This window comes from Glycine max, chromosome 10 (genome assembly GCF_000004515.6).
Source record: "Glycine max cultivar Williams 82 chromosome 10, Glycine_max_v4.0, whole genome shotgun sequence".
NCBI lineage: Eukaryota > Viridiplantae > Streptophyta > Magnoliopsida > Fabales > Fabaceae > Glycine > Glycine max.
In genome coordinates, this window is record NC_038246.2 from 44,457,626 (window position 1) to 44,529,714 (window position 72,089).

Sequence of the window (72,089 nt, forward strand, 5' to 3'; positions counted from 1 at the left end):
ATTTTTAAAGTCATTGTAGCTGGTGCTAAGTCGTTGTTTTAAGAAAAATAATAGTGGGTACGTTCCCTTTTTGTCATGTTCTTTAGGGCTATTCATCTTTTCCGTGTACATGCCATTTGTCTAGATAACCTACTTATATCTTCATATATATTAATTTTGATGCTCTTTTGTTTGGTCCTGGCTACAACCACAGGGTTCGAATTATCTTTAATTTGCCATTTGGTGCCGCCCTTCCCCCTTACTTTACATGTATAAATTATAGGGTGTTGGGGAATAATGTACTAAGATCCTGATTAATGAATCTAAAAAAATTTGTAGAAATCACAAGAAGAATCACACAAAAAAAATTATAAATAATTTTATAAAATCTTAATGAAAATTTTTATTTTTAGTTCCTTAACTAGTAATAACAAATAGTCATTAAAACATTGACTAAGGAACTAAAAAACATACTTTATTAGGATGTGAAAAATTACATTACTTATAACTCAATTTTTTATATTCTCCTTTAATCTCTACAATAATTATTATCTTTTTAACTTTTAATCAATGCTCTAAGAATATTGTTAAGTAAGACTCATTAAATATTAACCAATCTGGTCTTTATGGATGACCAAATTTCATAATGGAATCTTTCTTTTGTTATTCAAAATTATTGGCTTATCCTTGTTCCATTTGGGCATTTTTTGCTATCTTTTAACCCAATGAGCCTCCATTGTTCCCACCCGTTATGATTATGTTAATGGGATTAGCACGCTCATAGGGCCCTCAAACACGACTTCCTACTAAATTAAATTAGATTATAATAACAGCGAAAATGATCACGATGATAATGACAAAAAGTGGCTCATTAGAGCTCTATCCTCCGCACAAAATAATTCCATTTAGTGTTTAAATAATAAATAATTTACATCACTAATTGCTCGGTCGCGCTTTTTTTCTCTCTTCAGTCATCATATGTGAGCTGAAATATAATGAAAAGGCAATCAATCATATATTTCTGGCTCTTGTTGCTATTGGATTAGAAGGGTAGCTAACTGAAAGTGATGACACCAAAAATAAGAATAATGTGAGAGATTAAGTCCCTATTTACGTGCCGTGCTTGCAAAAACTTCTTATTTGGGTTGATTAGAGAGTTCAACTTCAACATGAATTGAAGTTCTGCACGCTGAATCTTTTAAGAATATATGATATAGTGATGTTTCGCTTTCACAACACAAGCCACTATAAAAGCATGAATTAGAATGCTACGTGGACATGGTATGATGGTTTACCAGTAATAATACCACTGAATTTTGCTTAACAGACAAGGACCGAATTAATTAACTAGCTAGGTATAAATATTGAAGGATGTGCATGATGCAATTGTGTATTTTATTAGAAGGAAATTAAAGCGTGTAGAATTAACTAATTTATACCATGATTAATTATGCGTTCAAGCATTTGTTCATATAATGAAGATAAGTATTTCTCACTTGTCTTTCATATTTATGTGCTAATTAAGATATGCATTTAATTTGAGTTTAAATCTAGACATCTGGTTGTCGTCTTAATAGGGTTGGTAATTTGATAAGGAAAATTCCGATTCACGTGTGATAGCACTCCACGTTGTTGTTATTAAACACACAATTAACACGAATACAAGTTTGTTTAATACTACGATAATATTAATATTTGTATCCGTAGTACGATAATACTTATTTAAAAAAATATAAAATCCAGAATTCTAAGATTTATAAGCAGAATTACAGATGTTAAATTTAAGTCAAGATAACTTCCCTTTATTTTGATTAATACAATAATACGATAAATTACTCTTCTCGTGTATGTTCTATGTTTACTATGTATCGCCTATATACAACCTACATAACTAAATCTGATTTCTGAAAATACCACAAGATACATAAGAGATTCATTAGATATTTAGTTGGGTTCTGAACTGTAAACCAAGTCAATATATTGGTCAAAGAATATCCCTCCCTCCCTCCCTCTTTCTTAAGCCTTATTCAATTTGTTGGTAAAAATATAATATTGCATTACATAAAAAATGTTATATTTTTTTATCAGCCAAGAAATGCATATATATTAAAAACCAATAAATGTTATATAATTATTGTTTTTCTTAGACCCCTAGTCATATTAGATTATGAATAATATGAGTATCTCTAAATTGATTTTTTTTTTAACAACCAAAAAGATATATTATATATAATAGATTGGTTATGGCACAAGCAGTGGCCATAGTCACCAATAAAAAATAAAAATAAAAAAACAGAAGAGAAAAGAAATGTTTTATACCATAACAGATCTCACTTGTCTTAACCTGTTAGAGCCACACAGCAGTAATATAACAAATACATTAGGCAATAAATGCTTCCTAATACCATGCTTGATTGCCAGCATCGATGCCCAATAGAATCATCATTAATTTCTACACCAAAGCTCCTGCCTACACTACTAAAAAATCCATTTTGTACAACGCACATTCTAAGACGGTTGTATTGAACCGTCTTAGAATGTATGACAGTAGCATTCCTGTAATTAATGCTAAGAGGACGATAACGTTTTTGGTGCACCGTCTTTGTAAGTAGAGACGGAATGACAATTTGGTAAATTGCTTGTTATATTCAAAGGCAGTTTAGTCCATAGGATCGTCGTTGTTAGCGCAGTTCATATACTCACGTGTGCGGGTTGTCCTAGCCTCTTCTTCACTTACCTTGCGTCTGATTCTAAGCCCTCAATTATCGACATCGTTGTCTCCGTCAATCGCACTCCCGTGCCGGCCTACCGTTGTGCCCTGACCCTACTGTGGTCCCGTCGTTGTCACCACCCGTCTCAGCCCTAAGCTTTGTCACGCAGTCAACATTATTTCACAGTAATTTATTTGTTTTGATTTTCCTTTCTACACTTGGTTGCATTTTATTTGGGATTAATTTCAACACAATGTTGTCATAATTTGTATGCAGATGAACTTTATGAGCTTCATGGAAGAAAGTCAGTGCTAATATGTCACGGTCCATCATCACCAAGTACTTTGTTAAGGGTAAATATCTTTGCATATTAAGCCCATGATTATCCTTGTGCAAAGACTTGTGTTCTAGAACTTCAGGATCGATTCATTTCCAACAAAGTTTTCTGTTGAATACCACAAATTTGACGAGGTTGAATGTTTGTACTTGTTCCAGAAACTAGAGAACTTCTCTAAGGTGGAATCAATCTTCTTGATTTGTCAACATCTATAGCTACATTACTACAAACATAATTTTGAGGACCCACAAAGGAGATCATTTTTCCAAGAACTCTAGAGGTAACAATATTATCTTTATTGTAACTCAATATATAATACTCATGAATGTCATTACCTCGTTTTCATTTCTTTAAATTGTATGATATTGTAGCCGGTACCACAGACTACAAAACATGGATCGAAGTTGGATTAAAGCACCACGCATAAGTGACGACTATCAGAAGGGGATTGAAAGTTTCTTGCATTTTGCGCAAGAAAATGGATCAGCACTTTGTGGAAAATATTTTTGTCCTTGTGTTAAATGTGTGAATGGGAGACGTCAGTCATTAGATGACATTAGATCACATCTTATACGTGAAGGCTTCAGTCCGACTTACACAAACTGGATATGGCATGGTGAATTGCCACAAATATCAACTACCCCTGAGACTGAGGCGAATGATGCACAAACAGGAGATCGTATGGAAGACATGATACGCGATCTTGGGCAAGAGGGTTTTCGGCAAGCTCATGCAACTTATTACGACAAATTACAAACAGATTCAAAGATGCCATTGTATTTGGGATGCACAACCTTCACTCGGTTATCGGCGGTGTTAGGTTTGGTCAACTTAAAGGTCATATTTGAGTGGAGTGACAAAAGTTTCACCGACTTGCTTGTGTTGTTGAAAAATATGTTTCCTAAGGATAACATGTTACCGAAGAGTCACTACGAGACAAAGAAAATATTATGCCCCGTGGGTATGGAGTACCAGAAAATTCATGCATGTCTTAATTACTGTATTTTGTACAGGAATCAGTTTGCGAAAATGCACAATTGCCCAACATGCCCTACAAGCTAAACAATGACGAATGCAGTGATGATGCGGACACAAAGAACATTCGTCCAGCAAAGGTTTTTTGGTATCTTCCAATAATACCAAGGTTTAAGAGATTGTTTGCTAATGCGAAGGATGCAAAATACCTTCGAGTTACCAATTTCACATTGTATACATCTTGAAAAAAAATGGTTCGAGTTACCAATTTCATTATGTCTTGAAATTCATCACTTGTGCTTTATCCTTACTTCAGTTCTCTTTTGATAATACTATTCAGGATTTTGCGCTTAATGTTGTGTGGAATGGGTGGAACATATCTTTTGTGCAGTACAATTGTACTGGCCTACGTAAAGCAAGATGATACTAGGCACAACTTTAATTTGGACATTCACTCAGTATGTGTAGCAGATAAAAGAAGAAAATAACAAGACAAATGAATTGAGCTTCCCTCATAAGTTAAAATTAACTTGTGCACTTTAGCTTTTTCGACAAGGAAGATGAGAGAACCTCTATAAAAGTTAAGTGCAGAAGTTGATTTTAACTTGTAGGACAAATTCTATAGCTAGTTCTTATTTAGAAGTTTCCTCTCTGACAGCTAAGCACTATTTATTCCACTTTATCCTAACTTGCCACGATTATTAGTGTTTAATATGCTAATGATCTATATTAAGTTATCACCTCCTTATCACTTTATGATTTGATAAGCTTTTATGACCACTATGTATTTTTGTTTACAATTACGTACTAATTAAGACAACTTTTTATTTTGTATATTATTTTAGTTGTAGAAGGTTTTATTCTTTGTTTTGTGGAACTAATATCTATGACCCTTTATTTTTATTAATTTCTTGAGCAAACTAATGTCGAGACTAGGTACTTTAACTAATGTTTGGTTTTTTAAAAACAAAAATCATTTTCTAAGACAGTTCTATCGAGAATCGTCTTAGAATGTACAACATTTTAAGACGGTCCTTTCGGGGAGACTGCCTTAGAATGTCATACATTCCAAAGACAGGTGTGTCACGCAGACCGTCTTATAATGTTGTACATTCTAAGACAATCCCCAGGATAAATCCATCTTAGAGTGTATGACATAAGCCCGTCTTAAAATGTATGACATTCTAAGACGAGTTTGTGTTGGAGACTGTTTTAGAATGTACACCATTCTAAGACAGTCCTATGAACCGTCGTGATAGACCGTCAATGTTTTTACGACGTCCGCTACGACAATGTCTCAGAACCAACGATGTATGTGTCAAATAATCATCATAAAAACGTACTTTTCTAATAATGCTATTATGTTCACCGCTATGAAGGGTTAAATTGTTATTCATCACATTATGAATAATCTCTTCCATTTTTTTTTTAGAATGAATAATCTCTTCCATTAAACTAAAATATTGTTGATGACGAATGGCCCATTTAATATCATTGATTGGCCATAAAAGTTATCCATCAATTTAACCGTAACTAATTGTGTTTTTTTTATCATTATTATTATCATAAACTCGATATATAGATATAAAAGTCGCTTGATTGAAAAATATGAATGACTTAAAGATTCAATTCTCTCGATCCACACATGATAATATTCTAAGGTTATTTATTAACATACTTTTTATTAAATGATTCGTTTTGGTCTTATATATTGGAAGAAACTAGAAAGTTTCCGTTAACCAAAATATTAAGAATAGAATAGTTTAGTTGTATATAATTTCAATAAATGAACAAAAGCTGTCATTAGACATATCTTATCGTGCATTCCATGCAGATCCTTCAGTTGTAACTACCGGATTATTTAAAAATAAACATTAATAGTAGTGTGACATGTAATCAAAGTTAATGAGAAATTTGATAAACTTCTAATATAACATACCATATGGTGAATATAACTATCTGAAACCGCTAACAAAAGTCATTAACAATTAATATTAATATTAATATTATTAAAGATAAAACAATATTTATCATAAATAAAAGGTGGGTTCTGTACTACTGTCTACTAGATGATATAAAGTCAATTCGTGCAAATAGGACATTTCACAAAAAATATAGGCTGTCGTCTAAATGAGTCACCATTGTGGATAGTAACAAAAACTACAATTTGAGAGCCATTATACGTGTGAAAGTAATTCGATGACATTTAATTTCTTCACTTCTGCTAAACATTATTGGTCGTTATCTTGAAGAGTTGAATGTGATAGAAAGATAGTGACTGCCATAGTCTTTGGATAGATTTCGAAAATATTTTTTTTTTAGGATTGATTATGTTTTTAATATTTATAATATATCCATTTTATATGGTTTCAGTTCTTATAAAAGAAGTATCGACTTTTATTTCTATAAAATTTTGTTTTACAGTTTGTTTTTATTACTACAATTCACGGATAGCTGTAACAATCATATATTGGATTACAGACACGATGTTTATTAAATATGATTATAGATTAAAATGAATATGCTTATCGAGAAAAGGATTCAATTATCATCCAATCTAATTCAAGGCAAACTAAGATTCTTTAACAACCTGGACTATATTAGATGGGCTGACTTTTTAGGATTGACAAAGTTTGAATAGTTAGTTATAATCTTAACCAAATTTTAACCCAAATGAATATATTAATTGTTTAATATTTGACTAAGACTCTTGGATTAGATCAGAGATTCAGACATAGCACATGGAGAGCAGGGGTAGGGACTAGGGAGTATATCTCTCCTTTCCCCGTTGCTGCAAGATATTCTCCCATTTTTGTCTCCATTTTTTCTAGCCTAATTAGGGTGTTTGTTTTTCCTATCCCTATTCTCTAATCCCCATGAATCTTTGTAGGATCACAACGTTGAAATGAAAATTAATTGATAGTGCAATTTTTTTCACCATTAATTAATAAAAAAATGTTATAGTAGTTGATTTTTGATACTTTTATAGTTATTACTTTTAAAGTCATACTAAAAATCCAATTATTTGATAATATAAAAACTTTTATATAGTTCTGTTAAACTCTTATAATAATAATAATAATAATAATAATAACAAAAATAATATTATCAATCATAAAAATTAAATTTATATATTTAATAAATTGAAGTCTCTTTTAATAAATTTAAATTTATATAAAGAATAATAATGAAAATAAGAAATTATTAAAAATACATTTATATATTTAACAATTATTCTAATAGTGATTCTTCCTTTCTCATCTATTATTATTATTTAATTTATACATTCCACACAAAAAATGTTTAATTCTATATAATTGAAGAATATAATAAATAAACATTTTCAATGTATAAATTATATTATAATTAAAATTTATAATAAATAAATAAATAATTTTGAATATATAAATTATATTTTTATTTACAATCAATACTTTAAGTTGCGATCTAATTAATGTTATTTTTTACTATTGACGATTTTCTTATAAAAAAATACCATCGAATTCAGTTTAGAGATAAAGTAAAAAAGAGTAGATTGAAAACATTAGACAACTAAAAGATCAAATACTAAAAAAGCTTCTGTTAGTTTTGTGAAGATACTCTCCTCACTCTTTGAAACTCAATTAGAATTTTTTAATATTTTCTTCCTTTTCTCCTTTGAAAGTACAATTCACATACTATTCCAGCAACTAACAAAACAAATCTCTCAATCATCTCAAATTACTCTTCTAACAAAAAAAAATCTCTCAATCATTTCAAATTCACATACTATTAGTCTTGTGTTAGTCACCCATCTCTTTCATTCCACTTTTATCTAAGTCTCTAAATTAAATTTCAATATTTTCTTTTAAAAAAATGTCAATATTTAAAAATAATTTTATCTCAATTTAGATTTTCTATTGTAAATTCAAAATATAACTTATAGATTCAAAGACATTTATATATACATTTTAATTATATAGAAATAAAAGTATCTCAACTCATATGCTGAAATACTAAATTAAAAATAAATATAAAAGTTACATAACAATTTATTTTTTTAATTGATTAATTATCAAATGCTAAAAAGAATCCTGAACAACCTTTCACATATAACACTTAGTGCGATTCTCCACTTATTTTTGTTCAGCAAGAAGTCCTTAGGTACAGGCAGGGACTTCCTTTTTATAGATTTCCTTAGCTCATCTCCATTAGTTATGGTTTGGTCCTCCCAATTGTTTTGTAATTCTGTTTCTTAATATATTTGGAAGGGGGTTGTTTAGGAGTTGTTGAGGTTAGGGTGTCAACATAGTTTGCATGTCAATCTTCTTTTCTCCTTAGCCCTCCCTCGGTCTTTTCACAAAAAAGAAAAAACCTTTCACATATAACAAGTTAACAAAATTGTCAGAATTTTGCTAAAATTTAAGCACGCTGACAAGGGATTCAATTTCCCAAATGTGTGTACAGAAAAAACTTTGAATTCAATTCCTTAATTGTGCGAATGAAAAATACTTTGATAAGAGAAACAAAATTCACTTAAGTGATTTTCAAGTATAACCATATTTTAAAACCCACTTCCCTTGCCACTATTCGTGTCTACATTTTAAACAACGTGAAAGAGTATGTTTTTTGCAAATGATTCAATTATATTTTATGTTGTGTGGTTTGCGGTTACTGTGGATTTCTTTGTTACGTGCTAAATAAGTCTAAATATTTGTGTCCAAAGCATATTTTAACAATTTGAAGAATCTGTCACCGCTACTATAAAACTTCGCTAGAAATTTATGTTGATTTATGCACATATAAGTAACAATAAAGATATAAAACTAAAAAGCTGACACCATAATCATAATGCATAATATGAACAGCCAGTTAAACTTGCCAAAGCTTTCATTTATTGAAAAGCATAGCAACACTTATTGAGACCAAAAACTGATACATTTCTTACAATTTTTAATATCAGTTCACTTTTAAGAATGCCCCTATCTCTGTGCTTTTGCAACAAGGTTTACCGGAAACAATGTTCACCCTCAAAAAGAAAATAGGAGAGAAGAAAATAAACATAGTTTAACTTACATTAATACAAAACGATAGATTGCACCCGCAAAAATATCTGCCACAATGCGACCAGGAGCCGAATGCTCGCAAGGGGGGAACTTGGACTTGTCATCAAAGTGAATTAACCGCCAACTAAACACTAGCCAGAAGGAAGATTTTATCCAAGGCCAATTACTGGTTTATGCACCCCCTTCATCTTCAGAGAAGCGCTTCTTCTGGCCGTAATATGGGCACCAGGGGTTCTTGCAAATCTGAGTTTACGGGAAACAGATTACACTGCGCATATTGTGCCATCAATTGGTCCACAAGAACCAAAGCTACCATTGCCTCTACCATAGGTACAGCTGCAAGCCAAATCCAAACAAAAAATTCAGAAATTTTCTTTCCTACTGATGAAAATGCAAGTCAAAAAGAGTTGAAAACCTGAAATTTCCTCATGATAGAAATCATGCACAGACACATAATACACAAGTTCTCCTTTGTTTCTGACATTAGTTTTAGATGTCCTCAAGAAAAAGTTGTCATGTTACTCATGTAACAAATTATCTTGCCAATCAGGTAATTGTTGTTAACAGTTCTAAATTCTAAAGGCTCGTCTTCTGAGCAACTTAGACGAATTATTATATCAAGAGTTTTGAAAAACATAAAAAATGACCTCTGAGAATAATACAAACAGCACTAAAAAAAGCCAGAGTTATTAACCTCTTGGGACAACACAAGGATCATGGCGACCACGGGCTATAAACTCTGTTTCTTTTTTATCTCGAGTCACAGTATTTTGCTTCTTCTGCACAAGTGTAATACCATGTTCATATCAAATACATACAGTAAAGCAAAGTAATCGTCATGTGTAATTAAATATGCAAAAAACCACCTGATCAGCTTAACATGGGGTGAACATATGCATGCCTAGGAATGGATGGAGGTTATAGTTGGGTGGGACCAAGAGGACAAACACCCAAGGCTCCCCCAAAACCAAAAAATACTTTATTTTTTGAAAAATAATGAATAACCTTATATCCTCATATATACCTCTCACATACGGAAAAAGGAAATCAAAGAAGCAGCTTCAGCACGGTAGCAGTAATACTATTTCCTAAAGAGTCATACTAAGGTTTGATTAATGGATAGGACATTTCTTTACCGTATTCTATGTATAAAGAATTAAAGATTAATGCATAAGGCAAAGTCTAACCCTCATCCTCTTCAAACAGTGTGAGCAACAGCTATCTTTTTATGGATATGGGTGAATTAGGAAGAAAGGTCAATAAAATGAACCAAATAATGCATTATCAGTGTTTCCTGCTGAAAACAAGCATATTCTGTTCTCAAGGTCTCCCACTTATGTGGTTTGCAAAGTTTTATACCCAGTCTACCAAATGACGAATTACACAGGGAAATAAGGAAATATATCATTCAATATGGGTCAATTTACATACATGGAAATATGTAATCATTGTTACACTGGTTGTTTCATGCATTCATTTTTTATAACCTTAAAATTGAGGAAGTTATGGTTGATTTTTTATTTTTATTTTTTTTAGAGATTTTTTGGGTTTAACTCCTAGAGTATAAATATTTGTTGTAGGCTCGTAGCATAAATAATGTTTCTCCCATATAGGAAAAATGTTATACACTACTTCAAAGTTCAAACACATTACACTTAAAGGAGAAAAGATGTGTGTTTGTGTGTAAGGAGATTCATTAAAATAGATAGAAGATGATTAGATTTAGTTAGGAGGGATTCTTTTTAACATATAAAGAAAACAAACAGCAAAGAATGATGAAAAACAACACTGAATGAATGTATATGCATGAGTATATCAACATATATTGGCAACATTTTGGGTTCTGGCATGAACATAAAATGTCATATCGTAAATGAGTAGATAAAGGATCAAGATTCCATTTTATGTTGCAATTCCCCAGTGCTAGTCAAATTACATGGCATTATCCGTGAGTAATAAAATTGTTGAAATTAAGGGAGTAGGGTTGAGGTAGATTAGAAAATTAGGAAAAGAAAGATAAAGCGTGCAGCTCAATAGATGAACGCTTGGCGTGTAGCAATGTGGCAGCTCCAGTGGTGGGAAACATGAGGGGAACGAGTCCAAGGCAGATCCATTAGCCCACAAACTAGCCAAGGCACCCATTTGGAAGGTGTACGCTAGGCAGCATGGGAAACAATGGGAGTAACTGCCTGGTTTAGATAGAGGAGGAAAAGAGGGATAGAAGAGACCAGATAACACTCTATTAGGTATATAGATGAGATGTAATATGTCATTATTCACAATCTCTTCCCATTCGTCCACCTAAATCCCTAAAATTTCAGCAGAAGTAATGAAATACAAAACCCCTCTTGAGATTATTACTAAGCTACTCTAAAATATCCTTAAGATACTAAATATTATAAAACATTTTCTAGATATTCTAACAAGAATAAGCAGAGTGAAAGATATCAGTGAACATATCTGGGTGGCTAGTATCTGTGTGACGAGTGAATGAGATAGTGATGAAGACAGAAAGAGAAGAGATTAGACTTACTCCAATTGTTGATGTTGGCTTGAAAGCTATTCTCATATTAATGATTTCCCCATTGGAAATTCCACCCTGATTGTCAATACAGATAATATAAGTAAAACAAATATAGACATGTGACTGATATAGTGCATATCTAGAAACAACTAATTAGTAATTACAGAACAGCACAAATACCTGTATCCCACCAGAGCGATTTGTTCTTGTTCTTGTGTTTCCATGTTCATCTATATAGAACTCATCATTATGTTCACTCCCAGTCAAAAAGGTGCCTATAATAATTTCACTAAGCCATTAGAACACACTTCAGACACAAGTGATCAAGAAAATAACATTGTTCAATTGATCCCTGTTTAGTCGGCCAATATCATAAGACAAGGGCACTCGGACATATACATAAGCAAGTTTTAGTACCTGCAAACCCACTACCAAACTGAAAGCCCTTGGTTGCAGGCAATGACATAGCAGCTTTAGCTAGTTCAGCTTCAAGTTTGTCAAATACTGGTGAACCGAGACCCTGAGAAATAACAATGTCAACTTCATTCTATGTGGAAAAGTTCATGAAAAATCTGAATAATACAAATAAAAATTATGTGGTGTTAGAATGAGAACTGAGAGGTGCCCTACAAGATATCAGAAATGCAAGTAGACATATTAAGGGAGATTCAAAATTGCAAAACAACAAGCATGGTTTCAAAGCAGAGTGGTCAAAAGACCTCAAAAAGCAATCTAATACTGGGCCCGCTTGTTTAACTTTAAAAAAAATCTTTTTTTAATAAAATAAACAGTTTTTTGCTTTTTTGACGTGCTTGTTTCAATTGTTTTTCTAAGAAAAAACAGTTTTCTGCTTTTTTTGAAGAAGCAAATTTTATTTGCTTTTTAAAAAAATCACTTTTTTTAAGTTTAAACCAACTGGCCCATTTAATTGGCAGGGCCACAACTTAATTGTTCTAAAAGTAAATGTACGCTATACATGGAAGGGAAGCTATAAAACTCAAATGACTAAAGAGTACAGCTTGTCAGAGTCTAGTTATAGCCAAATTTCCACAGCTTTCTAGAGTTTCAACAAAAATTCATGTCATGTGTATTTATTAGATTAATTTAGGATCATTACGCACTATTGCAGATACGTGCATAGAAGTTATTGTTAGAAGGGGAAAAAATGAAGCTAAAATATGTTTTTCTTGCCTGAAAAATTAACTAATTTTGTTTTTGGCCACAAAAACACATCATTGACATGTGGCAAAACCTGATTATGCCCCGTCATCACTTAACAAAGCAAATCTAATGACAAGGACTAAAATTAAAAACATGTATTTTAATAAAATTAGGTATCAAACAGGAAAAAAATAAAAATTGACTAATTTTTTTAGGGACAAAAAGCATATTTAAGCCAAAAAAAATAAACAATAATATTTAGGGGGACCAAACCAATATATTAAAATGCATGTAAAAATATATTTTTCAGAAATTGGAGGGGGGATACACTTACCTCAACCCTGATTACAGGAGATTTAATTTATTTTTTAAAATTTTGGTTTTTGAATTGTTTCCACTATAGTTGTATTTCTATTTAAAGCCAACTAGCCATGTGATAGCTGAGTTTCCTAATAAAACCCCTTGCAGTTGCTATTACTTTTATAATTTAATTTGCAACCTAAACTCTACTTGCTATCTTGCCCAATTATTTGTGCTTAATAGAGACAGATGGAGGACTTACACGTGGACAGTTCCTCACAATGCATGTTACAACACCACCAACAGAATCACCTCTCACTCGCACAGCATCAATTGCAGATATCATCTTCTCTGCATATTCCGGGTCTGGACATCGAACAATGTTACTCTCAATCTGGACAAATTCCAAAAAAAAATGGTAAACCAGGAATTTGGCTTCAGAATTGCAAGAAAAATAATAATGATAAAAACATCAATAGAAAGTATTCTCAATATAAGTTATAACAATAATTAGTCAATTTGAAATATTGCATTGTAAATGTCTGAACAGAACAGCATGATGGCACCGGTTCAATAAAAGAAATGATAGGGTATTCACACATTATTAATAATTTAAATCAACATTAGTTTCCTTTCAAACGTGTAACAAATTGGATAGGGCACTGTATGAATTCTAGACCAAGTTAGCAGCAAATAGACAATTATTCTAGTTAAATGCATTAGCCATGTTTCATGATAATAAAAATTTATCCATTTTATATGAATGCAGCCCCCCTTTACTGTCAATAACTCATTATCAGTTAAAAATAAATAGATTTTGACATGTTTATTCATGAACTAACGTATTCTGTAATCTGTACAAATTGTAAGATCAAATTTAAGAGAACAATAAAGATGCATATGCACATTGGCCTGAAATTCAGCAGTGTGCCTGAATGCCCAGGGGAGAGCGTTGGGCATGGGACAGTAAAAGTATTCATCACTCATTTCCTTAGTAATGGTAAAAGTCATTTCCTTAGTAATATTCATTGGTAATGTTGAAAATGTTGAAGTTTCAATTATGGATTGCTATGAGATTTCTTTGGCAAAAATCATTAGTGTTAGAGTAGCATTTAGACAAACGTATTTGGAGAAATCAGTTTTAGTTTTAGAAATGAGGGTTACATACTAAGGTAAGTGAACTAAAACTTTTTTTTTCTCAATTCAGTAAACTTACTGGGGGTGGGGGAAGAAATGTTATGAACAAGTAGTCAAGACCAAATGCAATTTAGTCATATTATTTATGAATAGCAATTTCTTTTTCCAACAAAGAGAGTTGCAAGCGTAATTTGCTAAATGCATTCCATTGCCAATAAGTGGGCTGGATCAATTTTTTTGTTAGTTTGTGATATCCAAAATCCATAAAAGGAAACATTGAAAAATAAAACAGATAGTCATCTGCATGTTTAGAATACATGAAATTCACTTCAAACAGCTTTAGAATGGAACCACTGTGCTGCTTGTGCATACATAAATATGAATATTAACTTTAATACCTGATCAAGAGTCAGAGTGTCATGATCAATAAGGTCCTCTGGAAGAACAATATTATAAACTTGAGAGACATAGGCAAGAATCTGAAAAATAAGAGACCTTTAGCTAGGATCTTTCTTAAGGAATTGGCAAATAAAAAACATGTTACATGTACATATATTAGTATTATTATATCTGTATCAATCATGCATTATTGAATGAAGATTTGAATTTTGTTAAAAAAGAAGAGAGAAAAAGAATCAAATCAGATAGAGAGATCTGGTCAAATTAGCCTCTGACAAGTGTATAAGCTGACCTTATATATGACCAGTAGGGATAGGATGTCAACCCAGTGATCAATGCAATTCATGCTAGTCTTTTGAAGTTTACTTCTTAGGTAATGTTTCTTTTAAATCATCATACTCTACTAGTACATTCGCACTCAATGCACATTTACCTAATATAAGTATGCATAGGATGCCAACCCAGTGACAACTGCAACTCACACTAGTCATTGGAAGCTTATTTCATAAGGTAATGTTTCTTGATCATTGTTTCATTAAGTTTAGGAGATTTTTTTTTTTTTGCTCAGCAAAAATATATATTATATATATAAGAGAGTACCGGAGGTACTGTAGGTACAGGTAAAAGTTTAAAACACAGCTGGTGCAGAAAATTATGTCCCAGTTATACCCCATAATTAAGTTTAGGAGATAATAGTCATATTGTGTTTTAGAAGGAATTTTGGGTGAGGAATGTTTCTTTCTTTTAGAGGCTTTGGACACCTTTATCATCTGTATTCCATACATAAATCAACCATTAAGAACTTTTATTTTAATCAGGGTCCAAATTTACTTGGAACTTTCATTTTAGCAGAAACCTCAGTGATAATTAAACTCGTGAAATCAAATCCCTTACACTTTTACTTGAATCTACTCATCTCTCTACTAATCCAGATGGAAGGGATAGGACTTTGGGTTCTTGAGTTTTTCTAGTGTTATTTTAAATCTTTTTAGTTTCTAGCTCAAAATCATGAAAGTTTCCTTCTTGACAAATTCATTTGCATGACAAGATGTCCCTTTAAAGTCAAGTCTTTCACTTCAACAGCACTATTTAATAGGATTAGCACACATGGCATATGCAGCTAATAGGCCTCACAAAAACATGTTATATGCAGATCTAATTTAGAAATAGAATGCTATTGATTTTTGAATTGGACGGGGAAATTCATATGAAAGGTTCTCAGTGTTATCAATGGCAGATGGGGGAAGGCCAAAATTCTGCCTTATAAACACGCCATTGCGCCTTGTGGCAGACCTCCCTTCACAAATTTCCTACAGTGGTTGGCAAAAATTCCACCCCGCCATTCCGCCAAGGTCGCTATTTAATAATACTAAAGGTTCTTGGTGATCATTGGGTGTATCCTCTAACTTACAATATAGATATATAGATTAAGAAAAGCTAACACATTCCCAAAATAATACATCCTTCTTGGCCAGTTATAACAACAATAAAAAAACACAAAGAAAATACTACAAAAAAGAATAATAACCTAAACTCATGAGACAAGTAACACACCTCAGTTCCAGAAAAGTCTTTAAGGATTTTCTTAGCAACAGCACCAGAAGCAACCCTTCCAATTGTTTCTCTTGCAGAAGATCTACCACCACCCTTAAACATAAGAAAAATCAGATGTATGAGCATAATACATATACATATTACAATGAATAAAAATGTTAGACTCATTACACTAAAAAAATCAGTACCTGAACGGATCTGACACCATACTTCATGTCATAGGTAGCATCTGCATGGGAAGGCCTATAAGCTACTGCCATCTCAGTATAGTCCTGAAAAAGTTTCCCAGAGTACAATATTTTATCAGCATCCCTAAATTAAGATAATTGTTGCTTGTCATAAACAAGCTCCTAGCATTAGATACTCACATGTCCTCTTTGATCAGTATTGGGTACAAATACATGAATTGGAGTTCCAGTAGTAAGTCCTGCAATTAACAGATTATACTTCAAACCTTTCCCAAGAAAGGTATAATTTAACCGCTAATAATAGTCGGAAGAAATATTGACCTTCAGAAACTCCTGAAAATATTTTACATGTATCAGTCTCCTTTCTAGGAGTTGTAATTCGGCTCTGACCTGGCCTCCTATACATAAGAACTTACGCGGTTATTCTTTGAGGACAAGTTGCATCAGAAGCAATTACAAACATTGCCAACCATTCATAAATGTCATATTCCCTTACTAGCAGTTTAGCACACATTTCAATAATTCAATCAAAACTATCCTATAAAGTATTTCTCTTCAACCTCCCAAGTGTTTTTATCCCACAATGCAAGCAGTTCAATGAAGATAAAGAGATGATTTCATAGGCAAGCACCTTCTGTCAAGATCCAATTGCATATCAGCTTCGGAGAGAGGAAGGTGAGGAGGACATCCATCAATAATACAACCAACACCTCCTCCATGCGATTCTCCATATGTTGAAACACGAAAGTGATTTCCATAGATACTCCCAGCAGCCCGTATCTCTGTAATATGTCAACAGTCTCAGAAAGTTAAAAACCGAGCTATCTCAATTCCATTAATTTAGAATTCTTAACATGTAATGTAACTGGCATGAGAACCAATCATTTCCTTTAATTCATTGGCATTGTGTTCATCATTCATCATAGACTCCAATCCTACTTATTGAATTTGTAAGTTATATAGAAAGTTAAAAAAGCTATTGACCGTAGTTTCTGAGAATTTTCAATTCTTACCAGCTAAAAGAAGATGCCGCAAACATGGTTTTCAGACTAAGCCTACATACATCAACCAGTGAGCCTAAAAGTTAAAGTGAGGCGGTTTCGGGAATATAAGCAATAGCAGCCGTGAGTCCGTGCCCAAAGGAATGCAATGCAAACGATGGGGATTTGAGAAACACGACATCCAATTTCACTCAGCATGATATATGCACTTTGTTTCAGAAACTCTTACACGAATTACATAATAACAATGTCACACAAATGACAATGCATTCCTTTACAACAAGTTACAACCGATACCAAAAACCTAGACACCAGAACTAAGAAGAACAGCAATTCAGCGAACGATTTGAGATATTTAGTTGACAAATTCGATTCAGCGAAGCAAAAAAAAAAAAGATAAGATAAGATAAGCATGAAAAAACAAGAAGAAGAAGATTCTAGTAGCTGGAATTCCTCAAATTAATTCTAAGTAATGGCATAAAAACAAACAATAATACACATATAAGCAATTGAAGAATAAAAACGTGAAAATAAGGATTAATTGAAAATGAAACCATTAACAGAGAGAGAAAGAGGACTTACGAAGTCTCTTGGGAAGACGAGGACGGAGTGAGAGACGGAGGTAGCCGGGGGAGAAGGATCGGAGATCGGGATTGAGAGAAGCGAAGGCGGAGAGAGCGTCGGTTGATGAGAATGGTTTGGTGGAGAGAGAAGAAGCCATTGAGAGAATTAGATTGATTGAGGAACAAAAACACTCACAGTATCTATCAAGTTCAAAGTTTAGTTGTTGAGTTGAGTTGAGAGAGAAAAAGAAAAAAAAAAAAAAAAAAAAGGGAGGTTGGTGATGGTTGGTGGCAATGAGTGTAAATTATGAAGGGAGAGAAAGACAAGTGGCTACCACCTACCACCCTTCTCTCTATTCGTCGATATCATCTTCATGTTTGGTGTGCGCCACGGACCAGTCTACGCCCAGGTCTAGTGTTTGGTACAAATGTTATTCCTATTCCTGCTTACTTAATCATGACGACAAAAACTTCTTGGGCACCATGTGCAAGTTTTGGTGGAAAAAAAAAAATGCATCGTCTCCATCCGATTTTAAAATTAAAAAAAAAATTAAAATTAAAAAAATTAAACGGTTAAGATCGATTAAGATAAGATGAAATTGTTTACACAGATCTTTTCTCTCTGTCTTCCGAGCTTCTCCCTCTTTTGGTCATCGGCGACAAGGGCCATCGCAGCGTCTCCGGTGGTGAACGTCGCCGCGTCTCCATCGGCACCGACATCATCCACAACCCCATCGTGCTCTTCCTCGACGAACCAACCTCCAACCTCGACTCCACCAGCGCCTTCATGGTCGTCAAAGTCTTACAGCGAATCGCTCAGAGCGGAAACATCTTCATCATGTCCATTCACTAACCTAGCTACAGAATCTCTCTTAGACCACTTGATCTTCCTCTCCCACGGCAACACCGTCTTCAGCGAGGAGGCGGTTGCACGGGGAATCGACGACGAGGCCGAGGAAGGCGACATTTGCGGGAAGGTCGGTGTCTGAGATGAAGGTTTCCACGACCCCCACATCGGAGATGGCAGCGATAATGCGCTGGCGAAGGGATCCAAGGAGGAAGTGCTGCGGTGGTGATGGTGTGGGTGGTGTCAGAGAAAGAAGGGTGATCGGAGACCAGTGCGAGAAGCTCGGAGGAGAGAGAAAAAAGAAAAAAAATCTCATATTTTTTATTTTATCTGATGTAAAAAATTTCATCATATCTTAATCAATTTTGACCGTTTGATTTTCTAATTTTAAAATTGAACGGATGCGATGTATTTTTTTTCTAAAACTTATCCACGGTGTATAAGGAGTTTCATTTACGCACCCTAAAATTCACCCTTAATCATTTCTAATTATTTTTTTAATGATTTATTTATTTTTTATCTTATTTTTTTATTTAGTTTGATTTTTTTTTTAAATTTCAATTTGAATGTTATTTTATTTTTATCTTTTATCTTTTTAAAAAGTTTATTTGCCTTTTTATCTTATTTTTTTTATTTAGTTTGATTTTTATCTAAATTTTTTTAATTTGATTCTTTAATCTATTTAAGAGTGATATCATAAATCATTTAAAAATATTTTTTTTGTTCACTTTTGTCTCATTCCTTTCAATTTCATTTTTAACAAAAAAAGTTCATTCTTAAATAATTTACGATATAATTTTTTTTACAGATAAAGGTGTAAATTGAACCAAACAAATTAAATAAATGATTAAATTGAACTTTTTAAAAAATAAAACATCAATTTGAAAAAAAAAATAAAGGATCAATACTTTACCTATCTTCTTTGTCATTTGATTAAATTGGTCATTTGATCTTATTTTTTCAATATATTACCTATCTTCTTTGTCTACAAAATCTTGTTAATCAATACTTTTAGGATTAAGGATGAATGTGGAGCAAGACAAGTGAGATACCTCTTGAACTTGATTTATATCATAACTAGCGGAAACACGCATGCGTGTTCACATTTCTATTGTATTATTGCATAAAAAGATAATATGCGACAATAATTTCTAATTATAATTTTTGAATTATGTTTAATGAATGATACACTCCAATTGAAAAAATAAAAAAACAAATTGAATAGCACAACTAAAAATAAAAATAATTAGTTGGTCATAAGAAAATCACAATAATTTTGGCTTTGAAAAAAATATTCTCCTTTCCCCTTTTTTCCATAAATTGCCTTCTTATTGATAATGACAATTTCCAAATGCATATCCCATGAAAGACCTATTAAATGAATTAAAACAATAATTAGTAACAAATAAAGGAAATAAAATATAAAAAAAAATGTGTAAGAATGAGTCGAAATTAAAAAAAAAAAACTATGGATAAATACTCAAAGTGATGAGAGGGACAATGGGAGAAAAAATGTGTTATGTACTAAAATTCTTATAATTGAGGAAAACACCTTTGATCAAAATTGTAGAAATAATGGAGAATGCAACAACACTAAAATACTAGGAAGAAAAAAGAATGCAAATATGGCTCGGGAAAAAATAAAATTAGAAGCAACAATAATTGAATGGGAGCTTTGAGAAGCAGTGCAATTATATTTATAGTGTACAGTAAAAGTGAGATAAAGGGACAAAATTGGCTAGATGAAAGTGGAGATTTGTTAGTTGTTATTCATGAGTAGTTTTATATAGAATATTTGCAAGGAAATAGGGCGTTACCTCCAATATATGGTTCTTTTAGTAGGAATTATACATATTTTTATGTTTAGTGTGATTTTATAGAGTAGATACTCCTATTTTTATGAATTAATGTTGAATCCAACTCAATTTCAAGTCAAAGAAGAGAAGGTTCAAGTAGCTGATGACTTACTCAGCGAGACAGGTCCGCTTAATGAGTGACATCCGTTTAATGAGGCATATAGCTCGCTTAGTAGGTTGGGAAACCCTAGAAGAGGATCTGTTAGAGATGTGCTCGCCCAGCGCGTAGCTAGCCCGCCCAACGAGATCGTTGTCTCTTCTTGTGCTTAACTGGCCCATTCTCGCTAAGCCAAAATTCACTTACTCTCGCTTAGTAAGCCAGTCTCGCTAAGCAAGCCTTCAGAAGCTGAAAAGTCTAAAAGCCTTTAAAACACTGAAGTTGACGGAAATAAAAGAGAGTCTTTTTGATAGAGTGCGAGGGCGCACAAAAGGAAGCTGAGAAGACAGAAGGAAGGCAGCTGAGAGAGCTTAAGTTAGAAAGAGTGAAGTTTAGGGTTTAGAGATTGTAGGAAACATCCTCGACCATCCTTTGCCATTTTCTTTCACTCAAAACTATTCATTCCTTGTATTAAGAGCTTGTATTACTCGTAATGAAAGACTAAGCCTCTTGGTCGAGGAGTTCTGCTGAGACCTTGGTGTAACATTCTTTCACTATCTATTTAATGTTATTTTTATGTGTTCATTGCTTTTATTTGTGTTTATTTTTACATACTTGTGGTTTGATTACCCATTTGTATGTATAGTTAGGATTTTTAGCATTGGAAAATGCTTTGAAGCCTCAGAACTTGGTAGAGCAAGCTAGAAATTTGTATGTCTAGGAATGAAGTGCGGTGATCTAGTTCATATTATGTTGTAGTAGACTTAATGCAACTTTTTTAGACTAAGTTTGTTGAGTGATCAAGGATGAAGTTTAAAGAGAGTTAGATTCATTCACTAGAGTAATTTTGGTTTGAGTAGTTTCTCAGTATAAGAATACTATGATAACGTTAAAAAGAAAAATACACATTAACATCAAGAGAAATTCAATAGAGCAACCCAACGCTTTTTACTTAATAGTTTTCACTTACAAAATTTTAGATATTTAGTTTATATTCCAATAGACTTTAGTACATAATTCAACTTGATATTTACCTTACTTTTAATGCATACAAATGTTTGCATGCTAGATGTACAATGTCTGAGTGAAACAAATTCTCTGAGAATACGATACTCGGTCTTACCATTTTATACTACTAGAGCGAATCAGTACACTTGCCAAAGAACACTAACAAGATTACATAAAAGATTTTTCATTTTTTTATTTTCTATTTTTATATGGTTATTATTATTTTTATTTTAAACATAAAGAGACATTTAGGATAAAATAAACAAATAAAAGTGAAGCTCAATGAGTGCTTACACATCTATATCCATTGTTATAGATTATTAAGTATGAATCTAACTTATTTATTTATTACAAAATATTTATTAAGTATTGGTATGATGTATTTAAATGTTTGAGCTGACTTAAAAACCTACTTATATGATATATTTTGTAGAAATCTCGTCAATAAATTATTAAACATATAGATCTAAATAGGTAAATGAGTCTATCAAACTTATTATTAATATATATATATATATATATATATATATATATATATATATATATTATAAACAAACCCGTCTATCATAGACTTTTTAAAATGTTTAAAGTTTAACTTTTTTTTAATAAAAAGACTTTTTATAAAAGCTCAAGTCTGTGTTTTATATCTTATTTAAAAAAATTAAGTCATGTATCACCTACATAAACGATTTATTGATAAAATAGTTGTTACTGATATTTAAACGAACTTAAAAAACAAAAATAAACTACATTAAAAAAAATGATAGGAAATTAATTCCTTTTGATTATAGTAATATTTTATAAGAAAGATAAATGTTTACAAATTATTCCACTAAAAAAAATATTGTTTCAAGTTTCAACTTCCCCTCCTCAGTGACTCCCTAACTTGTTAGTATAATTCCTTTTGACTATACTTGTCGCATAAGATTATCTTTCATAAATAAGAAACAAGAATTTATGTATTTTGATTGGAGTGGTAATAGAGAAGAGATGAAACAAATTATGTTGGACCCAAAAAAAATAATTTCCCCCACCCCCGAGTATCTGTTGACCATACCTTTTAAAATTAAATACATTTATTGGAACATAAATAAATAAACAATATTTTATAATTGAAAAGTAACATGTTAAAAAAACTGACAAATAGTATGGTCAAATTTAATTTAGATTTTAAAAAATTATAATATGCAAAAATAATAAATAATTTTACGTTAAGAACAAAATAATGGATTTTTTTTCATTCAATATATTTATTTCTTCTCTCTCTTTTCCACTTTTTCAAACAAGCAAAGAGAAAAAAATCCACTCTTTCCCTTCTATTAATCCAAATTATACATAGTTTTATCCCATTTTTCTTTTATTTATATCCTTCCTCTTCCTCTCTTTTTTATTTATTTTCTCACTATTTCACTCTAAATTATTTTACTTGGTAGCATGCATCCATTAGAATAAGACGGATAGCTATATTAATATCCAGTGTGCACATTGAATAATGGAGCAAACATGGTACACGCATCCCAATGTAAATAAACCACAAAAAAGATTACAAAAAGTAATATAAATTAAATGGAACGTGATAAAGGGAAAGAATGAGTGAATATAGGTATAAATAAACACCAATAAATCACAAATAATTATGTAAGTGAACTTAAAATTTAAGTTTATGAATTTTATGTTTACTTCAATCATTTTTATATGATGTGAGATTGATGTATTCTAACACAACCGTACAAGAGGAAAAAAAATATAAAGATGAGTATCAGATTTGTGAATGAAAATGAATGAGCCGAGAGAAGAAGAAATAATATGTATAACAAAAAAGAGAAAGATGGATAAAAAGGAGGATTTTTTTGGGACGTTAAAAATGTTAATTCCTATCTTGACTATCACCACCCTCGTTGCCTTGATGATCATGAATGTTGCACTTAATTAATTTCTTTAAGCTCACTGCAACATCATTAATAAATGAGATAGGGAGTGAATAAAAGGTAGTGTGAACAGAGCCTAAAGGTTGGAGCCTTGGAGCCGGAGGTGTTCCAGTGTATCCCTCTCTTTCTTATTTAGTTCTTTTGGGTTTTGGCCATTAACAAATGAACCTATGCTTCTTGTGACAGCTGGTGTGTTATTTTAAAAGAAAATATATATATTTTTGTCAATAAATTATATTGAACAAGTTATGAAAATAAGCTCAAAACATCTTATAAATTACTCCACTATCAGATATTTTGTTAAGTTCTCACAAACACTACCATAAGCACTTATAATAAAAGTAAGTCTGAAGAACTCATTGGTTTTTACCATGAAGAAGCATCGAAATGGCCCATGTGTAGGCCATCATTCTTAATCATTAGATATAGTGATAAAAAAAAAAATAGGATTAAAGATTGGATACTTATTAATATTTTGGTTAGGAATTTGCAATCCAGTTCCTTTATATATATATATGCAAAATTTGATTGAAACAAATTTGGCTAAATGAAACCCTGACAAAGAGATGCGCCACAAGGTAGACGGCAAAGACCAACTCCTCTCTTTTACATCTCAATAATAATCAACGAAAAGCGAAAGAAAGACAAAACGTTTGCATATATGGATTCAGAAAGTAGTAGAAAGGAGGAAAAGGCATAGACTTGGATGATCATTGAGCTTTGAGGACTATTTTACAATTTTAAAATTTTCTCGTGAACCCATTGTGTCCTCTTTTATCTTCTTTAGCCAATAAATTTTGGTCATGCACTGGTGGATCATATATAATGCTAGTCTACTGTAGAATCTACCAAAAAACTCATAATTAAAAAGTTGTTCATAAACTCTTTTAATTCTTTCAAGGGCCACCATTTCTCATCCTTTAACCTTTAACCTTTAATCTCAATTATTATTAAATTAATTCAATGATCCCAAAACAACTGGAAAAGAGGTTATCGAAAGACTTATTGGAAAAAATCTAGAAGCATCATGGTACATATTTGTTAATGATTTTTTTTATAGATATTTGCTAATGATTTTTTTGTTAAAATTATTTTATACTATCCATACATACATTAAACTCTTGGTCTAAACTCTCAAAATGCAAAATGCAACCTCTAAAGTCTAAAGAGGAGTTAATAAGATATTCAAGTCCACGGCATATGCATGATAAGAGTAGTGGTTTTTTTTTTTTTGGGTACATATAATAAGACTAGTGGAGTATCTTAGAAACATTACAAATGAATATCACGTAGTACATTTCATCAGAATTATTTTTTTATTCTCCTTTTGGCTCTTCCATATGTGCATAAGATGGTGTGATGTGAGGAGTTATCCCTGTTAATGAAATAAAGTGAAAGTGAACGTCGATTGGAGTAGGTGGAGGGAGGCCACATACTGATGAGTGATGGAAGGAAGTTCTCCCAGACTACACGAAATGCTTTGTTATTATTATTTTATTTTTTAAAAATCTGTTTTAACAAAAACTTATTAGTAGTAAAATTTGTATTATAAACAGGAATACAAATAAAATAAAAATAAAATTTATTATAAAATAGGAGAAATTGAATCAATCAAAGATAAACATATAAGTATAACAAAAAATAAAGATAAATATACGATTATTTTATATTAAATAGAATATGCGTAGTAATTTTTACTTGAAAATTATTTATTCATAAATAATTTAAGTTACTCAATCTGTGATTAACTGAATGCAGGATAGATTTATCCAACTTCCAATCACTGGAGTCTGGAATGTAAACATATTGCAGAAAATAAATCAATTTATCTTTAAATTCGGTATGTGTTTGTATTAGCATTCTTGATATAAGTTTAATAAAATTTTCAAGTCAACATGTACCAACAGCAATTAAAGGTGTCATGTAAGTTTTATATTTCTCTTATTACTCCCTTTCATCATCGCAATTTTTTTTATAGTTTTCATGAAACTTATCTAGTAAAGTATAGATAAAAAATTATTTTGTAAAGTATATATATATATATATATATATATATATATATATATATATATATATATATATATATATATTATTTTCTTTCGTGAAAACTCTATTTTTATTTTTCAATGCTATCCATTTTGGGGTATAAGTAAATGGTTTCGATGGTATCATTCTTCACGACTAATTTTAAATATAAAAAACTGTTTTTATCAAGAAGTAAAATATTTATTATAAAAATATAGAAGTATTAAAAAAAATTAAATAAAAGCTTTAGTTGTTTTTATATTTTTCTTTGATAAATAAGATCTTGTAAAAAATAATAAAGATAAAAATAAATATAAAGACATAACTTATACATTAAGTGGCGAAATATGAATTTGGAATATAAGATTTGATATTCCGGAAGGTGCTTCACTTTTTCCCTCATTTATTTACTATTTCTCTAACCTCTCACCTTTTTACCAAAATCCCTTTCTCTTTTTCAACTTATTGCACCCCTACCAAAAAAACTTAATGTACACAACACATTATCTTCTTCAAATGATCATGTATATTAATCATAGGAATTTTTATTTTTAGGGGAATCAATGTCAAGCCCTTAACCCAAACCCCTCATTTATATGTAGATGATGAGGAATTGAGTAAACTTTTTGAAGTTGAAGGAAAAAATTAGTTATCACGCAAATGAACATAAAAAGTGAGATGATACTTTTGTTATTTTTGGTGATTTTATTTGACTCAATTATGAATAAAGTAGATTAAACTTAAATTCACACATAAAATAATCTTTTCAATGAAAAATTAATTCTATAAAATAGTTTTTATGCGTAATTCTATAAAATACTTAATTCAGTTAATTAATTTATCAATTTCAAATTTTAAACTTGAATATACAAATGTGTTAACGATTCAAAGAAAAAACTTTGTCATTCACTAAATTTTACCCAGATAAAAAATGATCATTGCAAATATATATTTTTTTGAAAGATAGCGGAGATACAACAGTGCATCAAAAAAAAAGTCTGAATTGGAATTGGAATTGGAATCTAATAAGTGCATGGAGGAAAGATGTGGCAAGCATAACAATGAACATATTATATATTTTTTTTTGGATTCATCTCTATATATATGAAAAAGGATTATATTCTCGGTGGATATAAAACGTTTTATATAATTATTTAATTATAATTCATTATATATAATAAATATTTTTTTAAATATCTAAACTATCTATATATTAAAAAAACACTAACAACACATTTTTGTGAAAATACTTTTTATTTATTTATTAAAATTTATATTTTATTTAATGATTTTTTAAAGTCATAAAATTCAATATATTTAAACTTATGAGTTAAAATAAGTTTATATTTTAAGGGGGGTGTATTGGATTGGGATTTTGAGAGAATATTTTGACAAAAATAATCTTGAAGATTTTAAAAGATTATGTGGGATTGTATTGATTTTGTGGGATTTTAAAATTTTTTTTTAAAAGACTTTTTACAATCAGAGTTCTTAACCCAAGATTTTAATGGATTTCTAACACAGATTTTTAAAGTACTTTATGGATTTTTAAGATTTTGAAAGATTAATACATTTTAAACAAAAAAATAACGAAAGTTACAAAAGTGAATGAAAAAGATGATAAATAAATTATAATGTTTGAATAAAGAAAATAAAAACGATAGAAATTTTAAACCTTTTAATAACAAAGTCATTATTGCCTAAAAAAATAATAACAAAGTGATTCAAGAATAGAGACCCAAAAGATATAGTTCAACAAACTCAGGATGTTTAAAATAATATGTTAATAATAGATGATCAAAATATTAATTATTCCCTAACTTAAAGTTTATCCAAGATGAGCGTTCTTCCGGTGACATCTTCAAGAAAAAATCCTTTTTTGCTTTAGTATTTAACAATTCAGCTGTCTTGAAACGCGTTATGTCATCCAAATTTGGAATTTCTTTTATAACATCCCAAATAATACCCTCGAGCTCTCTATCTCTATCTCTATCTTTTTCTCTTTTCTCCATCATGTTGGATATTTTTTCAAAATTCACAGCAATAGTCTCAATGCCAACAGAAAGATTTTCCAGAACGTTGCCTTGATTGTTGATCCCAACAGCGCTTGAACTCCCTCCATACTCGGATCTCCTTCGCTTGTGACAGTTTTGTTTTTCTATGGGAACCTCTGAATCTAAAGGGGGGTGGGATGGTGGACTTGGTTGGTTTGGTGATGGAGGCTGATATGCTGGTTCATAGTTATTTGGTGTTATGAATGTATCACTATTAGGATCATATGAAAATTCTTCTATCCCAACAGTTTTATTTTCTGGCTCAAAAGTTGTTGCATCAGTATCATCTGGATCGACTGATATAGAATTATTCCCGCTAGAAACTCCACCCCCAACAACGATCTTCAAATACTCATAATCAACCATACTTTTTCCTCGAAGTTTGCTGTGACTTGGGTGAGACTAAAAAAAAAAATCATTGTTAATATACTACAAATATTATAATTTACTAAATTTATAACTATTAATATATTTAAAAGATTATGAACTTAGCTCAGCTTTAAGTAATCTTTCCATACATCCTCATGAGCAGTGAAAGTTTTTCCAATTGGGTCCCATCCAAAGCCAGAGTTGTTGCGCATAAGGGTTGACATCATGTTATACTGGTTTCGAAACCACTTCATCCGACTCAAATAATGACTATAAGTTTTAGGGAATTTAGTTTTTGCATTGAGTTGAGGAAGTATTATTCGTTCTACATTTTGTTTGCTAAGTGACCCATTGGCATCACGCAATCCCCTATTCATAGCATCCACCAAGAGGTGCAACAACTCATTGGTATCTTCCATAGTCCAAGATACATAATTATCTTTGTCTCTACTCTTTCCTTTGTTATTTTCTTGTGAATCCCCCATTTGATCGCTAATATATATATAAGAAACTAGTTATTTGACAAAAATAGTTATTGTTTCCTAATTGTCAAAAGTATAGTGACTATATCCCGAATAATATACAATTCAATAGAAAAACCAATAAAAAACTACCTAATAATAAAATAAGGGTCATGCTAACATGCGCACTTAGGGCACATGTTAAGGATACTTCCAATAGTAACTATGTCTTAAAAACAACAATTTTTGACTTTTAAAAAAGTAAATTGCACAACTTTCAATACAAAATTTCTATACATAATACACTAACAAGTGTCTTAAGGGCACATGTTAGCATTTTCCATAAAAATAATACTCATATATCATAAAATTATTTAAAAAAAAACTATTAACAAAATAACAATAATAATAACACAATAACAATTAAAAAATTATTAACACAATAATAATAATAATAACACGCTGTCAAAAAAATAATAATAACACATTAATAATTAACATTTTAATAATAACACAAGAAAATAATAATAATAATAATGGACGTTGTACTAAAACAAGTTGAAGAAACAGAAAAAAAAGAGTTTTTTATTTTGATTTGCATATACAGTACTAAAAAAAAAGCAATATGAAATCTTGATGCATATCAATTGCCATTCTTTTGATGCATATTCATTGCCTGGACGTTGAAAATAATATGAATACGAAATCTTGAAGCATATACAACACCCTTTTCTTTTGATTTGCGTAATATACATATAGTATGAACAATATTGACTATCAATTGCCATTAAAAAAATAGGTAAAATTGATTGAAAAGTTGTAAGAGAATGAACCACAATCTTGATGCATATCAATTGCCATTCTTTTGATGCATATTCATTGCCTGGACGTTGAAAACAATATGAATACGAAATCTTGAAGCATATACAGCACCCTTTTCTTTTGATTTGCGTAATATACATATAGTATGAACAATATTGACTATCGATTGCCATTAAAAAAATAGGTAAAATTGATTGAAAAGTTGTAAGAGAATGAACCTGGTAGTGGTTTGTGTCTTGTTCGACAGGAGAAGAAAAAGTCTTTGGAAGATTATGAAAAGTCTCAAGGGTTTGGGTGAGATTGTTGGAGGAGTATTTTATGTGTATTTCTAACTAAAAAGTCTCTCAAAATCCATTCCACAAAAGAATCCATCAAAATCTATTTACTTTTGAATACCAAAAGACATTCTAAAAGTGGTAAGAAATCTCAATTGAATACCAACAGATTTTGTTGCCCTGAAAAAAAAATCTTTATTGTCTTAATTGAATACCACAAGATTTGTTTATATTTTATAAAAGTCTTATTGAATACCACAAGACTTTTTAATCATAAAAAATTCTTTTAAAATCATTTAAAATCTTAATCCAATACATCCCCAAACGAGAAGAGAGAATGTGTAAAAAGAAAGCATTAGCCATTAGCCATTAACAAAGTAGCTCAGTCCCTCTCCACCACCAACACCACTTTGCTTCTTCTCCCGCGCGATCTGAGTCATGCCTATTGCTATTGCTACCCTCAATCTGCATCTAAAAGCAATCACATAAAAATATACGTAAGCGTACATGCGCCTCTGTTTAATTTCTTTGCTCATCTCCTTTTCCATGCATGATTTGTTCTATGGTGTATTATAACTACACGTCTTACCATGCCCCACAAGACACACTGATGAGTGATGAGGAAAACCACTCTTCTTCGCTCACATGTCTCCTTTCTTTTTTCAGATCTAATCTTTACCCATTACCTAAGCGTCTGATTAGAGGTGAAACTTCACTTTTTTTTTAATTCTGCATTTCAAATGTTTTTTTTTTTTTATAGTTTGCATCTGATTCATTACAGCCAACAATTATTAATTGTATGCGTAATTATGTGCAGAAGCAGAACACTTTTCCTTGCGAGAATGAATTCGTCTCTGCGTTTGTTTTCTTCCGAGCTCACCTGTCCTGCGAGTGAATCCACGCAAAACGCGAATGTGAACTTCCTTCTGTCAAGACCATCATTAAGGGTTTCTTGTTTCGTTAAGAAAGGTGGTGATGCTCGAGTAAGAGTAAGTAATCGCGATGGAAGGAAAACGAAGGCGGTGGTTTGTTGCCAATTGATGCATAGCCACAAGGAGGAGTCGGATGAGAGAAAGAGAAGGCTACAGGTGGTGCCTGTGCCTGTGCAGAAGGCAGATTTTGTGAGGACATTGTTGATTGACAACTATGACAGTTACACTTATAATATATTCCAGGAACTATCTATTATTAATGGCGGTAAGTTCTCTCTCCCTTGAATGTGGTCCAGGATGTGTGTACAATTGGAAAATGTTTAGCTATAAGTTTTTTTTTTGCTTTTTTCTTAAAAAACCTAAACATCCTAAAAATGAACTTTAATGATTCATTACAGATATACAATTCAATTTGTCCTGCATAAAATCATTTCTAAAATCTTGTACAGAATGCTTTATGCTTGGAAGGTTTAAGAAGTTTTTGTAAGGAGTTTGAGTCCATTTTTAACAGCTGGTTTGGTTTATCATTTTGCCAGTGCCTCCTGTGGTGATCCAAAATGATGATTGGACATGGGAAGAACTTTGCCATTACTTATACAAAGAAAATGCTTTTGATAATATTGTAATATCACCTGGACCCGGTTCTCCAGCATGCCCGGAAGATATAGGTAAGGATCGCAGAATGCCCTTGTGGATTGATAGTTTCATTGCATTTACTTAATGCTCCAAAAGATGCAACAGAAAAATAAGTTGCTGCTATTATAGATTTAAATATTTGTGTTAAAATGTCCCATGTTAGTTAGGAATCTGGCTAAAATACTCCTATTAAGGACTGGACAATCCTTCTCCCATGAGCTGGTTTTTGGGATTGAGTTAAGCTTACTCCATTCTAACATGATATCATAACCTATCCAATCTTGATGTGGGGATACCCATAGATGTCCAATCATGCAGATTTTGTGCTCCAAATGTCCATTCTTGGGCGTGAGGTGAGTGTGTTAAGATGTCCTATGTCAGCTAGGAATATAATTAAAATACTAAGGTTTGGACAATCCTCCTTCCTTGAGTTAGCTTTTGTGGTTGAGTTTGATGTGAGTGGATATATAGTCCTTGTTTTTGTTACATTCAAAGTCCTCTTTCATTGTATGATATATTCATGGTAAAACTACACTTGCAGCCGTTGTGGGTTATGTGGCCCTATGGATGTTTCAATTACAATTGTAAAATATTTTGGAACGCTGATATCCCTGGTGGCAACGTGGCTCGAGAAGTTGGTTAAAGAGTAACTCTGCTAACAGAGCATTCATGTAAGAGTCACATGACAACCTCTGTTATTTCTTACGATCAAATTGACCCTTCAACACCATTCATAGTTACCCAGATGCAAAATATAAGAGATTTTAAGGGAAGATATTTGGATTTGAAAAAGTTAAAATATTGAAATGTGGGATTGGGTGAATGATCAATCAACATCATTAGGTGCTATCTAAACCAAAATTTTCATTAGATCAAACTAGAGAGAGTAAGGTCGTTTTTAATTGTTTCTCCCAAATTCTTGTTTGTTTAATCTTCCTCCTTTTAATTGCACCATCTACCATTTGATTCCATTTTCTCACCAGCACCTTGATTGGTCTTCTCTGCTTGACCAAACCATCTTATGCTAGTTTTTGTCATCTCTTCAAAAGGTGCTACTCCAACTATACACCTACATTTGTTCTAAATTTTGTATTTCCTCATATGTCTACACATACTCCTTAACATTCTCATCCCTATCACAATTGAAGGGGGTATGACTGTATTAGTTTGTAAGTCTACCTATGCCTGTATTTGTTTTAAAAGGACACCTAATTTAGTTTGCAGAATTTAATATTATTATTTAATTTGATATGCTATCCTGATCTTTATTTCATGAAGTGTGGAAGATTTTTTGTTTTAACTTTTTTGGAAACGATTCTGTATGGTCCAGGCATTTGTCTTCAGCTGTTGCTTAAGTGCTGGGATATTCCTATTCTGGGTGTTTGCCTAGGACACCAGGTATTTTCTTTTCTTTTCTGCAAGATTGTTGCCTCCCCCCTGTTTAATTTAACTGCTTTCTTTCTGCACAAACATTCAATGGACCATGCTTCCTTCATTTCTAGAACATTATGTAAACCTTTTAAAGTTTCAACTTGTACTGTAAATATCGTGCCCGACTTTCAATATAGAGTGCACTTTATTTCTTGAATTCCAGTCTTGCAGTAACATACAACAGCTTTATCCCTTTATGTTTTGTTTAGCCTTCCCTTCTAGAACATTATGTAATCATACTAGGATAAAGTCTCATAATCTTATGTTGTCATGTCTTGGCTGCTATCAAGTATTATATTAAACTTAATCCTGTTGTAATTCATCCTTTTTGTTCATAATATCAGATGTTATACTTCTGCCTTTCACAACTGTTCTTTACATTATGTTCTTGTTTAATTTGTTAATCTTTGATTTGATAGGCATTAGGTTATGTGCATGGAGCTCAAGTTGTCCATGCATCTGAACCAATCCATGGTCGTTTGAGGTAAGGTTAGACATTTCAACACCATATCAGTTGTTTTTCCAGTACTTATTATGAAATTGCAACATTTAAGAAAATAAATATACCTAAAACAAAAATATCATCTGAAGGTTTCGTATCCATTCCTTCCCTCTTTTTTTAACTATCTCTTTGTACTTTACAGTGAAGTTGAGCACAACGGCTGCCAGCTTTTTCGTGATATACCTTCTGGTAAAAATTATGGATTCAAGGTTTGTTCTCCACTACATACTTGAAAAAACACAAATTCGATTCCTTTAAAGTCATTTTTAGTAATATTGGTTGAAATTCTTATGAATGCTTGATTGATGTGTTTGACTTAATTGCACATAAATAGTAACCTTCGCCATTTCCCCAAAATCACCAATGTTCAATTCAATTTAATCAAAAGAGGGAGCCATTCCTAGCAATTCTAAAACATTTTCCATACTAAAAGCCCTCTATTATAGATTTGTAGTTCATTTCGATAATTTGTATTTTAGAACACTTGGTTTAATAAGTAAATAACTAGTTGATATAATCTGAAAAGATTGATGCAGTGATGCAATCCTTCATCTAAAATTACAAAATGCAAAATGTGCTTTTGCAAATATTTTTTTTATCCTTTTTTCCCTCTTATATTTCTTCTTTTCTTGTCAAAATTTAATTAAAAAGCATCTGATGCACCATCCTAGTCATAAATTGTTGTTTGTCACATGTTTCAGGTGGTTCGATATCATTCACTGGTTATAGATTCTGAATCACTTCCTGCAGAGCTCATTCCAATAGCATGGACCTCTTCCACTAGCACACTTCCATTTATTGGGTCCAAAGATTTTGGCAAGTCCAATACTCATGAAGCTCAGCCAGATCAAAGCATTTCCATTGATCCTCTTTTAGCTAAAGTAGGAAATGGAAGTTCAAACCATTTTGATTATGGAAAAACTAGAAGTGCAAGAGTTCTTATGGGAATCAGGCATTCTACAAGACCACACTATGGTGTGCAGGTGTCAAGTGCATAAGTGATCTGCTTATAATATTTCCTTTGTGTTTATATTTATTTATTAGTTTGTTAAATATGTTCAACTCAACAATTTTGGCCTTCAGTTTCATCCTGAAAGTGTTGCAACCTGCTATGGGAGTCAAATATTCAAGAATTTTAGGGAGATTACAGATGATTATTGGCTGAGATTTAGGTCATCATTCAAGGAAACACATGCATATTCTGATGGTAAACTGTAGAACTTTGTTATTAAAATTTACTCTCTGTTGTACATGCATGTAACATCAGGTTTAATTACTTCACACTTTACTATTAGTTTTTCCACTTTTCCAACAGTAGTGGGCTGTATCAATATCTGTTGTAGTTTATTGAAGTGCCCTTTTATTGTTGGGTTTGAATGAAATTTTCAAATTGAAAATATTTTTCTAGACAAAGTAAATCATTATTTAGCAAGGAGTGAACAAGATTAATTAAGGTGGAGAAATAAATTAAAATAATCGGTGAATTTTGAAATAAGTGTAATTTTAGAAAGTTTACATCATTTTTACTAATTTATCACAATTAATTTTAACGAACTTTCTTAATTTGTGTGAATTAGTTAAAAGGGACTTATAATAAGGAATGGTAGGGGGTATTTGTCTGGATACTAATTTGGGAGTTATGCTTGCTTAATTATTAGGGATGCCACTTTTCATTTTCTGATTTTTTTTTATTCTCTTGAGAAAGAAATAGTCTGATACTAGTATTTTGTTGTATCTTGTATCCCAATCTTTGTTGTTCCTGAACTAGAGTAAGATCCTTTTAACATTGTTTACAGATTCCATAATTCTATTTTCAATTTCTATTGGCCTTAAAATATATATGTTAGTTCTCTATAATTTACCCGGGCAGAAACTTTCTTTAGCATGCATGCAGGTTTCAAGTGCTAATAGACTCTACAGAGAGGTTTGCAGAAGTATTAGCACAGAGAATAATGCAGTGGATCAGTTAAAAGAAATAGTTCATGCAGATAGACATTTGGAATATAATAAAGCTGAGATGAAGCATTTAGAAATGTTCAACATGGTAAATACTCATCATGCAACCACTGGTTATAAGTGTTTGAAGTTGAAATGGAGGAAATTTGGTCACTTGGCTGGTCAAGTTGGTGGAGCAAAAGGTATATTTTGTGGGTTGTTTGGACTTGAAGCTGAAAACACCTTTTGGTTGGATAGTTCCTCCACAGAGAAGGTATTTCTATGCTTTCAAGTTTAGTAATCTTTGATTTTTTTTATTTTTTATTTTTGGTATTAAGGGGGCCAAAGCCCATGACTACAAAGCAACTCTACGGGTCATAGGAAGACCCATAGCATCCCTACAAATTAAAGGAACACACCCTGAAGGTTAATCTCTGATTATTCAAACATATGCTGAAGACACCTTTTGTTATCTCAAACCCATTTGTGAACCGTGTTTATAATACACAATACATAGATCTTTTCTCATTTGGATCTTTTAACTATAATAATTAAGCAACATAGCTTCTCTTCATATTGAAGTAAAATGCTTCACCATATACTACTTATAATCCTATATTTATTCTTCTTTCCATCTTGATTAGGGAAGAGCACGCTTTTCATTTATGGGAGGAAAAGGCGGATCACTTTGGAAGCAGTTAGTGTTCAGATTGTCCCATCAAAGGTTTGAAATCAATCCTCTTAACTGTTAATTTTTTATTTCTTTCTTTTCTTCAATTCTTTCTTTTATGTATCAGATTCTTTTCTTTTTTAATTATGTTATTTTATGTGAGGTGTTGGTGAATGGGTTTCTTGAAAATAATTGGTCTGCTTGGGTTCTGTTGTATGCTTCACGAGTTGAGCTGTACTAGTTATTTTAATTGATGCATGGACATGATAGAAAGTATTTCTCTAACACCGTCCACTTAACTTTTTCCAGTGATGGGAGTTCAAAAGGAGGTGGTTATTTGTCAACTGAAGATTCTCAAGGTTCTGCTGAAACAATATTTTTGGAAGAAGGTTTTCTTGATTTTTTGAACAGGGTACTACAGACTGAAACCATGTTGGCCTTATGATGATTTATTCTCGCATATCACACTCCTCAACTAGGGTATACCTTATTGTTAGACTTAGACATATAAGAACATATTCTGCCCCCGTTTTTCTCATGATTTTTTTTTAATCCAAAATGGTTTATCCTAAACAGGACATATGTTAGTAGAACAAATTTTCCAATACATTCAAAAAAGATCCTTATTGCCCATTCTCTAGTGATTTACACCAATACAATGCCATGTATCACTTTGAATGTTGTATGCTTTGATTAGAGATGAAGTTAAGAAATGAAAGATGGTGGGGTAGGATTCAGGATAAAGTAAACATGGGTAAGAATTCAATTTTTTTGTGTATTGAACCTCCATCATTTATATATTTTTCTTGGTGCATGTTTGAATTATTTCCCAACATACTTGGATCTTCCCAATCATGATAAACCTTGTATTAATTTTTCTAACAAGCATACTTAAATATATTTAATTTTTTCCCTGTTACTCCTTTCTCCCACTTAAAATTGTTGCCTTCACAATGTTGCAGGAGCTTCAATCATATCGTTATGATAAAAATGAATATGAAGGCTTGCCATTTGATTTTCACGGTGGATATATTGGTTACATTGGGTAGGTGGGAAAGTCAAGCAATTAATATGTCTACATTGAATCAACCTAAATGCTTAAGCATATGTCAAATATTTGCATGGTTTTCTAATTGTATCTTTATTTATGATGCTTTTACTTCTGCTTTGTGGGTATTGTAGCTACTTTTTCTCGTCCTCCCTTCTTTCTCTGATTTTATGTAGTTTGAGTCTTACTGATATTAACTTAGATGATCATCACTAATTGTCATAGTAGACAACCCTACGTCTATTCTATGTTTGAAATATTGTGGATCTTCATTTTGATATTTTGAATGTCATCCATCCCCTTGCTAAGTATGTTTACTTGCATTATGTTGTTATATAAAATTTCTGGTATTGATTCTATATATGAAAAGTATCCAATAGTATATTGATTCTATATCTTAAGAATAATTTAAAGTATCTTAGATTATCTCTCAGAATTAGTTTTAATATTTCTTTATTATCTTTTAATTTGTTTCCTTGGTTAATTAGGACTATAATTTAGTATTAATATAAATAAGGGCAAGTGCTTTATGATTTGTATCTCATGTAACACATCATATTGTAATATTAGTACCCACTAGGGTTGGTTTAGTGGTGGGGAGTTGGGGTAGATGCATCAAGTCCCAGGCTAAATCCTCATTGCCGCTATTGTACACTAAAAAAAATCTTAATACTAGTGTTAGAATATTTAGTCTTTATTCTCTAAATTTCTTCAATATCTAAAACCCTATAATTTCAACAAAGTATTAGAGTGGCATCGTCTTTCGTAACTTTCCTTGTCACTATTCTGCTGCCTCATATCAACATTCAACACAAATTACTGGCGCGCCATGTTTTTATGTCCTAGATGCATTCTGGCCACGCTGTTTTTTTGCAAGTTGATTTTGAGGGATTGAGTTGGACTAGAAGCCCAAATTCTAAGTCATTATCTTGTGATCTGTTTTTTTATTTATTTATTTAGGATTATGATTTAGTATTAATACAAATTAAGGTTAGTGTTTTATGTTTTCTATCAATAATCTATTCTCTAGATTTTCTCCTTCAACCATTTAAAAACCTATAATTTCAATGTGGCCTCTTCAATGAACCAATACTAGACAAATAATTGGTTTCTTGTGTTGCAGGTATAACCTCAAAGTTGAGTGTGGTGTGAAATCGAACCGTCACAAATCTAAAACTCCTGATGCATGCTTTTTCTTTGCTGATAATCTTGTAGCTATTGACCACAAAAATGATGATGTTTATATATTGGCTATACATGAAGAAAGTTCAAGTATTACACAGTGGTTGAATGACACAGAGGAGAAACTTCTGAGCTTAAATGGCTCTGTGAGAATGGCTTTGGAAAGACAAAAGTCTCTTCCTTTAACTTTTTCCTCATGTAAGGTTGGTTTTGCAGCTGAAAAATCTAAAGAGCAGTACATTGAGGATGTTAAGAAGTGTCTAAACTACATTAAAGATGGAGAAAGCTATGAGTTATGCCTCACAACTCAGATAAGGAAATCGATTGAGGAATTGAATTCCCTTGAACTTTATCTGCATTTGAGAGAAAGGAATCCGGCACCTTATGCTGCTTGGCTTAATTTTTCAAAGGTGGATCTGAGTATTTGCTGTTCTTCTCCTGAGAGGTTCCTGCAGTTGGATAGGAAGAATATACTAGAAGCTAAGCCCATCAAGGGAACGATAGCTCGTGGTGCTACTGAAGAGGAAGATGAGCAACTAAAATTTAAATTACAGTTCAGGTGACCTATATTTATTATTTTATTTATACACCACTGTTTTAACAAATGTTTCTACCACATTAGTTTAAATTTTGGAATTATTTCTCTAAGGATTTTTTTCCTCTTCCATCATGTGATAAATTGAATTTCAAGTATATTTAATGCTTTAATAATTTGAAAACTATCAAGACACATTAAAATGTGTGATACTCCTATTTGGTTGCAAATATAGTTGTGAAAAGTTTATTATGAATCTGTTATGTTAAACTTTAGATGCTCCGGAGAATTTAAGATCCAATTTACAATGGGCTTTTCTAACTTAAAATTGATATAAGTATTCAATATCCAGAATTGTAACATGTTAAAACAAAGCACTCTAACTTGCTTTTAGTTGGGTGAATCTGTTGTGAACTAACTTGCTTTCTCTTTCAGCGAAAAGGATCAGGCTGAAAACCTGATGATTGTTGACCTTCTAAGGAATGACCTTGGCCGTGTTTGTGATCCTGGATCTGTTCATGTGCCACGTCTCATGGATGTGGAATCATATGCAACTGTTCACACAATGGTGAGTACTATTCGTGGGAAGAAGCGGTCAGATGTCAGTGCTGTAGACTGTGTCAAAGCTGCATTTCCTGGTGGTTCAATGACAGGTGCACCTAAGTTGAGATCAATGGAACTTCTTGATTCTATTGAAAGTTGTTCTCGAGGTATCTACTCAGGCTGTATTGGATTTTTCTCATATAATCAAGCATTTGATCTAAATATTGTGATAAGAACAGTCATTGTACACGAGGGTGAAGCTTCAATAGGAGCTGGAGGGGCAATTGTTGCTCTGTCAAACCCTGAAGACGAGTATGAAGAGATGGTTTTGAAGACAAAAGCCCCAACAAGGGCTGTGATGCATTTTGCTTAGAGCTCATAAGCCAAACAATAGCTTTTTTCTTTCGTAGAATAGTAAGGAGTGTTGTAGTGTAGCAAGGCTTAATTGTTTTAGGGTTAGAAGTCAGTTGGTTTTTTTTTTCACACAGGAGGGTTCCTTTCAATTTTTAGAAGCATAGATGGTTTGTATTAGTAATATTTATGCATAGATGGTTTTAATTTAATTACTTTTTGTATTTTTAATCAATATTTTATTTTTCAAATTTTCATAATTAATTAAAACCGGATAACAGGTATGAGTATGGATATTTAGGTATGTAAAAAAAGAACATTAGTATTAACGTTACTATGCAGGTATGAGTCTAAATAAGAGAATTTTTTAAAGTTCTATAAAAAAAGATAACTTTTTAAAGGACGGATATATATACCCTATCCAATTACCTACTCATTGACTCAGTTTATTCAAATTAAAAAAAATTAAAATATTTTTTTTAAAATATTTATTTATTAAATGGATATGATTTGTTTAACGAAATAAATAAAAAATTATTTTTAAACAGATCTCACCAAAAGTTTTCTAGATCTCAAGGCTATCCTCCAACTTTGTTTTTTTGGCACCACACATTCCTCTCTTTCCGCTCCTTTTTTTAACAAAATCGTAGGAAAAGACAATATTGTCCTTTTCTCGTACAACCCCTATTTACTAACATTAATTTATTTTTTCTTTCATTGAGAGTTGATACTAATCCTTATGAAGGGAGTAGAAAAATAATTTGACACTGGATTCCAACAAGATTCTCTTCAATAAAACACACGGGTGATCTCTACTAACAAAAATGAAGGGAGCAGAAGAGAAAAAGAGAATGAAAAAGAGTAGAGTGCATTGTGGGAGATCAAATTGATGTACATACTGACAATTTAAATTTTACATTTTAACCAAGCTACCCTGAAAGGATACTAACATAGCTTTATTCATCGTAAAAAAGAAAAGGAATTAGTTTGCAAATACCTATTTAACTGCCGTGATTAGCTCCTCAGTTTGCTACGTTATGTAACCATTATACAATGGTCAATATTGGTCATTGACCGCGTCCTCGTGGCTTTTGATGTGAAAAAAGTTTGGCTAAAACAAAATTTGCATTGGTCAGTACAAAGAATGTACACAGCATTATGTTGGCTAGAAAACGTGGATTGAACTTGAATATATGGTACCCGCATAATCAATCTTATAATTCCAAAAGATACTTTCATTTAATACACGTGATTGATTACAAACATTTTTAAAGCATCGATCGGGGCATGTTATATATATTTTGATTGGAAGTTGAAAATCTTCGTGGCCCTATTTTTTTTCCAGCAAATAATATGTGTATTATATATAATTGGTACCAGAGAATAGATATATCAGGTTGGCAGGTTCCAAATGCAAAGAAATAAGGGAAAGAATGCTTTTATCCCTATAAAATGCCATTTCATTCCGCTGTGAAAATGGAGTGATGATTATTTGGAAAACCAATCTAATCTGCATGTAATCGATAATAACTAAATTTATAGTGTCCTTGGTTTTGTGAGAGAGAACCGATTATTTGTTCATCTTGAAGGTATCACAACTCTTTGTAGCTTCAAGTTTTCTACCGTAAAAAATGTGGTGTTGCCACGGAATCAAACATTCTCTTACAACATGATGCTCATGCAATTGTGGTTGAGTCTAGCATGAGAGAATAGTTCTTCATTGTGTTTGTAAAGATATTTGAATGATGTTTTAATTTAATTACTTTTTGTATTTTTAATCAATATTTTATTTTTCAAATTTTCATAATTAATTAAAATCGGATAACAGGTATGAGTATGGATATTTAGGTATATAAAAAAAGAACATTAGTATTAACGTTACTATGCAGGTATGAGTCTAAATAAGAGAATTTTTTAAAGTTCTATAAAAAAAGATAACTTTTTAAAGGACGGATATATATACCCTATCCAATTACCTACTCATTGACTCAGTTTATTCAAATTAAAAAAAATTAAAATATATTTTTTTAAATATTTATTTATTAAATGGATATATTTGTTTAACGAAATAAATAAAAAATTATTTTTAAACAGAAACAATTTAAATAAATATATTAAAAAACAGAGAATTATTTATTTTATTAAAATAAATATTTTTTAATAAATAACTTTAAACAAACTGACTTATTATCTACCCTACTGTTGACCATTCTTTTTTTTCTAATATTGTATTTTTAAAATAATAATAAGAAGATTTTGTTATTTTTAAACTAATAAAAGATGCTAACAGCAAGAAGAAGTTTACAAATGGTGACTTATCTCGCGGGGCGTATCGGATAAGTTATAGCTTAATTAGTCTTTTTTTTTTTTCTCAGCAAAAATAATAAAGTATATTAATTGAGTACCAGAAGTACTAGAAATACATATTACAGTCCAAATTTGATCCCATGACAATTGTTAACAATATTTTCTTATTATTATACACGGTTAAATTGTTAACAATAGATCATTATTATTGTTAGTTTAACAATAGATAATAATTATTATTTCTCAATTTCAATTATTATAATTATCATTTATCATTCAGTTGTTAAACTCATTCATCCTCTCTCTATTATTATATAATATCAAAACTTATTTTAGATTCATTAAAATATCACTTACCATATTATTTACATAACTCTAGAAATATATGGGTTTAAGAGAATATATTGAACAAAATTTAAGTTGACATGGACTAAAAATAATATCAAGATAGAATTTATATAAGTGAAAGTAGTCCATGAATTTACTTTTTGAGATTTAATTAGATCCAAATTCATAAGAGGAGTGTAACTTAAAGTTTTCAATATTAATGTCTGTACTAAAAATCACACACTATATTCTTACAGTAATCTTGTATAAATAACAAGAAATCGATTAAAATTTGAATTTGAATTCAGCAACGAAATATGCATGTCCGTTACAAAAATCATTATATATACCATACAAAGTCCGTATCTCAACTTTTGTTTCCATTAAACATTATGGTCAACAAATTTTGAATAGATTATTATAAACCATCACATCAAGGAACTGTTATAGATTCTATCTATTTGACAAACCTATTATACACAGGTTATTTATATCGTACACATGATTCTTCATTGTCATACCATGTCATTCGCGTTATGTAGTTTAGTATTTATTAATTAATAATTAACTTAGTTTTGAATGAATTTCATTTTATAAAATTAATTTAGTGATATACAATTTAAAATTGAAATTACTTATGGGTAAAAAATTCTATCATAACAACAAATTTATAATATAATTTTAAAATCTCAATTTAATGCAACAAATTTTTTTTTTTTTAATTTTAGGTTCATTCAAAGGTAAAATTAGGTTTGGTCACCAAACATGCTTTCTTTCCTTAAAAATCGCATTGGATCCAAACACTGCGATCTACATATATTGTGTTGTTTGATAATAAAGTAGAAAATAAATAAAAATAACAAAACCTATGAAAAGTATGAATGCAAATATTGGAATGAAGTGCATATGCATCTAAAAGACGATCTATTATTATTAAAAGATAAGCATATGATGCAGATGACAACTAAGAATGAAGTGACACTTGCCTATAAGGGCTCCCTTGTGCATCAGATCGATGTCTCTTCCTAAAACAAGACAAATAACAAATAGCAGAGACACCAAAAGATCACAATGTATATAAAACAAAAAAATAGGAAAATATAAAATAAGATAAATGATTTGATAAAGAGAAATAAAAAAGTAAGTTACAAAAAAAAAATATTATATGAACCTCCTCACAAAACAAGTATATTTCTTTGACATGGTACATTAATTTCTCTAGCCTATTTCTTCTTTTTTTAAACATCCATATAATGATATTTTTTTTTTATAAATTAACAATTCGATCAATTAATCTTAAAAGATTGGTTTAACAACTTGTTATTACCAACACGTTACAGGAGTATATAATGGTTTATCGTGTAATTAATGCATGTATATATGATTCCTTCTCAAAGGAGGAAATGTTAAGTATATACCCATTTTAAGGTGCAAGGAAGTGGAAGAAATATAATAAAGAATATATATGACAAGCAAGAAAGAATAATATAAGAAAAAACTGAAGTGAAAAAAGGAGATGAAAGAGAAATTAAGTACATAAAAAAAAAATTACCCTTTTAAAGTTATAAAATTTTAAGCTTCTTCAACTTAGAGAGTACTCAATAAATGATGAACTAATAGTTTCATTCTTTTTGAAATTTTAAGATAGTGTAAATGAAATTTAAATTACAAATTAAAGTGTATTATATATGAAGCGTGTGTTTATTTGTTTGCACATCAAAATAACACAGAAGCGTTTAATGTAGATCAATAAGCTTGACGTAGATCAATGATGTCAGACGCTAAATGACTTGGCATGAACTAAGTCTCTCTCTTTTTATATCTTTTGTGTATCATGTGTTTTTTCTCTCCAAAATAACATGTAATTTAAAAAAATTTCTCTCCTGAAAAGTAATACTATTATTCTTTTTCCCAAGATTATTAATTTGCTTGATGAAGTGTCATATTTTTATTGGAAATATATGAAAAGGGACAAACAAAAGAAGAAGAAAAAAGAGTTTGTCTAACATAAAGTTTAATCAAATATAAAATTTTGTTAGAAATTAATGTACCTAAGCTTTTAGCTAGGCAATCCAACGCGTACAAATACTCCAACAATAACACGTATGTATGTATATATAAAACAGAATAATATAGTTATATTTGTTTAAATAGACCAACCGTTAAAAAATTTAAATCACTACAAAAATGATTTTTAAATAGGTTAAAATATATTATTTTAAATCAGACGGGTTTTCAAAAAGATCTTTCACTTAGTATTTCTTTTTTCTTTTATCTATTTTCATCCGTATTTCATGTATCCTATTTGGTTTGAGAAAATACTTTTTTTTCTACAAATAATAATAAAACTGATAAAAGTATCATCATATCTTTTTTCAAATAGTTATACAAATTAAAAACACTAAAAACGCTTCTTAGAAGATAAAAAAAATACAGTATTTCTCAAACCCTAAGATGACACAACCTTCCCCGGCCCGTATGTACATCTAAAGATAATTAGTTTTCTTAATTAATTGGGTTTACTAAATATTTTTAAAAATAATAACAGGGACCGTATGAATAACATTAAAAGAGAATAACGTTATCGTAACCTTAGAGTTTGTAAATCTCTTGGCGGTTTTGTTCATTTGATCGTCTGTTTGCGTGAAAAAAGAAAAGGAAAGAATCTCGAAGAGTCTTATACCATTTAGCTAGCAACATACTCCCTTCGTTATTATATATATTAAACTCAAATACCTAATTCTCAAAATTAAAAAACTGATTAATTTAATTTATAGTTATAAATTTTTCTTAAATTTATAATTTTTAAAATTATCCTTACCATTAATACTTATTTTTCTTCCAGTGATTTATCAATATATTCTCTTTTTTCTTTTAATAAGAATGATTTCTGGTATAAAATTATTAATATAAGAAATATTATAAATTAAGTCTTATAAAAATAATTAAACATTATTTTAAATTTAAATTTTATAAATAAAAATAAAAGAAATAATAATAATGCTCTTAAACAACAAGACATGAGACATGCAGGAGGTCAAACATTGCTGTTACAAATAATAGTGAAGAATCTTACAAATTTTTTCATATCTGGAGAGTTTTTAGCATCATTCATGGAGCAAATTTATTTTCAAGTTCAAGAATTTACAGAACTCTTTTTTCGGCACAATCATCATATATACCCATTTAAAACATAAAAGGACGACAATGCAACCACGATGCTTCTGCAAGCTAAACTGCTTTGTCTTTAGTGGTGAGAAGAAAGACTTGATGAAGAAAAAAACTTACATGAAATTACATTTGAAACTAAAATATAGTTGAACATGTTTGATTGTGCATCATTAATCTTGCCATTATATAAGAACATCAACGTGAAAACTGTCTTAATTGCATCTAGATTAAAGATGGGAAGACATTAAAATGGAAAGAGTGTGCGTGTGTGTTGTGGTTGATCGATCGTAATCATGTGATTCATTTGAGTAGTGTTGATCTGAAGACGAGGGGCATGAAACATGATGATATAAAAATATGTACAAAAAATTATACAAATTTCACCTTAAAATTAATCTGAGAAGAATCATGGAGAAAGGAAGATGTAAAGTAAAATTATTCATATAAATTCATCCTTGGACATAGTAAAAAAGCAAAAATGATATTCCCATGGCGAAAGTGAGACAGGAATAGTATAGAATCTACTTTCTCAGACTTGAAGAGTACAATTAATCTGCCAGCAGAGGCATCAAACACTGAGGAAGCGGGCCTAGCCAGCACCTTACATCATATGATTACTCTAATAATTTTATTCTCTTTCTTTCTCCAATATAACTGCAGGTTACTTTGCAGTTCCTACCTTAATTGCCTAAGATTTTCTAATCTTTTATTATCATCAAATTAAGGTTCAAATTAAAGTGTTTATCCTAAAAAGTGTTCAATCTATGCTAGTTAGTTTAAATAATTAAAAACAATGTGAACTAATTAGTGTCCTAAGATACTTATATATATGAATGTTAAACACATCAAATGATAATGGGAAAAAAGTACATGCCAATTAAAAGTTAAGAATATAAAATTAAATGATACTTTATTTGGCAATTAAAGGATTGATTGCAATGGTTATAGTAGGAATAAAAAAAGATTGCAAACTAAGTACAGTGAAATGTTTGAGAAGAAGAGAAAAAAAAACACAAAATCCCAGAATTGATTTCCCCAGGAGGGTGTTAGGGTGTGGGTGGTCCCACAATAGCCTGACCAATAATGTCCTTTTGTAAGCTTTTGACCTGCTTTGACCGTATACCATATTCCCTGCAAGCCAATTGAAAGGGGAGAGAGAGAGAGAGAGTGGTCCATTCCTTTTTGTTGTATGAGATTCCCCAGTCCAGTGGCTATAATGATAATCCTCCAGCTAGCTGCTACAATCATGCTTTTACTTTTCCCAGGATCCTTGCCCTTTTTTTACTTTCTTCAAGCCCTGGCCAGACATGCGTGTGTGTATTCACAGACCACCTACCTAAGCTCAAAGAGTGAAAAATTCCCTTTCATCATCATCACCATCTTCATCTCACTAACTATGCCTACACCACTGGATATGGTCCATTACACATTACGCAGATCGATAAGGCTAAGCAACTAGAATAATAATAATAATAATTACTAATTATAATACCATTCGTTTACCTCTCTTCTGCTAACTATTTTATCAGTACACACCCTTGTAGAATTTGTGGCTAGCTAGCAGGAACAGGTTGATGATTCTTCATTTCCATATCTTAAATTAATCCCCATATATAATTAACTATGTTTCTTTTTTCTTCAAGATGAGCAACCGGGTTAAGAAATTGAGAAGAAAGAGGTTGTTCATCAGTACATTTGGTTTAAATAGCTAACATCCTCTTCTTTAAACCAGATTCTACAACTAGCATATATATATATATATACGTAGTCTTCTCTTAACTCTAAAGGGTTCATTATATTGAATTGGTGACCAACGTTTGAGCGGGTAAAAAGTATCTAAGAACAGATAAGTAAATATATTACTGTTGCAAAACAATATTGATCATGCAAATGACCAATTAACCGTACAATGTTTTCGTTCTCACTATGTATGAAAGATGATCAGCTACAACTCGGTCCTAAGGGTTGTTTATCAATTGGCAACCAATGTTTGAGCGGTGCAAAAATTAAGTATCTTAGGACATAATAAATAAATAGATTACTGTTGCAAAACAATATTGATCATGCAAATGAAATGACCAGTTAACCGTAAAATGTTTTCGTTCTGACAATATGCTAGTGGTAAGCATATTAAATTCGTTACTATATATGTTATGACATACTGTTGCTTCAGTTTAGCCTATAGTTAATCATAGGTCATTTGATGAGTGAAATTTCCATGAGAAATAAGTGTAAAATGACAGTTTATTATGTCAATAAAAGCACTGATTTCTTAGGACTAATTGCGTATCCATTAAATATACTCACAAGTCATAAATGGGCATTAATTTAGGAAAGAATTAAGGAGAAAGAATAAATTACGAACTTGTTCATCACAGGAGAGTGAGCATGTTAGGATAGAATATTGCTTACTTTGAAGTCATTATTGTTGATGTTAATATTAAGGAATCATATTTCAAATGGAAATTTCATGAGAATAACCCTAAAACATGTAACATTTTTATAGGTGCATGATATATGCAATTAATTGATTATGTTCATAAGAAAATAATAAAACGAAATTATTTTCTTCCAAGCTAACAAAGATTCTCCTAAAAATTAAAAATAAACCAGCAGCGATTATGTAGCAAATTACCTCCGGATATATATAGTATAAATATACTATTTATTAATGACTAACGATCGAGTCTAAAAGTAAAATACTAAATAGATAATACCACCAATAAATGCCTGTATATAACTGTATACTATATGACACAGTATTGCTTCTTTTTAGGCTATTGTTGGTATAATCAGAGGTCATATGAAATGTCCATGAGACAGACAAGTATGGTGGTAACAAGAAGGGGTGAGCTAGTAAATTTTTATAACTTCCATGTTAAATGTCAGGAATAGTTCTAATTTACGGTAACTTGGGGTTTCTTGCTGTTTTCCCATGCCCTCGTTTCAAGTGTAGTGAAATGATTTGAAACTACTAAACAAAACAGAAAAAAAAAACCACACCCACATGTGAGCCCCCAGCAGGTAAATGAAGGAATATGTTCCCCCAGTTAACACTCTGCAGATCACATATATATGCATCACTCGAAAGAACCCTAGAAAAAAAATGTCTTCCTTCAAGACTTTTGCAATAATGAAAAAAGGAAGATAAAAATAAAAACAGATGTACCTTTGTTCAGTCACGAGGAAGCAAAACCTATGCCTTTGAAAATGACAATGCCGTGCTTTGTTGAATAGTTGGCCTATATAAATATATATATATATATCCTCCAATAGTTGGTACAATTCATGATTAATACTATAACAAACCGAAGAAATTAAAAAAAATATCAAAGACTAATAATATTCATATATACATACTCTTTAATTTACCCACATAAAATTAAAATTTGATCATCATAATCTCCATGTATGTATATGAAATATGCTTGGCTCCTCATACGCCATCCACAAAGGTCATTGATGCTTCGATGAGCTCTACAAATGGCATACAGGGAGCCAGGCACATACACATATGTATGCATGATGTAACACAATTAAACATGCAATTAACTAATAAGATGCATGAGTGTAATTAAACATACACATATACAAAATCAAGCTTTTTTGCCCCATCTCTCTCTCTCTCTAAATTCTAATTAGCTATAACTAATCCTAAGGTTATAGAAGTGTTATGTATGATGCATTACTATATGATATGTACTTTTAAAACTATGTATATATACAAGTGATGAGTGCAAGGAATAGACCTAGCTAGCTATATGGTTAACATGATAAGGATGATAGATGATCAAACCTAGATGTATATATAGATAGTCCTTGATGGGGAGGAAGATGAAGGTGGAATTGGTGGAGATAGGTAGGGGGAAAAGGAGAGAAAGGGACATAAAGAGAGGAGGAGAGAATTGTTTAGAGGTAGAAGGGGATGGAGAGTAAGAGTGGAAGGAGATGGAGGTAGTATATATTGAGTTGAGGGTGGGGGGAAGCACAAGCAGAGGGTTCAGGGAGATCTATAGAGGATGGCATGAAACTAAGTCATAATCAAATGGGTTTGAAAGCCCCACAAAAACCCTACTGAATTTGCATAAAACAAGCAAACCAGTGGGCTAAGGGTAGGGGGATTAAGGTCTGGCTAATAATAGTGGGGTTTGTGTGAGGAAAAGGAGGAAGGATGTGGGGTTGTGGTTGCACCCTGAAGCCAAGGGTTCCCCCCCACTAAATATAGACACCAACACAAGGAGAGCTAGCTAAGGTAAGGGTAAGGGTAAGAGAGAGAATTGAATTGGGTTACTAACCACGCAATTTCCTAAGCTAGCCTTATGTTGTTTGAAATCTCCTTTTCTGGGTCATAAAGCTAAGTGTGCTTTTGCTCTTCTCTGAAGCTCATTTTGTCTGGGAGTGCTTGGAGGACATGGATTCCTCATCACTCAAACTTTCTTTAAATAAAAATAAAGCTAAAGAAAGATAAAGGAGGGGAAGTATTACCAAAATGTGCCTTCTTTTTCTTTTTCCCCCATCACCACCTCTTTCTTTATCTACCTTTTTTTTTTTCCTTTGCTTTATATGCAATCATATTTTATTACCAATTGATTATAGTTATACTACTACTTCCTTCCAGGGACAGCTTTGCACTAACCCTTTTTTGTTAATTTACATTTTAGAATGGAAAATCCTACCCCGACCTTATTGTCACCTAATTCCACCCCTCAGATCATCAGATTTTTAGCTACTCATATTAGCGCCTTTAATTGCGTGTTTTTTTTTTTTCCTTTTTTGCTCTAACATGCTGCGTTTGTTTATACATGTGTTTTATTAGGGGGAGTTGTTGGGAGTATAGCTTGGGAAACTTCAAACTTTTGAATTATTTTTTTATTTCCTTTTCCTTCTTTGAATTTAACGTGAATCTCAACTTTTAAATTAGCTTGTTTTGTATTTTATATCAGATAAAAATACATCCCAATCACGTGAATCTCAACTTAATTAGTAATTTTAAATTTGAGCTAAACATGCAATTATGTTAGATATTTGAAAGAAAAAACTTGTTACATAAAATAGTTTTACTTAACTTAAAAATGATTGTGATATATATATATATATATATATATATATATATATATATATATATATATATATATATATATATATATATATATCAGCTAAATGTGAGAAAGACAACAAATATGGAAACTTCCCTTTGAAAAAAACAAATATAGAAGCTTCAAGTAATTAGCTACGTAAAAAGCCGCAAAAAAAATTGTGTGTGTGTACATTTTCTTAAAAAAATTGACAGAAATATTGATGACTATAATAAAAAATACTGTAATTGTATTTTTAACCAGATAATTACTCCTCCGAGGCATGCAAAATAAATATTATCTATAAATGCCGATTTTAAGACATTTATTTTGCTGCCCAAGAAAAAGGCAATTATTTTGCTTTAGTTATTTAGAAATTATAGAATATTCATATTTGAGGAAAATTGAAATGAAAATTTAGTTTATGACTTATGAGAATGAAAGAAATCGGGAGACACAAACGACTTTATGATGTGATTTATAAATCGATTATATATTTTGTCCATTGTAATTTTGCTACTGCTTTATAAAAGCAATAATGTGTATGTATAACGTTGATGGACACATTCTACAATTTTTGACAAATTATCACTTTGACTGACTTTTGTTCTGGAAAAGTAAAACATTCAACCCATGAGCGCAATCATATCACCCTGCTTAGAATACGGGGAAACTTATATAAAAAAAATAACAATTAAAGATCAATGAAAAATCATGGCATGATGTTAGACCCTACCCTAATTTTTAGTAGTGGCACTCCACTGTTAATAACAACAAAAATTACGGTAAAAAGCATATAAAGTCACGCAATATCAACGAAATGATAAGACGTTACACGTACATATAGAAATAAAATAGTGAAAATATTTGTTCTTATATTTTGGCATTTACAAAAAATTATTAATATTTTGTGAAATATTATATCCAATTCACCCACTATACATTCATTAATCTACTCTCTAAATATAATTGTCTACACAATATTTTCTTATCAATGCTATATATGTTTTACCCGATTAATTTTCAAAGAAAGAAAATAAATAGTAATAAAAATTAGACTAAATTATAATTTTGATTCCTTTTTATTTTTGATCCACACTTTTAGTCTTCTTATTTTTCCACAATTTCTTTTAGTCTTCACATTTCAACAAATATATAATTTTGATTTAATTCTTAATTTTACATACCTTTTATTTATTTTATTTTGATTTAATTGAATTATAGATCCAACATATTTATTTAAGATATTATAAAAAATAATTTAATTAATTAAAATGTAAAAAATGAAAGAAACAATTATGTACAAAATTAAGAAATCACATTTATATTCTAATATCCATTCCTAATTTAAAAGTTTTAAATGCAAGATTGTGAAAGCGATTTGATTCTTTTTTAACCATTGAGATTTTTACTAGGTTTAGATAGATGAAAAAGAAAATAATTTTTTTGTTGACAATGATATTAATATGATATAGTTTATGTTAGATGCAACACAATTTATTCTATGTACAATGACTAATCAAAATTTAAATCTTGAATCACTTAATTAAAAGATATAAATTATTATCATTTATGTTAATCGTTATTAGTAATATAAATGTCATTAAAATTCTCCTAAATAGAGTTTAAATAATAAGGTCCTAAATTCTAACATTCTTGCTGTCATTGTAAAATAAAAAAAATGTTAGAATTAGAAGGTTATTTTATTTTTCGCATCATGCATTAATTTTAAAAAAATAAAATGAAGCCTTTCACTGCCTTGCCATCTGAAACAGAAAATTATAAACAAAAACAGATCTAGACGTGTATGTCTTTAACACCAACACTATGTGTATGTAGGACAATGCATTGTTATAACCTAATCCTTTTGCGCCTCCAATGCCCAGCTCTTTCCTGCAATAGATCGTCAATGTAAATTGTTTTTGACTTAAATATATTTTTTTGTTAAATATTAAGGTTATAATATTTTTACTCTCCAATTTAACATTTACCTATTTTTAGTACTTCCAACTTAAAAAATAAGTATTTTTTAGTCTCTCTTTTGATATGTTAATAGTGAGTGTCAAATAGATAGTACTAAATTCATAATTTATGGCGAATTTTGATTAGAATTTGATTTTGTAATTTAAAAATCAAATTATGACAATTAAAAGTTGTCACATTAAAAATTCAACATTTACCATTTGACACGTATATGGAGAGAGATTAATAAAAATATTTTACAAATTTAGAAGACAAAAAAATTACTTTATATATAAGAGACTATAATATGAAGTTTAGGGAACTAAAAATATATTTAAATTAATTTTTTTACACTTTCAACCTATTAGAGTCATACACAATATAAATTTTAATTAAAATAATTACAAAAATCAATAATATTAACAAACATGACAATTATATTCATTCATTTTGATTGTAATAAACTATTTTTAGGTTTCTTGCAATATATTTATTTTTATATTGATTACATGTCTCTTTCACAAAACCTAATTATGTTATTTAAAATAGATAAAATTATCATGAATAATAAATTTTTTAATTTTATATCAATTGATCCATGTAGTTGATATTCTCTGCCATAGAATTTTAATGTACGCTATACAACTCATTGGCCATATATAAAATCTATTCCTTTTCCTTTCCATTCCATTTTTCTCTATGTTTCTTTCTCTCTTTTTTTTGTTTGGAAGATTGGGATCGATTATCATATTGAGTGAAATTTCTAAAGAGGGTTGCATGAATTAGTTTAAATAATGATGATGATGAAAAAAGAGTTACGGAAATAGCAAGCTAAGCTAAGCTACGTAGCAGAGGGTGTCCTGTGGGCAAAATTACCCAGTGTGATCGATCAACGAATGGTCGATATCTTTAAGAGAATCTTTGCCTGTCAAAATATGGCCACCAATCGAATGTTAGGGTTGACAACGAAAACAACAGGTGTCAGGTTCATCTTCCATTTTCAACCTTTTTGTTTACTTCTTACACTTTACACCGCTAGCTGTAAATATAATTAGTTTCGTTGCACAGAATTTAATTACAACAGAAGAATGCGATGATAAGAGATCTTCAATTTTGTTTCTGCTTAAGATTTGGCTTTGAATATAAACAAGACGGGTTTTATTTATTTAATTTATTTTTTGAAAAATATATGGAATGTGACATTTTATGACATTAGATTGGGAATCCCCAAACTAGTTATATCTGCTTTCATTTTCTTCCCTCTCTGTCTTTGTATATATTCGCTGTCTTCAACTGCATTGCTATATAACTTGAAATCACTTTCAAATTCACACCTTTCATACAGGTACAAATTGTTGCAATTATATGTGAACTTGTACAAACAAATCTGATGCGATTTTTTCTTAGTGAGGGGGCAGGAATATAATATGAAGTACTAAATCATTTTTAATTAGTTGGGCGGTAGTATGACACCTTTATTTTCAAAACAAGAATAATTAAGTATTAATGTTGAAGTTTCTGGTCAAAAAGGTAATAGCTTTAAAAGGTGACTTAAATAATTAAATGTTGAGTCATTTTATTTTAATAATGTATTAAAATAAACATTTCAAAGATCACATGAGCAGTACAGTGAGAGTGTGAGACCCACACGCACGGACTATAACATCAGGCGTATAAGCAAACCCTCAGATACGTACGTAGCCTATAGAAAATCAAGTGAAAAAGAGGAGATTTACATAAAAGCAAAATAATGTGAAAGGTAGAAAAAGTTAATTCTTTTCTTTCTTGGAAAATTATTTTAGTAAAAACTGGGGGAGAAATGAAAGTCATCTCAAGCGAGACAAACTTTTTGAAGGAAAAGAAAGGTGATTTATTTTTTAAAAACCTATTTTCCATCTTTACCGCCATGTTTTATAACCTCTCTCTCTCTCTCTCTTTTTTGTTTATAAAGAAATATGCTTATTCTCACCAAAGTTTTGCAATGTATCTGTCAAGCCTAAAGATAACTTTTTTCACTTTCGATCTCTTGCTTTCTCCTTTCTTTGAATTGAAACATGTCGACACTCATAAGTTAGATTTTATTTCTAAAAAATTACTTTATATATATATATATATATATATATATATATATATATATATATATTCACTATCTTTAAAACGATTCTTTCTTTAAAAATAAAAAAAACGATTTGATGGACGCGAATTAAAAATGAGTTACCGATGATCAATTCTTTTAATGCTTTGTAATTGGTTATATATAAACTATCGGGAGACAGATAACAAACTAACTAACTTTCTCTCCCAAATGTTTATACATAATTACTAACTACACGAGTAATTTAACCAACTCAATTATAAAAATAATATAAAACTGAATTTTGTTTATCAAGTTACATCATCATTTGCATTATTATTTGGTAAAGATTCTAAAATCACTAGTAAGATTACACAAGTTATTGGTTCGAGTGGTGCTGAGTTCAGTTTCCTTAATTAATATCTTGTGTTTGAGTTTTGTGGATGAAAAAATATGATTGAAAACAAAAAAAAATCTATTAAAGATGATTAATCAGATTTTTCAATAAAGATTAGTTATAAAAAAAAATATTTCATACCAATAACACAATAACAAAAAAAATTATATATCAACTAATGTTAATTATATTATCACAAAAGTAGTGTATGTAAGTGAGACAACTTTCATTTTATGAACTGATTTTTAGCATTTAGTTATATTTAAATAGTAAATTATAAGATTATATACCTTTTCTTCAAATGAAAAGTATGGATGAATCATCAAATTTTATCCTAATTATTATTAGAGTTATCGGACTACCTATTATTAAGTCATTATTGAACCACCACTGGTCCGATGTTGTGGAGAGATATAGCTGAGATCTCATATTGAGTAAAGCTCATTCACAAAGTTTTTCATTATGGTCTCTGAGGGAGAATTCAATTAGTTGAAAAACTGATCAGAAAAAATAGTGTTAAATGTTGCTTACACCCGAGAACGTCTTTTACGCAATGTTAAATATCTAATCTTTTTAATTGTCACTAATTCAAGTTTCTAAATTTTATCTGACAGTTAAGATTCTCTTCTCTCATTTTAACATTAAAAAAAAAAAAACCACAAACTTTGTTGTTTAGGGTTAAATATGAAATTAATTCTCGATTTTAAATTTAATTATACTTAAAGTTCTTCACTTTTTAAAAAAATATATTATAATCAAATTCAAATTGTTTTATATAATGATGCGTTGCTAATTAAACTATTCTCATTTGATAATTTTTTACTTAATATGCCCTGCATAAAACATGCATCGCGCTTATAATGCTTCTTTGCTATATTTTCAATCGTTAAGCTTTATATGAGGTGGTTCCGTGGTTGGTTGTCTTATATCCTTCGAAGATGCACGTAATCTAGTCAGATTATGTTAAATTCATAGTTTTATTTCTTTCAAAAAGGGCCTGACTAATTTTGATGGGTCATGTTGATAAAAAACATTCTGCCAACTTAATTTATCCTACAGGAAAACAATTATGGAGAAGGAACATGTTCTAGTTTTTTTTCAAAAATGTTTTTTTACAATATTTTAAAAATTTTAGAAAATACCTACTAATCTAAAACACAATTTCGGCTAAACATACATACATACACTTAATACTTGTAAAATGTAGCAGTAAAATACATATACTTGTAAAACTTAGTGATACTCTTGTATGATTAAGGGTTCATTTCTTACAGCAGCATCTCTGGTACCAAAAAATTATATTGTTTTTTTTTATAAAAATAATATATTTTTTTTAGTTTTTAAAGTTTTTGTTTTAGCTTTTAAAATAAAAGAATTTAAAACCAGAAACTATTTTGAACTAGGGATGTTCGGCTGTTATGGGATTAAATTGGATTGGTTTTGAAAAAAAAATCATTCAATTCAATTATTTCAATTTTATTAATTTATCGTCAAATCGATTTAGTTTAAAGTTTTAATTTGATTCAATCCAATTTAAAGCGATCTGGATTGAATAAGTTTTTGACTTTAATCTTACTTTTATTTTTTTTAAAATATATTAAATAAAAGATAAGATATATAATAAATATGATAAAAAATAATTTAAAATATTAAATATTTTATTTATATGTCATTATATAACTAATAATAGAATAGGTACGCATGTTAGCTCAAATAATCAATAAAAATATCTTTAATTAAATAATTTTTTCATAAATAAATATAAATTATATGATAATTTTATAAATATAAAAGAAATAAAAATAAGTGATATTATAAATTTATGAATAAAAATATAAAATATGTATAAGTTCAATTTGAATCTATTTTTAAAATAAATGTGAAATCCAATTGATCCAATAAAAATTTTGAATTTCAATTTTTTGACCCGTTTGTTTTTCGATTTTTTGGATCAATTTTTTCAGTCTACATTGAATTGTACATTGAATTGATTTATGAACATTCTTACTTTAAACAACTTCTTATAAAATTAGCTGTTTTTTTATATAGTTATAAATTGAATTTCAATTTTAATTAGACTGATGATAACATAAGTATTAAGGTAATATTTAAATAATTTTATTAATACAATACCTATATAAATATACTATATAGTTTATTGAATAAATTCTGTATTTTTTGCGAATTGTGTCTAATACCTCTAAGTTAATGGTACAGTTGTTAACGGCATTACAACAAGAGGTGTAAAAATAATGTCAAATAATGGAGGGATAGTACGCACAATATTATATTATCTTATTTTGATTACTAAATAAGCCTAAGTGATCGAAATGAAAGATTAAACTTTGCAAGAATATATGTATTTTTTTTAATGTTTTTATTATTTATGTATTGGAATTTAGGTGTATATCGGTATTTCTCAATCAAGAAAAATTTTGTAATGATTTTTAGGCTCTGCAATTGAGTGGTAGCAGGGTCGTGCCCTTGACCATATATAGTTATTCGCGTGAAATGATTATGGAAAGAAATGATGAGAACACACTTTATACCGAATGTAATGATTTAATCTCATAACAAATTTATGTGTCTAAAGTGATGAAATGGTGAAGGAATCGTACTTACACAGCCCTGCACCTCTTATGCTCTTGGAAGACTATTTCAAAAGCTACCCTTGAATTTGATTGCGTGGTGGGCTAGGGTTTCCGCGACCATTTGTCATTTGATTTCCTTTTGGAATGATAAGTGATTGTCCTTGCTCCTTTGAATCACCTTATTGGTCCTATTCTCATGGAAGAGGGGGATTCAAGGGTCAATGATGTTTACCATTATTACATTAGGAATTTTAACAAATCTGAAAAACGCCTCTGTCACAAGCTAGAGCAGTTTGTTTTCTCCTGTTCCCATTCCATATATATGGTAGTTGATCTTATAGGACTTATAGAGTGTTTAAGATAATTCAAATTAAGACTATTTAGTTTAAACTTTATTGTCAAAAGTTTGGTTACGTAAGCATGAAAAAATATTTATTAAGAAAAGTAAATTTCTTAAATAAATTTCAATAATTCAAGAAATTACTTTTTAGTTTTTGACTGAGGATACCCAGGTCAAATTCATCCAAATATAACGGTTTATTTTTTAAAAAAAATTAAATTAAACTAAATTAATTACGCACCAACTCTTTGGACAAGAAGGTTTTGTTGCTAATAGCAAGCCTGTTCAGATTAAGTTTAGATGTATTTTTTAAGACCCAGCAAGGCTCTGGAAAAATAAATGCCCTATCGAAGAGGCTTTTCTCTTTTTAGACAAAATTTTCTATAATTATATTTTCGGTGAGTATTTTTCTATAATTATTTTTCTCGAGTCAAATCTACAACATGCGCTCCTCTCCTTTCGACATGTATATATATATATAGCTATTTTGGATTAACATTCATAATTAACTTTATGTGTGTGGAAATAACATGTTCGATCAGTTCAACTTCTTGCATTCATTCCATGTCTAAAGCACTTTGGTTGGGGTTTCGTACCAGTTTCTAACTCTTTGAGATTGCTGTTGGCAATATCTCTTAAGTTTAGGAAATAATAAGTCATATTTAGGAAAAAGTTTCAACAATTATGCATAAGTTGAGACACTGTTCTCCATCAATTAGAAGTCAAAGATGATTTGTGTTGGTCTAAAAAGGCATCACCAATCACCCCATCAATACAAAGCCAAATTACAAGTGATTACTTGGCAAATTAAAAGCAAAACTTTTATAGGACGTGAAATAAAGCATCATCATATGCGCTCAATGATATTGATTGATTTAATTAATTTTAGGTGACAAATATTGATCACCGCCTCTTGAGCATAAGATATCTCTCATAATGTCACTTCAGCTTAAGATATGCACATGAATGATAAAATAACTTAAAAGAAGGGCAAATTGTTCCTTTTGATTGTTTTTCTCCTTTATGGGGTATAGTGCTTTGTGCTTAGTCAGTTTTTTGTCCCCGCCATGTTGGATGTCTATTCATCAGAGTTTTGTAACTGAACCCCTATAAATATAGTAAACAACTAACGACCCCACCCCTACTACTCTATAGTATTCCTTTCCCACATATTAATAGTACTTTATATTATTATAAAACAATTTTCTCTTTTATTTTTTAATTATTAATTACTTTTTTAAAAATAAATTAGTAAAATTATAATACATTTTATTACTGGTTTAAATATTCACATGTCATTTAAAATAAAAATAATAGAATTATAAATATTTTATCTCACTCTCCAATTTTAATTGAATTTAAATACTTTTGAATTTTATTGCATTGCATAATTATCATTCACTTTAACTATTATTTATTATTTTTTACTTTCTTAAAATTTTAGAAATACAATTTTGCCAACAAGTTAATGTTAATCAATACAATATTACTTTTAAAGTATTGTAAAGTATGACCAACTTAACTAATGAATGCATGTGAATAAAGGATCAGTAAGTTATTTTTATCAGCTTTGTCACCTTTTTTTTATATATATATATAATGATTGTATTAAGGTTTGAATATCTATAACCTAATGCGTAAAATTTTAACTCTTTATCATTAGGTTGATCCCAGTAAATAATTAGGTATAACAATAAGCTGTCTAAGGCCTCAAATTTTTAATGCTACCCAAAAGGAACAAAAATGTGCAACCAATGGAATTTTTTTTATAAAAAAACTAAAGAGATTTTAATTCTCATTAAACAACAAAAAGTCACATTACTTAAATTTAATTAATTTGATTTATATCTACTTATTTTTTTACATAGACATTTAATATGATTTTATCATTATACCACATTATCTCGTTAATTAATATGATGTATGTTTAAAAGTGTTTTTCCTTAACAAAACATATAATTAAATGTTTTGCCTTCACAATTATATTTGGACTTCACATTTTTTAAAATTAAAATATTAAAATCTAACAGTCGGCATTGAACTAATATTACATTATTTTAAAATGTCGTTTATAAAAACTTTTTAAAACTTTATAGATAACAATAAGAGTTAAATGTGGTGGTAAGCAAGTACATTCTTATCAAGAGGTCTGAACCTGGAATATGACAATTGTCGGAAGCAGTTCGCAGTAAATAATTCTCTTTTGAAAAAAAAGAAGTGAGACAACTGTCAATAATGAGAAAAGTCGTGTTTTTTTTTATTCATATACACATTATATCGATTGTTGATTACTTCATTATTTATTGAAATCCCTTAAATTTTCCTTTAAATAAATAATCATTTTAGATGAGTCAAATCTAGTGACCTCTTAGTCTTGACTGTGGTTAATGAGTTAGTCTTACATACTTTAAATAATGGAAATTTCTACTGAATCAAAGACAAAAAGAATATTAGCCCTAGCTAGAAATAAAAGTCTAATTAAGGATTAAAAAAAGGTTGGACTGCGTGAAAAAAGAATGGTAGAGAATGTGTATGCGTGTGAAAGATAATTGGAGGAAGGAGTATAAATTTTGTTTGTTATAGCTTCTATGTGTTAAGGAGAAATATGTCAAATAAAAATGTAGATACGATGGTTTTGGGTGACAATAGTTAATAGATATGAAGAAACTGTAAACCCTGCTCTGTATTGGGCAAGCTGCGCAGATAGAAATGAATGGTTCTATGCAACTCAAGATGTAACAAAACGTCTTTGCGGATTATTATTTGTAATTAAAGACACTTTATATAGTGGGGAATCCAAGACTCTGAATTAATGAAAACAAATTATAAAAAATAAAATTAGTAAATTTAACAACTATATAAATATATATGGAATAAAATATAAAAATATAAAATTTTATTTATAATTTTTAATTTAAAAGAAAATTTATTAATAAATTTTAAAAAATGAAAAAGTACACGTGCACACCTTCGTCATTGTAGGTCCGCCACTGCTTTACACTACGTAACACCGTATTTTTTTTATATATATACTATCTAATTTTAATTTTTTTTATGTATGGTCAGATCGTTGATTTTTGTAATAATTAGATTCAAAATTATATTTAAGTTTCTGGGTGAGTGATCTGGCAAAAAAAAAGTTTGGTACCAAGATAATAAATTGATAATACTCACACTACTCTTTATAAAAAATAAATGAATGTAGATCTTTCACAGTTTGCATGTCTGCGTTAAATTATGTTTTAAGAACCAATAAATAAGTCCTTGATCAATATTGAAATTGGTCTCGTTTGAGTTTGAGTATTATGAGAGGAGACTCCATTAAAATAGTTAATTTTTTTAATAGAAATTAGTTATAAAAAAAAATCAATAGATATTCAATAACATGATAATAAAATTTATAATATTTTAGAACCAATTAAACAATTGGTCTACTTAGTGATGAAAGGTTTAAAAAAAACACACAAAAGTAAGCTACAATCTTTGAAAAAGAATAGCTAAACATGTTCAATGAATATGTTAGGCTATAGTACTGGTATATATTACAACAGTCACGGACAAAATCTGACTTCAAAAGTGCTAGCTAGTAGCGAGCACGTTTTGTATCCTACACATTATTCTTTATATATTTGGCTTTTAAATTAATTTAATTGCAATATTATGGGTGATCGTAAAAAGCCACTGAAGCACATAAACCAAAACTGATTACCAAGACATTTTCAAAAAGAACAGTCGCATAAGCCTTAGAAGCATTGAACGGGTGGACACAGCAGAGCCTTGAACGATAGTATATAGTTAATTAATACATTCAATGCTATGTAGTAATTATATTATACTATAGGATGCTACTATATAGTATTTAAATTTTTGTAAGCTGATCCACAGCTGTCTCTTGTGTGTCAAGTAATTCTTTTAATAGTTATGGAATCACTAACTTATACACTATAAGGGGATAGAAAGAATAAATAGCTAGCATTCTACATGTTCCTTGTACATGTAAGAACATCAGAAAAGTTAAATTTCATGGACAATATATTATTGGTAGCAGAGGCCAGAGGGGAGAACATGGCACTGGGGACAATAAGGAGGAGGAGGAACAAGACAAACTTAATTAGGCATATAAAATTTATAAATATGTGTGTGTCTGTGAGATACTTATTAGTATAGTAGTACTAATAATTAAATTAATTAATGCGTGTGCTGATGTGCATGTTTCAGTGAAAAAAGTACAAATATTAAATGTTAAACACTTGCAACTAATTAACACCCATGTGAAATGCACCAATTAAAGGCTAACAAAAAATCTGTGTCGCACTGTGTGAGTGTGTGTGAAGAACGAGAGATGAGTCAAAAAAGGAGGACTAGTTGGGTGTGAGAATTAATGGAGTGGTTCTAGAAAAAGCTGGTGCATAAGCAGCAAAGCTAGGCCTGGATTTGGGATATGTAGAAATTGGCAAAGGATTAAGAAGGAAAAGAGAAAAGCAGGGATTAAAAATGGTAAGAGATGAGCTTTATCGTGTAGAGTGTTGGAAGGAACAAGTGTGGGAATCCTGGTGTCAGATTTTATTGGACCCTCTTTCCCCCCCTTGGTTTTGTGCACTCATCAGTACTGCCTCTTGCTGCAGTTGCAGTCTTGTGTGTTGTGTTGTTATGCTTCTGCTGCCTCACTATAATACCCTCTCTCTTTCTGTTTGTATGCAAGTGTCTCTCACGGTTAGATTCTACTCCATCACTTCATTCCTTCAAATTGTGCAACCCCTTTTCATCATCATTTTATTACTATATTATACGCTAGCAGTACTTAATTAATTATTAAGATCATGACATAACATGTCTTATTTTCACTTAATTAATTCAATTTTGCCTTTATTTTTTGTAATCTAGCTAGATATATTCAGTTTGGATTGGACACCTTATAACTTCACACACATAACAGTATATAATGTTATTTTATTGTGAAGACAAGTTTGAATTGAAGTTGATTATTTGTCGGGAGTGTGTAACTATATAGTGCCATTTTAGCATATATGTGACCCCCTTTTTATTTTATGTTAAAGAAAACTTTCTCTGCTGCTTCTATAAGCTAATGCCTCGAATAGCACGCAAACTCTTTCAAGAACACAGCTATTGGTTTTGGTATGTGGATGGTGAGAGTACTGCAGACAAGCATGTGCTGTGCAGCTAGCAGTCTCTCACGCAGGCATGTAGAGAGAGAGAGAGAGAGAGTGCAATAATGTGTTTGCTAGTTAAGAAGGGTTTGTGTTTGTTTTATTGGTGATTAGTTCTTGGATTTAACACAAGCAAACACGCATGTTATAGTTATATACTCCTATATTGTTTGTTTCCTTCCCATAACGGCATATATCATCCTTTTTCCATTCTTTTGCTCCCCTTTTGAGGAGAAAGGAAATGTTGGTTTGGTAACATTTATTATTATTCCGCCGTTTATTTTTTTTTCTTTTTTCAGCTGCAACAAAACAAAACATTCAAACACTGATAAGTTAAATATCTTTCTGATGTGGTTCATACTAGCTAGTAGGTTTTTGTCATGGGTCATACACGTGAGAATGTTTCACAACATTTTATTTTATTTGTTTATTTATTGTCTGTCTGTATGATACAGCTAGCTTACTAGTTGTACAAGATATAAATTTTGGAAGTTCTAATGTGGTGGTACCCCGGGGTTTTCAGACTTTGGCTGGCAAATGATTTAAGATCTATATTGTATACCCTTCAAGAATTTAAAGAGAAATTCTTATATTATATATATACTCTTATGATTCCATGACATATTTTAAGGTTATTTTGATTAATTTACATTGAACTTCACTCAACATTACTTCACCAGACATAAGAAAATTCAAACTTACAACAAGTTTAATCTTGTTTTACACAAACTAATCCTGACAAAGTATTATTAATGTATTATTGTAGGTTATTACTGGAATACCTTTGTTCCTGATTTTCATATTGATTGTAACTTATTCTATTATGAGAAAGTTAGAGAGTATAGGAGTATGTAAAAGGGTACATGAGTTTGAAGCTCGACAAAGACTTTGATAGGCTATGGTGTGTGATCTTTTGTTTGTGTTGATTCAAATTAGGTTTTCTGAAAAATGAGTAATTAGTGATTATGCAAGCTCTGCATCCTTTTCCTTAGTGAGTTAGTGGTAAATTGTAAACCACGGGAAGTTTGTCATCCACAAAAGAGACTAAAAAAGGGCAAGGTGATGAGCTGTATCACCCTTCTGTTATATTTTATTTTATAATTACCTAAAAAATAGGCATTCAAAAAAAGCTATTGGTTATTGTACTCAAATTTTATTTTATTTAAAAAAAAATCTTATCATCACTTAATTGTGAATAATAAACATTTAGGCATGTCATGTTACATTGTTACTGATGATAATGAGAACACAATTAATTGAGATTGCCTTCCCATTATTGTACATAACAGTTCAATAACAAATAGTTTAATCGACTCAACAACTTTTAAAATAAATTTTGATATTATTTTATAATTTGCGTTTAAGTAATTTAATTAAAAAAACTAGCTAGTTCAATAAAGTGAAGATTAATTTTATACACTGATTTAATCATAACATGAGAGATCTTCAACATGACATATATGCAAGTATGTCACATTAATAAGTGCGGATATGAATCAATTTTATAAATTTTAGAATAATTTGAGAACTAAAATAGTAAAAAAAATAGAAAAGTAAAACTAATTTGAATTATATTTTTTTATCTATTAATTTTATTGACGGACAATCTTCAGTGTAGTCTTTCTTGATAATGTTTATTTAACCATAATACTTAAAGTAAGACTTTGCTTAAAACATATGAACCATACATTTTTTTGACCAATGACATGTTAATTAGTCAATTTTAATTATATTTATAGACGCTAAAAAATATTATCATAATTAATTCCATGATAATTAGATAGTATTTATCGACCCTTTAATTTGCGGAGGCAAAATGCATAAACCGTTGATATTTTACACTCCACACGTTATCTTGGATGATATATATATCCCAGCCAAGGTGGGGTTATGGTGCTTCTAAATGGAGGATATATCTACTTACTAAGGTTTTGAAGGATGGGTGGCTACCTCTTAAATTAAAATACATGGTGTTTAATTTGTCCGATCTTTCTATGCACACAGCTGCTACAGTTCTTAGCATGAAACACCAATGGATATATAAGGTCACATTAATTAATTAATGACTCTATATTTATTAGTGTAGCTCAAATTAAAGTCCATATATATACATGAATTTGAGGCAAATAAAAAGAAACCGGTAATTACCAGAAGCATATGAGTATATAAATGCCCTCTCTCTCTGTAGTGGACTCAGAATATGCGGAAACTGAGTTCTGAGAAGTAGTAATTAATATCCACAGAAGGAATTATGAATCATATTCTGCAAAAAGTTGTTGCTACAGACCGGAACGGAAATTCAATTCGTCTATAGTCCATATATGTTATTGTTAATTAGGTGCACGCGCACAGAAAACCTTGCAGCTCATGCCATGCCATGAATTGGCCAAACATTTAACCCATGGTGATTTCGATTCAGGATCACCCCAAGTTAAACTTCATATAATTAACTACTTTCACTTTTCAAGTTTAATTTGGTAGTACGTCATAAAAGTAGAGATAATAATAATAATAACTTAACATCTTATGAGCTTTCTTATACTCTTTTATTTTCTTTTATTTGGTCAATATAATGATCCAATACTTATTTCGTTTTACTTTTACTTGTATGAAAGTAAAAAACACACACACACACATTTTAATTTTTATTTATTTATTTATAGGAATCAAAATCAAAGGTATAACATTGGTCAATCAATTATGATAAAACACCCTTTGAAAAATAAGTAAAAGAGACAAGTAATCACAAAATCAATAAAAAATAAATTTTAAAAAGCAACTAAGTTATTATGGAATCATAAATTGTATAAGTAATTAAAGTGAAATATAAATATTGTGAATTATTCACTCACTGTATAAACTTCATTGTGAAAAACATTATTATATTAAAAAAAAAGAATTATACGTTTTAGGCTCATCCTCATTAGTATGAATTTTGTATAACAAAAATTGAATTAATCATCGTGCATTCATTAATGATATGTATCAACAACATTCTTTTTTTATATTATTTATCACACTATTAAGGACTCTATTAAATATTAATTAATAGAAATAAGCCATAATATTTATATTGACAATTTTATTTTCATTAAAATAGTAAGTTTTCACGTTTCTTTATATAAGCACAAAGCACCCCATTGAGATAGAAATTACCATAATGAGCTCTTTCAATTTGTCTGTTACAAAAAAAATTGTATACATACAGTCATCATTACTATAACACAAAAAACGGATAATGTGGTTCTAACTTTTTAAGATCACACTAATGTCAAACAACAAGAAAGGGGAAATTCTGCATGTGGTGGGAGCAACATAGAAAGCTTTCCATTCGATTCAAAATCCCAAACATCGAGAGGCCCAAGCACAGGAAAAAGAAACGTAATCATCATAATATTCTTAATTATGGACCTTGTGCTAGCGAGCTTGATATAACAGAATCATTACTTAACCATAATCATGACATAACTGCAGAAGGCTCCACCTAAATCTACAAGAAGGTAGTTATTAATAGAAAGATTTTTGTGATATAATTAATCATAATATGGAAGTGACAACTATTTTAGATCCCAGAAAATCCATTTGTAACAATTATTGAAAACGTGAGAATATAATAATCCGTACCATAAAAACCAATTTAACATGAGTACGATCGATCAGTGTAACATGTTCATTGAACATATATATATATATACACACGTCTAGTGAAATGTACGTGGAACGATGTGCCTTGAATTGAATTTAAGTCTAGTGAGTTGCAATGTTGAGAGAAAAGAGATATAATTTGTTGGTTTGCAGTGTGATGTGCCCAAAGGGGAAGTGGTGGACATAGTTTGAAGCCAAATCCATCCCCAAGGAAAGGGCAAATTAAAGTACCATATGCATATGCATATGCCTATGCCTGCACTTTCAAAACGCGACTCAGTACTCCCATCTCATCATCTCTCACGTTTCATCTTTCTTCGTTATTGCTAATCCCATACGGTTACCATTATATTATATCATTACTCTTTCTTTGTGTCGGTGTAACATTCCTTTCACATTCTCATTTCTCTCTCTCTATATATGTCACACATTCTTTCTTCAATCATTGTTATGTTGAGGATAGATAGATGAAAAGATAGAAGCGAAGAAAACTTAAGGTGGGGATTCAGAGAACGTGACATGCATGTGTGGAGTAATGAGAATGCGGGAATATAATTACATTTATCTATCTAGCTAGCTAGAGAGATGTACTTAATTATATTGATCGATCATGCATATATATTAATTATTTCTCACTCTACATAAATAAATTTGACTAAATTTTTTTAGAAGGGTCACAAAACACTAGTAGTTAAATAATAATTTACCGAAAATTAAAACTATACGCACACATATTATTATAATATATTGTGCAAGTATTTAAAATGATAAATAATAATAAAATATATTTTATTAAGAGGGCTAATCTTTGTTTTTTAAGACTTAAAATCACTAATAATTATTAAAGTCTAAAAGAAATCTAATTCAATTGAGAAAAGTATATGATCAATTGTTCTAAACTTCTTTATGATAATTATTTTTAGTTTCTACCGATAAAAAAAAGTCACTAATAATTAAAATTAATTTTTTTAGATATTTTGTTTTCAATCTTATTCATCTTTATCAACAAAGTATATAGTTGGATTTTCTAATCATATGTACCAACTAAGATTTAATTATTGACCATGTATATAAAAAAAGATTTTATTAAAAGAAAGATAAAATTTACTTTAATAATTTTTATACAAGAGACTAGTTAGTCTGTTTTGATTAGTAGATACTCTCAGTACACCCTAAATATTTTATTTTTTTTCATTTAAGTGAAAAGATAAAGTAAGTTATTGGTGTTATTTGCATATGTCCGTAATAATTTAACAACATACTCTAATTATCTGACCGAATATTACACGGAAAAAAAGAATTGGAGAAAACTCAACTTATTATACAAACTTTTTAAAAAATTTCTCTAAGCATTTGAACCAGCCATACAGGCTACAGCTGCTTCATTGAAAGACAACAGTTTCCTACCTTCTTTTATCCTCCTGTAACAATTAAAATCATTAACTGTTAGCATAAAAAAGGGTTAAATACGAAACAATCATCAAAGATATGATATAATCAGGTGCATTATAAATGCTAATCATGTACGTTTCACGTTTTTCTTTATATTTTCTAGCACAAAGATATTGGAATGGGATTTAGCAGGAGTATTGAAAATGCTTATTGCCTGGTCATTGGTAGCATATACAGATATACCTAGCTAGCTAGGTCTGAGTAATGGAACTCATTATAATATTATTTCAATACCTAATAAATAGATTTTAAAAGAAACTAATTTCTTCTTTAAGGCCCCACTAAGTATATATCATTTCTTTTCTTGAATCTCATATTAAGAAATTTATATGGGGGGTTTGCATTGCTTCTAATAAAGAGGCCAGAGATCGATGAGATTACGTGCTGCAAAGTGATACGCAATGATAAGTTTTGCCTTCTTTGCTTAATAATGGCTATCAACATTCTTACTATGTAATACTGTGCTTGGGAATCATATTAGTGTTTATTGGATATATGGATGGTATTTATGTTAATGTATTGGTTTAACTTTATGGACTGGTTATTATTTAATTTGTTGGTTTAACTTCTAGTACTCACAGCATCAATAATGCATTGTTTTTCTTTGTAAAAAAAAATGAAAAGCAACTTCCTTTTGTTAGTACCGGCTAGTTTGGGATCTAAAAGATCATCTATGTGCATTAGTCAAGAATGTTCTTTTCATTCCAAAAATACAATAGATACAAAGACTTGCATAACTTGTGTTCATAATTTTGGCGCGAAACATCCTATGATTATTGTTTCCTTTGTTCCTTTACCATCCTAATTCAATATCTAAACTGAAACCTCAGAAAATTATATTACATTACAGCCACAGGCCACTTTATCAATAGAGCAGAACCAGGCCCAAACGGCAACAAAGCCCATCAGTCCTCAAAATATCTATACAAAGTACTAGTATGAGCTTATTTTAAAAAAGGGAAAATCTATATACACTCCCCTTCATTACTGATTCACTCCCTTTTATGACTTCCCCACAAAATATCCTTAATTTGCACTTCCCTTTTTCTGCAATCCTCTGTTGTCACCCTAACTTGCCACTCTTCCTTGCAAAACCTAAGCTTCATTGACCCCGCTGGCACCTGCACCACTAGCTTGGACTCAAAATTTTTGCATAAAGCCACAATGGATGGCAGTTAAAATATCACACACCAACCAAATACATTAATTAATGTCGGGAGCAAGACTTGAAACTAGGTCCTAGATCACCTACGAAACAAACTAAATAGCAAGCAAAAAAGAAATAATGATCATGGAAGGTGAGCATAATTCCATAAATTTAATTTCCAAATTTTCATTATTCTCGTCATTTGCCTGAACAATTCCCTTAATCCCAATTTCTACCAAATCCCAATTTCTGAACTTCTTCCACATTTCTTTGACCTAGTTGGATTCGTTAGCTATCACCTCCCATCTGACCTTTTCTAGATGGAGCAACAACAACAATTCTGCTTTCATTACCAAACCAAAGTTGAAATAACTATTTTTCATTTAGTATTTATGTAGCGGGTCGAGGAGGGGGTGTGCTCTTGGCGGAGAACGTTTACTATGAATTAAACATTTGTGGAAAAGGCAACAAGAAATACAAAAAGGGGAGTGCAAGTTCCAGGCTATTTTAGGAAAAATAATTATATAGGGGAGTGTATTAGTAACTTGAGAGAGTGGAAAAGCAATTTCCTAAAATAAACAGTTGTGAAAACTTGTAGTGATGCCTAACCCAATTCATAAAAAAGTGGGAGATTTTACTTGCAACTCTGTTTTTTTCTTTCCACTCCCTTCTAAGTTTTTATATTTTTTTCCCATAAAAATACTTTTATATTTAAAATTAACCACTGGTGGTGTTAGAAATTACCAAAAAAAATGTTCTTTGAATTCTAGTTTATAACTATTCACTATTAATTAAAATAAGTTAAACTGTAACGCAATTCATCAAAAGAAAATTATAGTTTAAATCTATATCTTATAAATATAGAGTATATATGTAGTTTTCTCTAAAATATAAATAATAAACAAGGACTCAAATTTCAAAGCAATTATTTATTCGATATTAATTATTTTACAAATTAAAATAAATAACTCTTATAAGCCAATAATTATTCAATCTGAAATATAATATTCATGCATGAACAGAAGTTTTAAAAATCTGGCTTGTGTTTTTGTAATAAAAGGCAAGTGAGAGTAACATGCATGCAGTTGACAAGTACAGCATTTGCATGTGCATATGAGAATTTACTGTTCCCTGTGTTGCACCTAAGCTAAGCTTTTTTACCTATCTAGGGTAAAAAATTTTGCAATTTTCCAATTAGAGGTATATTTTAAAAAATTATTTAAAACAGACTTCTAACTTAAAAATCGTAATACCTATTACAACTTGTTATTTTTTTAACTGCAGTATAAAACATATTTTTTTATAACTTTAAAGTCGTATCTTTTTTATTTTAAAAAATGAAAGTCGTATTTTGTTTTATAACTTTAAAGTTGTAAATGCTTTTTTTATTTTTTTATTTTTTAGAGGTTTACAACTTGAAAGTCATAAATCAGTTTGTTTTAAATCAGCTTTTATACTATTTGTAGTAATGTTTTTATTAAGTTAACCTATTTTTTTCTTTTCGTAAATTTATTTTTTCTTTTAAATTTAATATTTTTTACGGTTTGATTTTTATTTTAAATAAAAAATTAAAAAAATATATATTTAAAAATGTAATAAATAATATTAAATTGATTTTATTAGTATATTTTTTGTGATTTTATTTGATATGTTATTATTTTATTTTAATGTTTTATTATTTAAAACATGTTATATATATTTTTTTAATATAATTTATTTTAAATATTTTTTATTTAAAGTTTAAGTAATCTATCAATAAAAATAAAAATAAACAACATAATTAATACATTAATATAAAACACACAATACAAATGAAAGAAAAACATAAAAATTACAAGTTATTTTGATCATATAATTCACTTCTATGAGCATTTCTTAAGCCTATTTGAAATTTGTTCTTCCATCTCATTTAAAGTAAATTATATTAAAAATATATATAACATGTTTTAAATAATAAAACATTAAAATAAAATAATAATATGTCAAATAAGATCACAAAAAATATACTAATAAAACCAACTTAATATTATTTATTACATTTTTAAATATATATTTTTTAATTTTTTATCTAAAATAAAAATAAAACCATAAAAAATATTAAATTTAAAATAAAAAATAGATTTACGAAAAGAAAAAAAAAGGCTAATATAACAAAAACATGCTACAAATAATAAAAAAGCAGATTAAAAAAAAACATGTCCACTTTGAAGTCGTCAACCTTTAAAAAATTAAAAAAAAACATATACCACTTTAAAATCATAAAATAAAATAAGATTTCTATTTTTAAAAATAAAAAAATACAACTTTAAAATCGTAAATATTTTTATGACTTCAGTTAAAAATTAAAAAAAAAAAAAACAATCATAACAAGAGTTAAGACTTCTGATTTAGGAGTTATAACACCTGTTATGACTTATCTGGATAATTTTTTAAAATATATCCTCCATTGGAAAATTGTAAAAAAATTTACCCTCAATTAGTAAAAAAGCCCCTAAGCTAGCTTGGAATTGGTTTAACCGTTGGATGATATTATTTGTTGATGAATGTCATCCTCTCCGTCCGTCTGAGAAAAAAATACAACGCTTGCGTTATTTTTTCATACGTATAGTATTTTAGGTCGTGAATTAATAAATACTTATTTAATATAATTAAAATTATCATAATAAATAATTTTTAGTATATAAAATATACTATACTTAAAATTTGTAATATATAGTAATTAGTATTTTAGGTTACACTAATAAATATTGATTTTATATAATTAAAATTTATAATAAATAAATATTTTTATTCATATAAAATATATTTTGTATTTGTGATAAATCTTTTATATTACAATACAATATCATTTTTATTTCTTTCAAATAAATTCTAGGTTTTAATTTTAATTTGATTTCATAAAATACTGAACAATTTTATATGGTCACTGATAAAAAAAATGTATGGTAAATTTATTAATGTTTATAATAATTATATTAAAAACCATACTAATATTAATTTTTGATAAATTGATCATGTAAATTTTTGCACTAATAATTAATTTTTTTTACAT

The 72,089-nt window shown here is 30.0% G+C and overlaps 3 protein-coding genes, 1 long non-coding RNA gene and 2 other non-coding genes across 6 annotated transcripts; 1 reads left to right on the forward strand and 5 right to left on the reverse strand.

Moving 5' to 3' along the window:
• Positions 1-5,085: 5,085 nt before the first annotated feature.
• Positions 5,086-5,248, reverse strand: MIR4378A (microRNA MIR4378a). Its single transcript, NR_048705.1, has one exon. It is a non-coding gene; the product is annotated as a microRNA MIR4378a (primary transcript).
• A 3,595-nt stretch (positions 5,249-8,843) lies between these two features.
• On the reverse strand, positions 8,844-18,280 carry LOC732570 (chorismate synthase). Its single transcript, NM_001250189.2, has 13 exons — positions 17,894-18,280; positions 16,942-17,092; positions 16,632-16,708; positions 16,491-16,549; positions 16,311-16,394; positions 16,123-16,215; positions 14,568-14,648; positions 13,295-13,426; positions 11,989-12,091; positions 11,752-11,846; positions 11,581-11,646; positions 9,742-9,826; positions 8,844-9,383 (listed from the first exon to the last, which is right to left on the reverse strand). The coding sequence occupies exons 1-13, from the start codon at positions 18,030-18,032 to the stop codon at positions 9,238-9,240; spliced, it is 1,311 nt and encodes a 436-aa protein (NP_001237118.2). The 5' UTR covers positions 18,033-18,280; the 3' UTR covers positions 8,844-9,237.
• A 9,897-nt stretch (positions 18,281-28,177) lies between these two features.
• LOC102662389 (uncharacterized protein At2g29880) lies at positions 28,178-28,543 on the reverse strand. The gene has a single exon (XM_006590131.1). It carries the CDS (start codon positions 28,541-28,543, stop codon positions 28,178-28,180), a length of 366 nt encoding a protein of 121 aa, XP_006590194.1.
• Positions 28,544-29,942: 1,399 nt separating this feature from the next.
• Positions 29,943-39,593, forward strand: LOC100804116 (aminodeoxychorismate synthase, chloroplastic). Its single transcript, XM_003535484.5, has 15 exons — positions 29,943-30,113; positions 30,283-30,320; positions 30,434-30,813; positions 31,085-31,216; positions 32,515-32,582; positions 33,035-33,099; positions 33,260-33,326; positions 33,819-34,100; positions 34,201-34,324; positions 35,001-35,326; positions 35,697-35,776; positions 36,032-36,134; positions 36,685-36,767; positions 37,894-38,511; positions 38,923-39,593. Exons 3-15 carry the CDS (start codon positions 30,459-30,461, stop codon positions 39,401-39,403), a joined length of 2,784 nt encoding a protein of 927 aa, XP_003535532.1. The 5' UTR covers positions 29,943-30,113; positions 30,283-30,320; positions 30,434-30,458; the 3' UTR covers positions 39,404-39,593.
• Positions 39,594-46,079: 6,486 nt separating this feature from the next.
• On the reverse strand, positions 46,080-50,161 carry LOC112998152 (uncharacterized). The gene is made up of 2 exons (XR_003263215.2): positions 48,983-50,161; positions 46,080-48,428 (listed from the first exon to the last, which is right to left on the reverse strand). It is a non-coding gene; the product is annotated as an uncharacterized lncRNA (long non-coding RNA).
• MIR160A (microRNA MIR160a) lies at positions 48,593-48,711 on the reverse strand. The gene has a single exon (NR_048584.1). It is a non-coding gene; the product is annotated as a microRNA MIR160a (primary transcript).
• Positions 50,162-72,089: the final 21,928 nt, after the last annotated feature.

Coding starts and splice junctions, on each gene's coding strand:
- LOC732570 (NM_001250189.2), bottom strand. CDS start 18,032: ATGGCTTCTTCTCTCTCCACCAAACCATTCTCATCAACCGACGCTCTC. Junction 14,649..16,122: donor AAGACTTTTCTGGAACTGAG/GTGTGTTACTTG, acceptor CTTATTTTTCAG/ATTCTTGCCTATGTCTCTCA. Junction 11,847..11,988: donor GTTTGGTAGTGGGTTTGCAG/GTACTAAAACTT, acceptor AAATTATTATAG/GCACCTTTTTGACTGGGAGT.
- LOC102662389 (XM_006590131.1), bottom strand. CDS start 28,543: ATGGGGGATTCACAAGAAAATAACAAAGGAAAGAGTAGAGACAAAGAT.
- LOC100804116 (XM_003535484.5), top strand. CDS start 30,459: ATGAATTCGTCTCTGCGTTTGTTTTCTTCCGAGCTCACCTGTCCTGCG. Junction 31,217..32,514: donor AGCATGCCCGGAAGATATAG/GTAAGGATCGCA, acceptor TGTATGGTCCAG/GCATTTGTCTTCAGCTGTTG. Junction 36,135..36,684: donor TTCTTGATTTTTTGAACAGG/GTACTACAGACT, acceptor ACAATGTTGCAG/GAGCTTCAATCATATCGTTA.